This window comes from Rhamphochromis longiceps, linkage group LG15, assembly GCF_057381845.1.
Source record: "Rhamphochromis longiceps isolate RC_006_pf linkage group LG15, R_longiceps_female_GT1.1, whole genome shotgun sequence".
NCBI classification, from domain to species: Eukaryota; Metazoa; Chordata; class Actinopteri; order Cichliformes; family Cichlidae; genus Rhamphochromis; species Rhamphochromis longiceps.
In genome coordinates, this window is record NC_140571.1 from 959,974 (window position 1) to 1,030,635 (window position 70,662).

The 70,662-nt window shown below is 44.6% G+C and overlaps 4 protein-coding genes across 9 annotated transcripts in view; 2 read left to right on the forward strand and 2 right to left on the reverse strand.

Annotated features, from left to right (window-relative positions):
- Nucleotides 1-1,624: 1,624 nt before the first annotated feature.
- kif26bb (kinesin family member 26Bb) lies at nt 1,625-31,209 on the reverse strand. 2 transcript variants are annotated; one of them, XM_085383292.1, is made up of 15 exons: nt 26,734-31,209; nt 26,200-26,544; nt 23,915-24,364; nt 21,553-21,674; nt 21,272-21,443; nt 15,915-16,124; nt 15,477-15,570; nt 12,741-13,012; nt 11,869-12,046; nt 11,618-11,756; nt 11,127-11,286; nt 7,919-11,009; nt 6,946-7,115; nt 5,261-5,411; nt 1,625-3,511 (listed from the first exon to the last, which is right to left on the reverse strand). In XM_085383292.1, the coding sequence occupies exons 1-15, from the start codon at nt 26,794-26,796 to the stop codon at nt 3,312-3,314; spliced, it is 5,817 nt and encodes a 1,938-aa protein (XP_085239418.1). In that variant the 5' UTR covers nt 26,797-31,209; the 3' UTR covers nt 1,625-3,311. The 2 variants fall into 2 exon arrangements, with proteins under 2 accessions (XP_085239418.1, XP_085239419.1); XM_085383293.1 differs by having other exon boundaries at nt 3,312-3,511; nt 6,960-7,115.
- Nucleotides 31,210-31,345: 136 nt separating this feature from the next.
- Nucleotides 31,346-40,655, forward strand: hnrnpub (heterogeneous nuclear ribonucleoprotein Ub). Its single transcript, XM_085383294.1, has 14 exons — nt 31,346-31,942; nt 33,169-33,283; nt 34,997-35,076; nt 35,646-35,785; nt 35,877-35,976; nt 36,453-36,565; nt 36,755-37,018; nt 37,124-37,243; nt 37,334-37,462; nt 37,542-37,710; nt 37,819-38,100; nt 38,183-38,454; nt 38,551-38,664; nt 38,745-40,655. Exons 1-14 carry the CDS (start codon nt 31,495-31,497, stop codon nt 38,793-38,795), a joined length of 2,397 nt encoding a protein of 798 aa, XP_085239420.1. The 5' UTR covers nt 31,346-31,494; the 3' UTR covers nt 38,796-40,655.
- A 5,301-nt stretch (nt 40,656-45,956) lies between these two features.
- Nucleotides 45,957-48,193, reverse strand: lft1 (lefty1). Its single transcript, XM_085382035.1, has 4 exons — nt 47,852-48,193; nt 47,400-47,646; nt 47,031-47,270; nt 45,957-46,620 (listed from the first exon to the last, which is right to left on the reverse strand). Exons 1-4 carry the CDS (start codon nt 48,114-48,116, stop codon nt 46,299-46,301), a joined length of 1,074 nt encoding a protein of 357 aa, XP_085238161.1. The 5' UTR covers nt 48,117-48,193; the 3' UTR covers nt 45,957-46,298.
- A 9,535-nt stretch (nt 48,194-57,728) lies between these two features.
- cdc42bpab (CDC42 binding protein kinase alpha (DMPK-like) b) overlaps nt 57,729-70,662 on the forward strand; it is a 71,173-nt gene continuing 58,239 nt past the window's right edge. For 2 of the 5 annotated variants that reach the window (XM_085381354.1, XM_085381356.1), the window contains exon 1: nt 57,730-59,037. In XM_085381354.1, coding sequence (XP_085237480.1) covers nt 58,860-59,037 — 178 coding nt within the window. In that variant the 5' untranslated portion in view covers nt 57,730-58,859. Of the gene's footprint in view, nt 59,038-70,662 lie in introns of all 5 variants that reach the window. The other 3 variants (XM_085381357.1, XM_085381358.1, XM_085381355.1) reach the window with 2 other exon arrangements.

The following is a 70,662-nucleotide window of genomic DNA, read 5'->3' on the forward strand; positions in this document are numbered from 1 at the left end:
AATGTTGAACATTATTACACAGGAAAAAACAACTACACGTAAGATAATCACACTGTGACGCCTCTGCCTTTGTAAACAGAGGGACAGTAACTGTGTGTAAAACCTGCAGACAGTCAGATTAACAGTATTGTGTCTCTATCATTCTGCAATTCATCTCATGTAAACAGTAACGTGGCCACAGCGTGACGTGAAAAAAGCACATACCTTTGACGTTGCCTGAGGAACTCTGTATTCCTCGTCCACACGTAAACGCAAAAAAGGAGTTTAAAAAAATCTCAGTTTTCGGTGATTCGAAACATCGTTTACGAGGACGAAACAGCTGCGTTTTCAAAAACACCCGTGTAGGTGCGGACGCAGCGTAAAAGAGTTAGTAGTTTATTTTATTACTACCTGTAATTTATTGCAGATTACTTGTATTTGCTTAATTGTTTACTAAATATTTGAGGTGTGAAATAAATCGCAACGGAGCAAAATATGGGCGCGTGTGGTTGGAGGGTGTGTTTGTGGGGGGGCAACATTTTTCTTGTAAAACAAAGCGGGGCCAGCAAAAAAAGTTTGGGGACCACTGGCCTACGCTAACTACAGATGAACAGCTGTCTGTCCTGTAGCAGCAAAGATCTGCACTGTGAGCGGGAGGGATAAAACTATTTGGTTTAACTGCGGTCTGAAATCTACTGACATCTAGTGGTGAGATTTTACACATTCTGCCTACATTTAGCTCCCTAAACATCTGGTGATGGTATCAGCCCCCAAACACAGAGTCTGATAAGGTTTATTATAAATGTGCCCTCTCAGCTTTCTTTATGGGGAGGCTTTAAAATTCAAGTTTCTCAGAGACAGAAATAGCACCTCTTTTTCCACCTAATGAGCCAAAGTGATGCAGTTCCCATGACATCTTAAAATAGTCACATTTAAACTCAGCGTTTAAACTGGCTCAGGATCAGTTTGTGTTTGTAGTGGACAAACTGCCTCCAAATATGGAGACATTTCTAGAAAAAATAAAATGATATAAAACACATTATTCAGTTTTAAATGAGCTATGGACGTTAACCAGGCGTACGGTGTGTGTGTGTGTGTCTCAGATGAGGCTGAGCAATGAGGAAGTGGAGCAGAAAGAGAGGAAGGGCAAAGTCAGGGAAGGAAACACGTGTGTGTTTCCAGTGTTCTTCTTTAATGATGCTGACTTTATAATAGGGCACCCCCAGGGCTGAACATGGCTTGGTGTCATTACCTTTTCATTTGACAACTCAAAAACCCCTTCCTGTTTTCGATGTTGCATGGCGTCATGGCACTCACACACGCACACACACATGCACACACACATGCACACACACACGCACTCACACACGCACTCACACACGCACTCACACATGCACTCACACACGCACACACACACGTACTCACACACATGCACTCACACACGCACTCACACATGCACACACACACGCACACTCAAATGCACTCACACACGCACTCACACATGCACACACACATGCACTCACACATGCACACACACATGCACTCACACATGCACACACACACGCACACACACACGCACTCACACACGCACACACACATGCACACACACATGCACACTTAAAAACAGGCTCTGGTGACCAGTAAGGACAAGATCCCAGATGTGATGGCAGCAGGAGCAGCACAGCACTTTTAATTTTTGCAAATCAAAGGATGCACAGTCTCTGCACACATGAAACATAATGGAGTGCTGTGCTCATTTATTCACAGTGACAACAACATGCTGATTAATACGATTCACAACAACAAACATCCAGCGTGTGTGCGTGTGTGCGATTCCCGTATATTTAAACGCATCGACCCAGGTAGACATCCCAGCACTGCTCACCGATCACTTTGGGTCGTGGCTCGGAGCCACAGGGCTCTTCAGACACCGTGACGTTATTCCTTTAAAGTAATTACTCCTCCATTACACTGTCAGTAGAATCTGCATTCTTTTATTCTACTTCCAATCACTTACTAATGTGTTTTACAGTCAGTGTATTGATCACCGACCTCTCTGTTGGTGTAACTTACACAAACACTACCGTTGTTCCCTTATGGCTCATTCAACAGTTCACTGAGATCCCTGCTAAACATTTACTTATTTACATTAGTTACAAATAAGGAAATGCACTACTTTTGTAGTTTTAGCACCAAAATCTATTTACACAATGGCATCATTGGTGGCATAATATTCCCTTTTTGTGAAAGCTGCACCGCCTTCTGCTCTACGATGGCTGATCACGTTGCTACTCAAAGACATCGTGTTGGCTGAGTACATGATTGGTTTGACCAATCAAATCAAGAAGAACAGCAAAGCACATGAAACTTGAAGAACATAATCGTCACGTTCAGTTGCATTTCCCTCGCTTTGCTCTGTTTGTTGTAGAAGGACAGTTTGAGGTATTGTAAATGTTTGCATCCAGTGGAACAGCTGTGGCTCAGGAGGTAGAGAGGCCAGTCCACTAATCGGACGATCATTGGAGCCTTGACTCCAGTCAGCATGTCAAAGCGTGCGATAGACAAAGACAATTGGAATAAAGCTTTGTGTGAAAATGGCTTTAAGAAAAGCACAATTTGGATCGTCCACTTATCACAGTTTCTCATTAATTGCTTAGCAGAGTACAAAAGTGCTTCATTTGGAGCTGTAGTTGCCTCCTGAGCCGTTTTGCACAGATGTGTAGATGGTATTCACATAAATGATATTGCTGAGCCTAAAGACTTCCCAGAGAACCAGGATCTAATCCCTCATTTCTACGGTCGCAGAGCCTTTTGAGAACCAGAGCACATTTTGACAGGTTTGAGTGCCAGTTGTTGTGTAGTGTTATTATCAGACGTGGAGTCATTTCTTTGAGAACCATGGCAGACACAGACTTTGGACCGCTTCTGTTTCATTACACATGATAGGCTCTCCCGTTGTCCAACATTGGAGTTTTGTGGTACCGAGCTCGTTAGCACCAAAATATTTTAGCATTAGATGCTGCTTGAACGTGATGGCTTTAAATATACTGCCAAATGCTAAAAAAGTGCATAAACACACATCTTTATAGGTTATTTAACTGCAACTACTGTCTGGAAAACATGAAGTAAAGGTTAGTTGGATTTTTTTGAAAGTCTAAAATGCCGCAGAGGAATTCCCACCAGGGGACCGGAGGCAGTGTGCTACTTCAAAACATAACAAGTGTATACATGAGGTGATCTCACCTCTGTGTCTTGAGTGCCGAGATAACTTCATGGATAATCAACAAGTTCTACATAATAGTCTAAAAGAAACATATATGTCAGCCAGTAGGTCAGTATCTCTCTGTGAATCTATGATCTGCCGTTTTTCGCCGTCTCTTCTTACGCCGTCTCCCGGCGACACCATCAAAGCAGGTGACCATCATGACGTTGGCCTTGCAGAGGCTGACCTTGCGCTCCAGCCGCGCCGTCACCAACTCAAGTGCTTCCAGATGCTCCAGGGAGTCCACCTCGAACGTCTGCCATAGGTCGACTGGGGAAGGACAATAAGGGTCAGTGTGCCGCGTATACTTCTGTGTGTTACTGTATGAGCAAAAAGGAGGATGAATGAAATCGTGGAGGTCAAAGTTCACATGGTAGATTTTTCTCAGACCCACAAAAGTCATCATTGCATTACAAAACATTCTCATACTGTAAGAACTGCTTTGCCAGCAGGGCAGTTTGTTGGTGTGACAGCCTCTTATTCCTTAACAGCATCACGTGCTCTGTGATTAAAGCATAATATAAAATGTCACATGCTGGTGAGGGTATTACTAATGGTGCTAATGAGAAGTGTGGATGCTGCTCCTGTAAAAGGAGGCTACAGCCTGCTGCATATAACAAGCTGATTACTTGCTTATTCACTGAAGTGCGAGCTCAGATGATTAGTCATTGAACCAGTTAATCAGCTGATTGCTCATGTTTTAATCATTTCAGTCACCTTTCAAGCAAAATCACCCAGTTACAGAATTATGTCTTCATATTTATTTTATGGCTAAACTATACAGAAATGTTACAACAGGTCCTACAAAACAATACGATATGAGATGAGATGAGATGCTCTCCATCTGTGTGCAAGCCTAGTACGAGCCAGAACAGTAAAGTACATTTGTATTGTAGCCTGTGTTTTATAGCCTATAATGGCTGAGAGACCAGTGTATAAGCTGTGTACCAGTATGTCAGTATGTTGGCACCAGATTTGCCAGATACACATTGCATAGCTACGCTAGAGTTAGCTCGCTAACCAGCCCGGGTGTTTATTATGGTGTGAACACAGACTGTACATAAAAGATGAACATAGCTTCTGAGTCTAAAAAATGAAGCCATTGAGGAAGTGCCTTAAACCTGTATTACCTATCACGGCCAGCAGAGGCGTCCCTGTGGGTACATACATGTTATAATGAAGTCTTCTCTGTTCTCTTGCTCTAACACCATTAAATGTATTCTCCTGTTAATTATATGGACTCAGCTGCTACCAACAAGTCTTGATGACTTTAACACTATGGTCCTTCTCAGAGTCAGAAAGTAAAGTCCAGTGACTCAGGGTAAGCCCGGAGGCTAGCCTGAGTGTGCAGCGCTCCTCGATTTCACGGTCAGGTCGGCCACGCATAGCTTCTGGTTTCAAAAGTTAAGATGAAGGTAGTGAAAGGTTAAGGTTCACAACAGGACTTCATTGATACTGAGCGATTGCTGATGGATATGTCCGTGTTTTTATATCGCCTGTGTGAAGTTTTGCTACCTAACACCGTGGCTAGCTGGTTAAGCTCAGGACGCTTGCTCATTATCAGTGTCACTGGCAAAGTACTATGCAAAGATATATATACAGTCCTTAAACTGAAACGGGCTGTTTTACACCTGGAAAAAACCCAAAACAGAAATCAAAGTTCCAAACATGAACTCAGTGATGACGATGGCTCCACCGTAGTTGTTGATCACGCCAAAAATTGCCTGTTTCAGTTTGTTTTTAATGAACTTAATGCCCATTTCCTCCTCTTGCTTGTTGCCATTTTTCAACTGGTCTTAAGCTTTTGGGACTGTATATATTTGCTGGTGACCAGTGGACTCGTTTCTGTTAGATATTGTTGCTCATTGTTGTCGCTGGAACTGAGAGAGACATTAATGGAAGGCAGGGAGAAGTGTGGAAGCCAAAGGCTGTTCGAGGAAGCTAAATCTAGATGACGACTACTCTTTTCAGATATTAGCAATAACAGTTACAGTTAGTTTTTAAAGAAACTCCACTGACACTCGTGGTTCCACGTGGCGGGCTCCAGCATGAGGCGGCGTTTGGCCAGCTCCAGCTCTCTCCTCAGGTTGTTGTATTTGGCTCGGACTTCGGAGATCCTCTGCTGACGGTGCTCCAGGAGCTTCAGCTTGGCGCTGAAGCATGTGGGCCCCTGAAAGCAGAAACACAACCCTTTTCACTTTTTTTATTTAGTCAAAGATTTTTAAAACACAGCTGAAATTAAGTAAATTTAATTTACTCTCACCATTTAAACAATGAGCCCTGGAATACTGTATGTGAGTACTTTGTAGGTTTTAATGAAAAACAGCATCCACCTCTCAGCTGCTCTTCATATAAACATCATGTTAGGGCAGAGATGGGGGGAGCATGGCAGTCGTTTGGGGGTGGGGGGAGGGGGGGTCAATAAATCCATATTTACAGTTTTTAAAATCTGGTGTTTTACCTCCATTCTGCTCTGCTTGTTCTACGTCTTTGTTCGCCGCTGCAGCACTGACCCAGTTTACCCCATGTGGTCATTAAAATTGTATCAAAGTTGCCTGAGAGTGGTGGAGACAGGGAGGCGTCTCACGGGGCCAGACCTCTCGTCGTGGGACATTACGTCACCACATGGACCCTGTTTTGCTATCAAGCGCATTTTAAATGCCAGACGGTCTTTTATGCGAGGTTTACACAGTCAGCTTATCAAGCATGCTCTTCTTCTGCAGCATCGTGCAAAAATACTCCCACGAGTGGGAGATGTTTGGTCTCCTAAGACATTTCTGTCTATGATTTACTCACGACGGACTCCTTTTGTATTTCTCTCCCATTTAATATGTTTACTGGATTCATATTCTTCGGACTACGTTGCAGAAGGAAAAAATGTGCCACATTTATCATCAATCATATAAGAAAACAAAGTTTTATGAGACACACATTACATTTAAAATGGGTGGAAATGAATATATGTTAAAGGTATGAAGACCTTGTAGCTGCTCAGTACAAACACAGGGTTAAATTGTGATTTGCTCAATAACTCGACTTCCAGTTTTTGGAATATAATTTTCATGAGTTAATCTATGACCTCGAGACACTGGAGGCACCTCATTATTACTGTCAGTAGTGCGTCGTTGTTGTTTTTAAGCACTTTTTGCTGTTTAAAAATACTGTAAAGTATTTGTGTTTCTTATGTTGTAAATTTGCTCGGGACTCTTATTCCTTGTTTATTCTAAGCTTTGTGGGAACCTGCACGCTGTCTGTCACTTTGCTGCTGTAACGCGTGAATTTCCCCAGTGAGGGACAATAAAGGATATTTCTATTTTATTTATCTTATTCTACTCTTATTCGCTGTGGTCTGTTAAGTTGACACCATAGCTGAGGTTTCTCGCCTCACAATATCTGCGGCGTCTCCTCAAATCTCTGCAACAGAGACGGCAGATCATTTCAATTTATTCCATTTAATATATCAAAAAATGATATTGTGGCAGCATTAACGCCGGTCCTTTTATTCCATAACAAAAAATGGTTACTTACCATTTCGAATACAAAAAGAGAACTAACTGAGTTCTACGTCACAAACAAAACAACAACCACAATCCTGTTTTTGTGGCTGTTCTCGCTCGTTGCTCGCAGAGGTTATAAAGGTCATACTGTTTATTATGTAATGCCCTTTAACCTCCAACAAAAAAAAATCAAAATAAACCCAGCACCTGTTTGCCAGCACCTGCTCTTTCCTGCATCCTCTGTACATTGTCGATCTCATAGACCTTGATCTCGTAGGCCTCTGGGATTCCTTGATCCATCCAGCGAGACCGCAGACCGCTAGCCGAGCGTCTCAGGGTCAGAGGTGAATCATGGGAAAGGTGGCGCTGCTGAGTACCTGGAGCCAAGAGCGCCAACACATGTAAGGCAGAAGCACATGTTAGTGGACTTTTCTTGGTTCTTAATGTGAGTGTTGAGCATTAAATAGAAAAGTCACAGTGAGTCACACATTTACAGACGAGGCAGCTACAGCAGGAAACGATTCATGAGCTGCCGTATGTGGTTCCTGCTGGAACAACAGTTTGCCTCGGGCCAAAGTGCAGCCGCAGAGCTGCCAGAAGTCAAGACCGGAGACACAATTACTGCAACTCTCAGTTTGAGTCAGTCTGCCAGTGCAGGAAAAGATAGTGAGTGCTTTATGTTTTCAAACTGTAGCTTTTAGTTACAGAAGAGGACACATGAGGACAAACTGAGCGCACACACAAAAAGCAGTTAACAGTGAGTGTGTTTGCAACATAACTCTGTTAGCGTGCATAATCACGCACACACCCCTCTGTGTAACACAACCACACAAACGTTTTCTGTTTCCATCAGTGAGAATCCTTCCTGGGTTCATGTATTAATGATGCGACTTCCTACACAATCTGGCTTTTAATGCCAGCGAGGAAACTGGGTCTGGCTGCGTCCAGCACACATGTCGTCTTTCATTAATGTCACATTAATATGTTATGCAGTCAGATTATGAGCCAGCCATGTCACCATGAAGCTGGCGTTGGCGAACAGCGGCGCTAACGTTTGCATAAGAACGTCTGCTTTGAGCTTCTGTTGGTTTGTTTTTGTTTGCTTTATAAATCAAACTTGAAAACTTTCCAAAAGTGAAAGTCATTTAATTCATTACATAAAAATCGTAGGCGCTCTCACCTGTACCACCTCGTCTCCGAGACGGCCAGCCGCTGCGAGCCGCGCTGAGGAGGGAGCCGCTCCTGTCGCTGACTGAGTCTCTGGCTGAGGTGCTGCTGCCTGTGGCCTCGCTGTCCCTCACCATGCTGTCATAGCCACTGCTCACCAAACTGTTTCTGTTAGAAAAATGCAGGGATGTCTTCCCCATAGCTGGTGGTAAATCGCCGCTCAACACGCTGGTGGTGTCACTTGCGTGCCCACTCAGGTGATCGGGCATGCGGGGAGATGTCAGTTGACTGTACGGGGAGGGCAGTGAGGTCGTTTGGTCCGATCCTCCTGTAGTGGGACTGGGGGCCCTCTCCTTGAGAAAGTCTGAGAGGCGACCGTTAACAAATCCCTGAATGGCAGATTTTGTGGATGAGGATGTGGAGCTCTGGCTTGGAGTCCGGCTGATAGAGCGATGAGACCGTGGAGGGGAAGAGGGGAAAAAGGAGGATGTGCGTTCGTGGCTGACTGTTTTACTGTCTGGAGACAGACTGGCACTATGATTGATGGAGTCCTGCAGGGTTTTGTGGGAGACGCCGGGGTTCTTGATGCTAGGAGCTGACGATCGACGGACTTTGGGGCTAGACGTCTTGAGCTTTCCCACAGCAGAAAGCTTGGAGTGGATATGCCTAGAAGACTGAGTCGCAGGGTTTTCAGACGGGAAAAAATGATGTTCAGACCGAGGATTTTTCCTCGGGCTCCTGCTGGCCCTCGGAAAGGTACAATCTCCCTCAAAATTGCCTTTATAGCCAGACTTACAAGCTCCTTCAGTACTTCCCCTGGAGCTTCCCCTGGAGCTCACAGAAGCGTTGCTGCCGCCTCTTTCTAGGGCTGGAAAGTCTCTTGGGATCCGCCCGAGAGAGCTCGTCCGTCTAGCCAGCTGCTGTAGTTTGGCACTGAAAAGCCTGCCACTCTCCTCCATCGGTGACCTGAGCCTCCTGCTTGTATTATCACGTTTTACTGCTGAAGTGGATTTATCAATCACAGATCCAATACCCTTCCTGAAAGTAGCACCAGGATCCTGTTTGAAGTCTGTTCCATATCTTTGAGGAGAGGAAATATAGAGGTTGTGGTTAGTAGGGGAGTGCTGCCTCGCCTTCCTCCTCTCGAGAGTTACCCTTGGGCTGCAGGGAGTGGATGATGTCAGCCCCCTTGAGTCTACGAGGTGGGCATCCTGGTGTTTGGCACTTTGCCATGCTCGAGGTAAGCTACCTGTTGAATAGGAGCAAAGGATGGTTTCTTGGCAACCAGGTGACTCACCAGTCCTCTTGGGTGTATCTCTGCATGTGATCTCAGTCCCCTCTGAAAGCTCTGCAGTGTTCGAGGAGTAAACATGCCCACGGTCTCTGGGGTGGGCCTTGTCTGTGTTTGTCTGCTCACACGTTTTGTTGTCTGGAGGTTTATTACAAAAACTCAAATGTTCTAAGACGACTGGCTCATAAGACATTTGGCTACAAGACTTGTCAGTCTTTTTGACATGTTTCTGAGAAGCCACAGGTGCACACTTCTCCTGAAGGACCTCCCTGTGTTCTGAACATCGAGCTGTATTTCTAATGGACTCTGATTCTGACCTGACTCCTGCTAAAGTTTCACAGTGACTTTCGTTGTCTTTGGCACAATCCAAGTCACAATCCAAGTCTGTATTAATCAACATGGGGTTAATAAATGAAGGCAACACCCTTTTCTCCCTTCTGACTTGATGCTGGGACTTTTCAGTGCCAGCAGGATGAGCAGCAGAGCTTTCGGGAGCACCAGAGGAGCCTGGAGCTGCAGATTCCTCGCTGACGTTGCTGATTATCTGGATTGGCTGAGAACTAGCCGAGTCTTCAGCGTGTGCCTGTGAATGAGCTCCGTCTCTGATGCAAATAATATTTCCACCTGTCCTTGCTCTGTCGTACGCTCCACTGATGGTCACCTCTTCTACCATAGAGAAAACCAGCTCATCTTGACCTTTTAAGTCCAGCGGCTGCTGAACGGTCACTGTGATCGTGGCTTTCATTTCCTTAACATCCTGTTTGGGGTGACTGTTTAGGACGTCTCCGAGTACAACACTTTTAGCCAGGGAGTGTGAAGAGGAGCACGTAGAAGAAGGAGATATGGGGGAGCTTTTGCCAACTGGTGAGGTCCTTTTGTCTGTTTTGAACCAATCAGCAGTTTCAGCTCTGTCCTGTTTGTGTGAAGGTTCAAGTGCAAGAGAACTGGCCCCTGCCGTGACCTTTGCATCCACATTAAAGCGCTTGGAAGAAACCCCATTACCTGACTTAAGAGTCCTGGTGTTAGAAGGCTCAGAGCGGCAGGTCGCGTTCAGACCCAGAGTTTGATTGAGCAGTTCCTCGCTGGAACTGGTGGCACTACACTCCTCACAGTCGTACAAACCCGAATCTTCTCTCTGAAAACTGTCTCCAGCACCGTCTGTTTGCTTTTCTCCAGCAGAGGTCTGACTGCAGCTCAGCCCCTTATTCAGCAGTGTCTGTGGAGCTTCAGTGTCTGCGCGTTTTACAGATTCCTCCGGGTGCTGTGACTTAACAGTGACATTATTTAAACAGGCACCTTTTAAGGAAGATCTGAGCACATCCATGGTCATTTCACTTCCATCGATGCACCCCAGACGTTCTTGAAGTTGAGCAAACGTGTCACATTTGAGACAGTCCCTCTCTGGTTGCTTCCTTTCTCCTTTCAAAACGTCGGTTTGCCCCAGAAGAGCTGACTCTGTCGTCTTTTCTACTTGCAGCTGAGGAATTCTCAGAAGCTCCTGGAGGAGAGCAGCAAACTCTGGGTCGTCCAAGTCCGCCTTGTTAGGGTGCAAAGACGGTATGATTGGTACAAACTCGGGCTGCGCCTGCCTCGGGGCTGATCTGGGGTGGACTGAGCCGTCTGAGTCTATCTGGATGACTGTGTCGCAAGACTGTTCACTACTGGAGCGTTCATCCAGTTCATCACGCAGGCGAAAAGGACGGATGTCGACGTCTACCTCATCGGTAGAGTGGAACGCCCGCAGGGAGAACGACTGCAGCCCTTTTTTTTCTCTAGTCAGACTCCTCGCACAAGGAGAACATGAGGTAGACTGCTGTCGGATGAAGGTGGATGATGCTATTAGATAAGTCTTATAAATCCAAAGCAACATTCAACAATTTTGGGGTGCTAGATAAAGAGTGACATGATTAGACTCTGTCATTTATACTACCTTCGTCCTCTTCTGTGTCCTGCGAAAACGAGAAGCAAGCTGGATGGTAGAGAAGTTCTCTTGAAGGTGTGTCAAAGAATCCATGATTTGAGCAATTACTGTAGTGTGGCAATTTGTGTGGCCCAGGGACTCTCGAAGGAGCAACGTCAACTTCCCAATCCTGCAGAAACAGTGCAACGTCATGTGAGTGTCTGTGGTCGCAGGTTTAACTGCACCAAAGTCAGAGTAAACTTTATTGTCATCTCTGCAAATCCAGTGCAGCATACGAGCCGACGAGGCTCCGGTTACATCAGCGCACAAAAAAAAAAGCTAATAAATCGACATAAAAAGAGAAGAAAATAAATAAATATCAGAGCTCCAATAAGAATTTGCAGTTTGGGGTGGTTTACAGTGGCCTGTGTTGCAGCTTGTAAACCCGGAGTATAAATAGGTTAAAGAAAACAAAGTTTTTAATGAACAAACAATTTTCCTCCTTTGTTTTAGATTCTTACTTGTTTGCGGTGCTTTTCTGTCCACTTAGAAGAGACAGGACGATTGGGCCCAGCTCAGAATGGGGGGGTTTATTTTTGTTGACACCCCTCATACCACTACACACGTCTATCATGGTCAACTTGGTGGCGCCGCGGGAACCTACGGAAACGATACAGTTGGACTTTAGAGGAGGTAATGCAAAAAGATTTAACAGATGCAAATCATAAAATATCGAAATTCTAGAATCAGTTTCTGAATATTTCACTGCAACCTTTTCCAATGGTGCTGCTCTCTGTACGTGGAGGCTGCACGTGAAGGGTGAAGAACATGATGGAGCTGTCACACAGGTACGTAATAAAGTCACTGTGCCGACGTGCTGCGACGGCTGCATCCAGGAGGGAAGCAGCCCGCTCGGCAGTGGGGGCCTTCACCCGGTTGTGCTTGTGTAGCTGAAGGAGAGAAGAAGCAGATGCACATTTGCTGTAAAATCAGCCCTTTCATCTGTTACATTTATCCCACTGTTGCTGATCACTGTTCATTTTGAAACAGGTTCAATATTGTTAGAATGAATCTTGTGTCATTCGTCTCAGCAGCAAAACATTCGGGCTTCAGTCATTCTTCAAGTGTTGACTGAAAGAACAGAGAGGATGTGGCGCCCACACACAGACACAGTGTAATCAGATATAATGTGCTGTGCAGCATAATAGGTTTCCCTCCCAGCACCATTATCTTTTCCAACACAGTGCGGACCATTATTGTCTAAATAAAGATGAATAAAAGTTTCTCACATCCAGAGGGCACACACTCACGCCAGCTCGCAAGCACCACAGACAACTAATCTAACTAATCTAGTTGGCATGAACGTGTAACGTGAGAATACTGTCTCTTTTGAAACAATTAGAATAACTTTAAAAGGGGTTTTTGCTGCTGCTGTCTCCTATCTGCAGTAAACAGTATCACCTTTGCTCCCTGTTGTCTACTTTGGGTTTGTGTTTATGAAGATTTATTAGACTTTTATGCCAACAACAGTAACTCCACTACTACAGATGTGGGTCACTGGGCCACAGCGTGCCGATGCAGAGGTAAGGGAGGCACAGGAGTTTAACAATCCCTTCTCTTAATGGTAAAAACCTTCAGTTCTACCTGGACTCCGTAGACTGGGTCCTCCTGGAGTTTAATGTGGGCTTTCGGGCTGTCGTGGATGCTGCCTAATGATGGAACAACTTCCCCCAGCAGATCCCTCAGCGTGTCCTCCTCTCCGCAGCACAGTTCGATAGCAGACACTGACACACTGAGATCGGTCCACGTCCTCTCTCTGCGGCGCTCGATGGCGCTGTACAGCCAGGAGATGGCACAAGGAATCAAGCCGAGCTTCCCAATGTTCTCACCACTGCCCACCATGCTGGACCAGGACCCTGAGGTGGAAGGGGAACACATAGATGCACAGATTTTCTATATATAAAAATGAAGTTTTTGCAAGACTCGATTCGGTCTTATGAAAAATGAAGTGCACCCCAAGATTCGATGGCTTGCAGCTATTATAGACCATAATCATTAATTTAAACCAATTGATTTCTGTATGAGTGTATCAGCCTTCAATGTTGTGTAACAATTTTTGTCTTTACAACATTGCTTAAGTTCATTGAACTTTGCAGGCATTTGTTTATAAGTTCTACTGTGGGTCACCTTGACTGTTGGGGGTCATTGCCTGCTGCATGACACAGCTTTAGCTGGCTGAGCCTCACATTTGTCTCTAGGTTAGTTTGGAGTTTATGGTGATTATTTGACTACTCGGTTCCCAGGTGACTGCATAAGCCCAAATCCTCATACCTCCACCACCGTGCCTGACACTTGGTATCAGGTGTTTATACTGATCTGTTGTGTTTGTTTGGGTTTTGGCTCAAATGTTGCTGTGTGTTACAGCCAAGCACCAACATTTTGCTGTTGTCTGTTCAAAGGACACTGATCCTGAAAGCTAAGCCACGCTGCCATCCAAACAAGCTATATGTTTTCAGTCTTTCTAGCAGTGCCTTAATGAACTTTAACTTTAACATGCTAACTGAGGCTAACTGAAATGTAGCTCTTATGCACCGTCTAAGCATGGGTTACACACATTTGGGTGACCTTCTGTTAACCACACCTGAATGCTCCAAACCAGCAAACTGTCAAAATGTGCTCACACCTGCAGATCATCAATGAATCAGCTGCAACTGACTAACAGCACCTTCTTGCTAATTAGGGATCCCTCTGTGATTCTTTGGTGTGCACTTATTAAGAGTGTACTTAGTTGGACTGTGGGCCGCCTTGAGTCCTTTGAAAACCCTACTACATATGACATACATGAAGGTATGCATCCACACAATATATACTACATTCACAAATACACAGTCTGAGTGGCACAATCAGTTTTTATATTATTTATGTCTGAAAAATATACTAACCATATCAATGCAACGTGTTGCTGTCAGAAACAGTTTTTCTGGGCTGTTTAATAAATAAAATCACAGCTTCTGCTGTTCACGTGTGTAACAGGAGATACAAGTCGTTTATTCCACTTAGCAAGGGAACTATTTTTTTAATTTTCCAAAAAAAAGCATCATCAGCCAGAGTTAGTTTTTGGGTAGCTCAGCTAAAAATGATTGTACGTCTGGCTTCTGCACGTGTGCTACCAAACACAATGGGGCCATAGTCGTAGCTGAGGCCATGGGCTCAAAATAGTACACACCAAATAATGAACATCGAACTGTAACATCTTAACACTGAAATAAAGGCAGGGGAGGAGGCGTGCTGAAAACAGCACATCACAGAGCACACGTTCACTTTCAATGCACTGCAGGCAGAAATGACTGAATAATAAAAGATTTCATATCAGTCATAAAAAATATCTGCAAGATTTTATATATGGATATATAGATAATCAGATTTATAGCAAAGTCTTGAAATGGGGCTAATTGCAGGAAAGCATTGGCACAAACAAAACACATCATATATAATCTCACAAGAATAGACAAATAAATGTTTTTATGGACCGATGCCATATTGTGTCTCTTTCTAGTGCACTTTTGCCCCACATTACTCTTGAGTTATGGGCTTGTTTCACCCTATCTCGTCTTATCCAAACTCTAATTGAATGAGGATAAGAGAATTGGTTTACTCCAATTAAAGGCCGAGCGGCCGTTATTCAGAGAGAATAGTATTCTGTGGAGGAGATTGATGCCCCCCTGGCCGTGGGCCACATGTAGTCTGTACTGGCCAACTAATTCAATCAGATTTACGGAGAGTGGCGTCATGTGAAAAAGCAGGTCCAAGGAGACCCTGTCCTTACCCTGTGTGTGTGTGTGTGTGTGTGTGTGTGTGTGTGTGTGTGTGTGTGTGTGTGTGTGTGTGTGTGTGTGTGTGTGTGCTACAAATCTATTAAACCCCTTTACCGCTAAGTGCAGGGCTCCATCTCTCTAATAGCAACATATCACAGTCCACTTTGTTTGCAGGCCCTTCTGCTCAGCGCTTCAGCAAAATGAAGTGAAATATTTGCCTAAAACGTCAAACAATGGGAAGCTTTTACAAACACATGCATGCTGTATAACTGATGATCAGGCTTTTATTTATAAAGTAACAGGTGAAGGATGAATAACTTAAAGGGAAATGTTTGTTTGTTGGTTTTTTTAAAGAGCAAAAAAGAGAAAACTGACTGGGAGACGAGACAAAAGACACGAGGAGGCTGGAGATTTGTATCGAGAGGACAGAGGGAGTTTGAAGTGATAAAGAAAGGCTGAAAGATTGCAATGGGATAGAGGAGGAGGTGGGGCGGGGATGATAAAAGCATCCCATTCCCATCTTGAGATTTTAACCCATGGCCTCTCACAAGGACCGATTACTCACCCACATCAGCACAACCCAAGCCCAGGACACAGGCATCGCTGCCGCTGAGCACACAGCGGATGACATCAGCCAAGACGCCTGCACACACCTCGGCCTGGTCGAGAGAACAAAGGACAGCGAGCAGCTTGTGAAGAAGCGCACTCGGTACAGAGCAAGAGCAAAGCAGAACGGGGATGCAGACTGATTCCCTTGGGCTCAGATACTGTAAGCAGAGCTTGGATAAGGCTGAATGTAATTGATGGACTGTGTAATTGTGGTGGCTATCCAGGGCCTATCAGTTTTCAGGTCATCAGACAGAGAGAGGGAACTAACAGTGTAGGATAAAGAGGAGGGAATATGTGCTGTATACATGTAATGCTACACAATCCACTGTCTGCCAACCTGATCACCATAGAAACAACTAAAGTCATATTTAAATGCTTTGCAACAGAGCCACACCTGGCTTGACTCCTGAGGATATGCACTGTCAAAGGTGAAGGTCTTCAGCTGACTTTTGCCATCCCTGCCCAGTGTCATGGTAGCACGCTGATGGCTTTTGGTGACCGGCTCCACTATGGTTACTCTCTTCTTGGACGGGTCGATCCGGAGAACAGGTGGTTGGCCTTGGCTCTCTGACAGCGATGGGTTCACCCTCAGCACGACTTTCACCTGTTCGCCAAAGGAAATGGAAACAGAGTCGTGATGAAATTTAGACACAGTACAGAACAAAATATCTGTCCAACTGAAAAATACTGTATGAAAAAATAACAGTAAGAACAGCTGTCATGAGATTGCAAAGAGCATGAGCTTAATCTCAAATTATTATTTACCCAAAAATGCAGTTTCCATCAGCTTTAGCTGCGCTCTGTGTTTGCTGTATGAACTGTACGCCCTGCTGTTTGTGGGAAATTATCAAATATCAGAGGAAGGTTGGACATACCCACTGCAGCATCAGCACCAACCCATTCTCACTCCCAGCTCATCAGATATGGGTGCTTTGTCAGAAAAGCCTTCCCATTCAATTATAGGAGGTTACACAGACTCAAGCGTCCTCAAATCACAGAGCAGAATTTAGAGTCATTTAAATGCTTTTATTTTACTTTCATTTTTAACCTGAGTTTGGGGGGAAACAGCCATTCGTGTAATGCTGCTTTGAAGTTTCCATTAACCAGGGAATCTATAATACCCGAGTAAGACTTCTAACCAGCCATCAGTACTGCATGTGAGAGCTTGTTGTAGCATTGTGAATATGGTAGCACGCTCTTGTTAATATTTGGTAAAGCAACACTACGGATGAGCAAGGCTTCATAGATCCTCTAGCTGTTTGTAGCGTAGTCTTGTTTACAACCTGATGGACTGAGCATAACGTCCAGGCTGGTCTTAGCCACAATTACAGCTAATTAACTAAAAGCCACATCACCTTGTGTTGTAGCTGATACAGTATGCCCCATGCCTAGCACAACGATTGCTGGTCACCTGCAGCCAATTTAGTATTTCCCGTGAACCTAACCTCAACAAGCATTTCTTTGGACTGTGGGTTTAAAAAACAACAACAAAAAGAGGTCTTTCTTGCTGCAGTGCTAGCCACCATATCATCATGGCATGACGCTACAGGCAAACTGTAAAATGTCTGTATTGTTTAATATTTAATGCTTTAACCTCATTATAATGGCATTATAATGTATTTGTTGCTACTGTCCAGTCTAAGCTAAAAAGCTGAACGCTAACATGATGCTAGCATGTAAATATACAGCGCTAAATGCTAGCAGGTACCAACAAAATGAGATCTTAATCTAAACGCCAATGAGGCAAGACTGAGCAGTACTATGTCGCACATGGAGCCTTTAGGAAAGAGTCAGACTGTTTTATCTGAAAACTCTACAGTTTATTAAATGCATAAAGGGACTAGATACTCTGCTTTTACTGTACAGCGTGTATGTATGCTAGCTGATTTATGTGCAGACCACAGACAGCAAACAGCAGCGATATGGTGTCTGTTCTGTTTATGCATTCATTTTTTTTTAAACGTATGATTACCAACAGAGGTTTTTGACTCCAAAAACAGCTGCTGAAGAGTAAAGGAAAAGTCAGACTTGTGCTCTGAGCCCCTGCTGTTCAACAACAGGCGGCTGAAATACTGTCTAAATCCTCAGCTGGAAAAGAGAAAACCTGGGCAGGACAAAGTGATAAATGTCAAAGAGTATTAGGGCATCTTTGAGATCCTGAAGCAATGGAGGTGAACTTTGTTGAGCTAAACAGACAAACTGTCTTTGGACAACCAGTCGCCTGTTTTGTAAGGACATCAAATATAAATGAACTGACAACCAAGAATAAAATGGTGAATTGAAACAAAAGCATATTACCTTTAGGCTGCAACACACCACATGATTCAGTCAGTGCAGCAACTACACAACCGCCTCATACATCATACATCAGCTGCATGACAATGCATTCCTCCTGCTGTATCTCTGCATGTCGTGACATTAATTCCTTAATGCACATCTCTGGAGGAAGTCTGAGATTTAGCGGCTTTAAGCTCTTAAATCGAGTTATATCCTGATTCTGACAGGCTCCTAACAAGGCTCACAGGTCTTGGTCTGCAGGAAAACAAGGCAGCATATACCAGACAGCGCACCCTATTAGGGCTTATAAGCCAATTATAAAATTGTTTTTTCTGAATTCAGGTCTGCAAGACTGCAAGTAGATGTATGTTCTGACACCCACTCAAATGTGGTTTTCCTGAAAATGCACAGGACTGCATTACACCATGATGAGATCATCCTACATTGACTGAATTTGAAAAGCCATTTTCCATCTGCCACATGAAGGATTTTTTTCCCTTCCTCATGATTTTAATACCTTACGCAAGAAGTGGTTTCTTAACCATATTGAACACGTGTCAAACTCTTTTTATGAGGGTTAAATTATTCAGGAGAACCATTTGCAAGCTGAGAAAATCCTCCTCGACTCGCACACGCATGCATATTCTTGCACGTTTAGATGTACAAAGCTGAGTGCTCAAGCAGGTGTGGCCGGCGGTGTGGTCTATTTGAGCCCTTATCTGTAACTCTAGACTACACCCAGGAGTCCATCTATGAGACGAGGGCAGGGCCCCCAGCCATATTGATCTCCCCGAGTTTCTCTCCCTGAGGAGGTGAGGAGAAGGGAGGAGGAGAACAAGATGGAGACATTAGCACCACATTACAGTGTATCACAACGGACGGGTGATATAGGATCTCGTCCAAATTGACTGAGATCTCCTTACCCCACAACACGGATGGTCAAAACACTTCCAAGATGGTGCCTGTGGGCTCTTTGTCAATCAGTCACCAGTCCAGGTTTATTCTATATATTTATACCTCACAATACAGGACACGTAGTTGCCCAGTGGCGTATTTCATAGTGAAACCTATATATATTTTCCTTTTTAAATAATGCATGCAGGATGTCTGTGTGTATTATAAAGCAGTCAGTAGATGCTGCACATTATATCCAGTGGTGGCCGTCAGTTGATTTATAGCACTGCATTAAATCCATCATGTTAGCCTGATGTGCAGAATTCTAAGTACACATTATAGCAAAGCAGAGCACAATTTTTGTGATTGATCCTATTGCTAGTAATATGCCATGAAAACACTGTACACTGATCAGGATAACACTTGAGTGAGCGAAAAATCTTATTGACTGTAATTGTAGCTTGCTTAAAATGATGAGCCAGTATTCTGCCAGTGATCCATGTATGATGACTAACCCTTACTGTGCACTTCACATGTTATACCTCGTCGGTAGTGGGTTGGACCCCCTTTTCCCTTCAGAACTGCCTTAATTCTTCCTTGTAGATTTAATAAAGTGCTGGAAATACTTTGGTCCATAATACCAGGATAGATAGGCTCTATTAAGTTGATAGCTGGAGACTGTTGAGGCCATCTGAGTGAGCTCATGGTCAAGAAACCAGCTTTAGATTATTTGAGTGCGCTATCCTGCTGAGGATACTGCAGGGATGGACGTGGTCAGCAACGATACGTGTGTCGCCCGTAGTGTTCAGACAATGGTCACTTGGTGCTATTTGGACAGAGAGTTGAAGAGAATATCCCCCACAGCACGGACTGAACCACTGATACAAGGCAGGACAGATCCATGCTTTCGTGTTGTTTATGCCAAATTCAGACCCTACCATGCGACTGCTAGAGCAGACACTGAGACTCATCAGACTGGACAATATTTGTCCAATCTTCTGTTAAGGAACATCACTGATTCCATGTGAACTGTAGTCTCAGTTTCCTATTCTTAGCTGACAGGAGTGGCACCCAGTCTGCTGCTTTAGCTCGTCTGCTCAAAGGTACATTGTTAGTTACTGTTCTTACTGTCTTGGAGCAACTGTGACCACGTCATTTCCTCTGGGATTAAAAATATATTCTGATGTTGTAGGTTCAGAGAGGATTTTCAACCATTGCAACCAAGATATCGAAGATATCGAAGATATCTTGGTTGCTGAGGTACTGTTACCGTTCTATCCACTCTGTGCAACTGAAATGCCACTGGTTGGATATTTTCTCTTTTTGGGACCATTTCCTGTAAACCCAGATATGTTTGTGAGGGAAACTCCCAGCAGAGTTTCTGAAATACTCAGACAAGCCCGTCTGGCGCCAACGACAATGTCCGAAATCGCCAACATTGCCTAAGTCATCTTTCTCGCCCGTTCTGATGTTCACTTTGAACTTCACCAAGTTGACCTCACCGTGTTTACATGCCTGAATGCATTAGCTGCTGGAATGTGATTGGCTGACTAGATATTTCCGTTAGTGATCGACTAAACAAATGAAGTTCCCGGAGACTTTAGACTGTTTTCCAGTCTTTCTCCCTTCGCAGTGCTGATGCAACTGTTGTTCAACGAGATTAGCTCAGTTTGACTTATTGTGACGGAACAACGCAGACACATCGAAGCATAAATGCAAACAATGACATCGACCACTACGGCGTAGGCTGCTCCACTCCATTAATAATAATAATAATGGATTGTATTTATATAGCGCTTTTCAAGGCACCCAAATCACTTTACAATGCCACTATTCATTCACTCTCACATTCACACACTGGTGGAGGCAGCTACAGTTGTAGCCACAGCTGCCCTGGGGCAGACTGACAGAAGCGAGGCTGCCATATCGCGCCATCGGCACCTCTGGCCAACACCAGTAGGTTCTTGCCCAAGGACACAACGACTAGGACAGAGGACCCGGGGATCAAACCGGTGACCTTCCGGTTACAGATGCGCTTCCCGACCCCCTGAGCCACGGTTAAGATAAGGACTATAAATTAAGCATGGCTACTGCTCTGACAACCACACCGCCAGTGCTGAAGCCTTTTGGTGGTCTATACTAGAACAACAGCGGTTGTTAGCAGAACATTACGGTTGGGGAACCTTTTATCTAAGGCTCACACATGTACACATTTAAATTCTGATTCTCTTGTGAACTTTCTTTTTAGCAACAATTAATGAGTGGCTGGTTACAGTTTTACATTTTTTAGTCAGACCTGCATAAGCAAATTATAAAATGCATTTAGGCCTGCAGCAGCGTGTCATCGAGGGAAAATAAATAAATAGGCAGGCGTGCATTTTTATCCAACCCCAGTGTAAGTAATGGTCTCCAGCCTGGTGATCACTAAAATTTCTGCTTTGTTTTTGCTTCATGACACATTTTAGTAAGTGCCTAAATTATGTTCTCTCCTCCAAGTATCATAATTGATGGGATTTCTGAGCAGTTAATGTGTTTCAGTGTAGTACAGATCAATTTGATGTGCTAGAATTTGAAGTCTACCTTGCCAACGCTGGGCGAGTCCTTGGTTCTAGTGGCAGCTTGCAGCAGGCAGGTGGGGACGGGCGGTGGGTTTTTCTGGATGATTTCCCTGAAGCAGGTGGAGAGTTGAGAGGGAGCTGGATCAGAAGCATGGCCCTTTTTCCTCAGTGTCAGGCTGAGCTTCTCAGCTGCCCTACGGGAAAGAAGTGAGGGGGTGTGTCATTGCACGGAAACTCCTGGTGCAGCCAGTACAGATCCTTTTCAAACACTTGCCGTTATTTGGTGTGCATATATTGGCTTACCTAGTCAGAAAGGACATAGCTGCAGTGTTGGCGATGGACACCACTCTGGATATGTGCGGGATCTTAGAGGTGGTCTGTACAGCCCCGACATCCCTGCAGCTCTGATAGGCATCATCTGTAGCCTGCAGGGGGAAAAAGCTCATTAAAAAATCCAAATGTGTAATTGCACTGCAGCACCCACTCCAAAAGGGGCTATTATCACGGGAATTACTCTGGGGAGGAACATGAGGTGGGCGTCTGTGTAAGTAGGGCACGCAGGCTGAGAGGAGCACGCTGGGTTAACATACACCGTTAGTCATATTACAGATGCAGCCAACTGCATTTGGAGTGTGAAGGATAGTTTGTGAAGGCTGCAGTGACTGCAAAACGTGATTCAGATGTGACACATAGTCACATCATCACTCAAGCAGCCTTACACGAATATATTCCAACACTCCAACGCTCCAGCGTGGGCGTTTAGGGTTCATTCATGAGTTCACAGTGTGTGTCTGTGTGTGTCTGTGTGTGTGAGTGGCGTGGTCGACTCTGCACGCAGCTCGATGTGAACTCGTGCTGCAGGCCTCTGAGCCAGCAGTGGCTCAGCTCGTTCTTAAGGCAAGATAACAAAGTCAACTTTTGTTAGCATCACAAACGCAAAGTGCCAATTAGTGCCAGAGGAAATCTGCGGTCATTGTCGGGAATGAGGAAGCCAGAGATAATATGGATAATGCACACTTCCCCGAACCCTCCTGCTTTCTGCTTTTTGACTCGCGTCTTCTGTCGTAATCTTTTTTTATCGCTTCACTTTCCCTTGCTCCAATTCCTCATGCGGTCTTTTATGATGTCTTGTTTTCCCCTCTCCTTCCTCGTTGCCCTTCCTTCCCTTCAACCCTTTCATTCCTTGCCTCCAATCTTGCACACTTCATTTCCTTCTCTCCTCTTCTTCCTTTCTCCCTCTGCCCTTCTTTGCGTCTCCTCACTTCTCGTCCTACGCTTTCGCTTTCACCGAAGCTGTAAAAACCTCAGTTGATCTGCTCTCAAACTGAAACACGTACGAATCATTTCTTCCACAGCCGTGCACAGTACAGGAGCGCTGTTATTGTCACATTTGATTAGACGTGCCTTCAAAATAACAGTTTTTAAAAGAATCTCTGAAGACTCCTTTGGTCCATTTAAGCACTCCTTAGTATTCTCACATAGTGATAACACGGGCTGATAAATTGAAATTCTCAGTCATTTTTCAAACAATGGCTCTGTTATTTCAGACAAAAGTACACAAAGCAGACTTTCTTCCTGGATGGTGACTGCCACTTTTGACAACTGCTGCTAGCAGATTTTTATCAGCTAGCTAACTCCGGTAGTGCTAACTCTCAGAGTTGAGTGAAAATGCAATCTAGAGCTGACTCCGTTTTTTAAAATGGTAAATCTTTTAAAAGGACCTTACACAGATGCTTATGATGTTAAGAAGGATTCTAAAAATGTGTGCTATCAGCATGTAAGATCACACTTTATTTTATGCTAACATTATACTCAGATCCTTAAAAGCTCAAGCTGCCCCGTGTCTGCAGTTCACTAAGTATATATCAAGAGCTTATTATCAGTACCAGAAGCAGGACTAAGTTTAGATTTTACGATTAGTGAATGGAAATCAATTTTTAGCTTTGGCAGAGACAAAGCGTGACAGGGATGCTAATGTTAGGAATAGCTCCTTTAGTGAATATGCTAGCATGAAATTGTCCTTGTCCCTGAGCTGTTTGAGAGAGCTCCCGGTAAACCTCCACCCTTGAAGCAATTTTACACTGTAGACACCCTCCTAAGATATATCTATATGCAGTTTACAATAACATTGTGATTCAGCAAAATGAAAACTGTGATGCCTACACATATTATCTGTCAACCAGGTCAAATATAGTCCTAGAATCTGTCACTAACTACATTAAATGAAGGATTTGGGGTATTTTTAGTTGTTGGCTTACAGAGAAAATGAGCCAACTGAGTAAAGAAAAGTCAGTTCTCAGTCACCTTGTACAGGTTTATAATCTTTTTTTATTGGGGACTTGGGAAGGACACGCTCAACCACCTTCTATCACACTAATGCATATTTCGCCAGCCGCAGTGTTTAATACGACCGTCGCTCTATTGATCACAAGTGCTTTTTGACCGGCCGGCTCTTGCGACAGAGGTAAATCATGACCCAATTCCATTCCATTAGCAAAAGTACTTTTGAACAACACACTCAGCCACGGGATCGAAATAGGCTCTGATTAGGCCCTATGAATCACTGGCTCGCTGACATGTGCACCCGTAAAGGCACACATTACCCATATAGCTCGTTAGGAGGGTATGTGAGATTCAATGCTAAGAAAAGGGCTCATAGTGGTACCTGACGGTAAGGGTTTGTGGTGACACCATTAGCTCTGGATGCAGATTTAGAAGCCACCAGCTGCTGCTGCTCCTCCACCCAGCGGCCCATATCAGGGTTGGGGAGCTTGGGCCCCCTTCGTCTGAGGGTCTGTGGGGTCCTTTGAGGCGTCCTGGGGCTGCGTGGGCTCTGAGGAGTGTGGCTTTGATCCAGAGCCTCCCTCGAAGCCCTGTCTCCTCGCTTTGCTTCAATTTGTCCAAACAGTGAGCCAGTGCTGAGGCTGGCTTCAAAAGAAGGCTTGGCTAATGCCTGACCCCGGCTCAGAGCCACATGGATGGCCTCTTGCTTGAGCTGGTACAGGTTTGTACCGCAGGCTCCACACTCCCCCTGGTCTCTTTCTCTGAAGTCCGTGGTGGACCGACTATGGACCCGGAGGTTTTCATGAAGAAATGCCGACAGGTCACTCAAGTCCTGCACAAGTGAGAGAACATGGCAACAGGAGTTACAGACAGGAAAAACCTTTGCTGTTTATAGTACCTTTTTATTATTGCACAACACTCGCCTGTAATTGACTGACAAAATAAGATAAGTCGAGCGCAATCTTCACATTAGGACACAGTAACAGTCTAATCTGCTCTGTTTGATATCTGGCTGTATGAATGATCACTGAGTATACGAGAACAGAGTCACGGGAAGCCACTTTCTACATGGAGGTATTGATTAACACTGTCTTTATGATCTTTAACAGCCCAGTGAAAAAACTGTGTTTACTGCATCTCACGAGTGGATGGAACATGTCATAAATCTCAATTCACTGGAAACTCTCGGAGACTAGCATGTCATCCTGGAAGAAGGGCTTTTTTTGTCTGAAACAAAACAGGAAAAGCGAGACGTCAGTGTTTGTGTCTTTTTTCAGCCAATATTAGCATTTTGCTGAATGTCATGTCATCACTGTGTTACTGTAATAGACAGCTGCTATCTGGATTGGATGTAAAAAATCCAATTTAATTTGGAAAAATCTGACAACAGGAGGTTAGAACAAGTAAAATCGTGCTACTTTAAAACAGAGATTTTGACACCTGAGGTTCAGGTCTGGCCCGGCTGTCACAGCTAACAAGAAGGAATCAAAAACCATCATCTTGTTTTTCATCCTGAGAAAGACACACACAGCAGCATCCAGCACGCACTGTTTCTCCTTCCCTCCTACACACTACAATGACCGATGTTCCCTCACAGGAGTTCAACAGGAGCTCTTAAATGTTGCAAAATTTCACTCAAAGCCTAAACGTGCTGAAACAGCTGGTGCTAAATAAACTTCCCTCATAAATAATATATAGGGATAATAATCCTGATGTATCAAAGAGGCAAAAATAAGCCAGACTGAATTTCAGGTTAGACTGATGACAGATAGAGTATAAGGTGCTGCAGAGACAGCAGCAACTCCATCTTAACAGATGACGTTATACACCCATGATGCTACTGAGAAATCACGCTTGGATCAATAAACCTGCGAGCAGCTAGATCTGGCTTATCAGATTTCTACTGACCACGTCTGTGGCCGCACGGTGCCTCCCATCTTCCTCCTGCTCTCCCTGTGGTCTCCAAAAACATGACACACCCCATCCCACTTAAGAGGACAAAAATAAATAGCCTTCCCTCAATGGAGAGAACTGTGGAGATGACACAGGGATGTCGCCATGAAATATTCATGGCCATTTAAAACCACTGGCGCAGGAATGTCACTGGTTTACTTTGGCGAATGATGGATTTTGGTGGTGATGAATGTGCAAACGTGCACGCTTCTAAAAGGAAGCACCGAAGGTCCCACATGAGCCTTAGAACACTTGTTAAGCATCACCACTATAGCCTCAAAAGGAACTACCAGTTATGCTTCTGTGTGACATAAGTGTCATAAAATGTTTTCACAGCAGGTTTATTAGAGTTTATCGGCCCTCGCTGAAGCATTCATGTCTGCTTTTAACATTTTTCATGCATATTTATTCTTTCAATTCACAATATTCATACCCAAAGAGGTTATTTGAGAGGAAAAAGCAAGTTTGTGAATACTTTTGTCACTAAATTGCATCACAAAAAATATGAATGTGCATTTCTTTTAATTAATGTAACAAATATACACCAGTACCACCTGCTGATAAGCATCCATATGCTTTCAGCTCCTGTTTCATTTCAGTTACGTGTTGTCTGTTGAGTCCAAACACGAAATTTTATATAGACTGCTTCGAAAGCACACGGCTGCACTGTCACGACTGCCACTTGATCCCCATCACAGTATCATTGTCACTGACCTTGCAGGAGAAATGATGGTGAACAGCCAGGCTAAGGGCTTGTTTCTTCAGAGCAACAAGGGTCGCTGAGCACTTCTCGCAACGAGCAACTTTCCGATCGGACCTCCCAAAGCCGGGATTCGCCGACATGGAGCCTCCTCTACATATAGTCCTAAAGGACATGGTTGTCCGGATGCGGTCTCCTACAGATCCAGGGAGGGACTTGTAAGACGGGACATCGTCTGCTCTCTGGCACATATTCCGATATGGGTCGCCCCTGGACCCTCCGGCACCCACAGGAGAGGGGCGCTCCTTGGGCTGGCGGTCCTTCCCTGCGGTCTCAAAGTGATGCTGCACTTCTGCGCTCTGAGAAATAAATCATGATAAATAAGGATGTATGTGGGCTTTGGCAGGGGGAAATTAAATATCAATCGACTTGGACTACTGTAACCACACCCAAGTGTTTTGTTTTTTCTAGTGCAACAGTACTCTCAAGAAACTCTAAACCCCACAAATGCTAACAAATTTTGCCCAAAACGAACAAATCGGACTTACCCAGAGACCTCCTCTGATCGAGGCTGGAAACCCCTCTCTTCCTCTTCCAGTCAGAGATGACATGACAACTTGTAAATATTTAAAAAGATATCCGAACAAAGGCGGGGGGCATTTTCTGTTATTGTTGCCAATCCTGGACCTGGTGCAAAAATATCCACTGACGTGAACGCCTAAAAAAACAAACTACAACAAGCTGAAATGCTGGGCACAGTCTCTAAGATGTGGAGTGATGGCAGTGGCACAGTGGAGAATGAGTGAGAGCGCACGGGAGAACACTTCATGAAGTCACTTGGCTATTTATTATAAGCTCCTCAGGGAGGCAGCACGGAGCAGCTGCTCGGAGAAACCTTAAAAAAGGAGCAGGCGGCTGAGTGTTTGTATTTCTTGACGTGATTCATGTCCTACATACTGTCGCTGTCCCGCAAATGTCACTGCACCTTCTTACAACGGAACAGTCCGACAACATGCCTGAATAGACGTGTGCGGAAATATCTATCCACATTATTCTTACAATGTTTGTTTTCACCTTAGCAGCAATGGTATCAACGAGAAACTGCAAATATAGCTACAATATTTCCAAATAACTGAAATCCATGTCTCAGAAATGTATTTATTAATTTATTAATACATGATAAGTTAGTGTTTACTTAATACCTATTTTACTGTAAGTCCTTTAAGCAAAGAAAAGTCATGTATGTGTAACAAGTCCAGCTAACAGAAACGTTATTTTTCTTTTCATTTTATTCTTTCAATGGAAAAACAGCTTTTGGAATACTGGGACAAAGTTCATTAGTCAACGTTTTGTGTGATTTATTATTTATTTATTTATTATTATTAGTGAACTTTAAAATGTGTGTTTGTCCTCTTCTTCTGTCTGCTTGCTGTAGGGGTCACCAGATCATCTGCCTAAACTAAAGTCATCAGTGTTGTTACAGGTTAATCCATTTTTTAAATAAATTGAACAATATTAAGCAATAAATTGCAAAAAATAAATAAATACATAAATACATTTAAAAAAAATAAAACCTGTGCATTGAAATCTTTTTTCTAATCTTTAAGACCTCGTAGTACCCTGTCAACCCAAGAACAGTTTGCTCTCACACTTATTTGTGGTTCCTATATAAAGCAGCGCCCCTCCCTGAGCCAGGTTGTGCCGGAGGTTTCTTCCTGTTAAAAGAGGATTTTTCCTTCCCACTGTCGCCAAATACTTGCTCATAGGGGATTGTTGGGGTTTTCTCTCAGTTATTCTCAGTCTTTACCTTAAAATATAAAGTATCTGTTGTTGCGATTTGGCGCTATATAAATAAAATTGTTTTTTTGGGTTTTTTTTATTTGACAGCAGATTCAATAAACAATTTAGTTTTAAAAAATAATTTTCTGGCAATTATTTCATAGTTTACATAGCTTACTTAGGCTTTACGGGATTAAGTAGTGGTACAGGGTGGGTCATTTATATGGATACCCCGCAATAACATGGGAATGGTTGGTGATATTAAAGTCCTGTTTGTGGCACATTAGTATATGTGAGGGGGCAAACTCCTCCAGATGGGTGGTGACCATGGTGGCCATGTAGAAGTCGGCCATTGTCTTTAGTTTTTTTCAATAGGAAGAGGGTCATGTGACACATCAAACTTATTGGTAATGTCACAAGAACAACAATGGTGTGCTTGGTTTCAACGTAACTTTATTCTGTCACGAGTTATTTACAAGTTTCTCTTTGTTCACAGCCATTGACATGTCGAAGAGGTTAACACATGAGGAGCGAAATTGTGTTGATATCTGGTGAACGCAGTAACCGGGTCATTGCAGCAGATTTCAATGCAAGACACCCTACGAGACCACCCATCTCCCATGCTACAGTTAGCAAACTGCTTGCTAAGTTTGGTGAAACTGGTTCAGTGTTGGATTTGCCAAAATGTGGACGCAAGAAAACTGTCAGTAATGAAGAAACATCAGTGGCTGTCCTAGCTTCATTCAGCATGAGCCCACAGCGTAGCACTCGCCGCATGTCACTGGAGAGTGGCATTAGTCCAACATCCCTTCTGCGGATATTAGCTACTCACAAATGGCACCCATACAAACTCCAGCTGCTGCAGCATCTCAACGAGGATGACCCAGATCGGCCACAGAATTTGCAGAATGGGCAAAACAAAAACTGGAACAGGACCCTCAGTTCACGCAGAAGATTTTGTTCAGTGATGAGGCAAACTTTTATGTGAATGGTGTTAACAAACAAAATCACCGCTATTGGTCTGACACTAACCCACAGTGGATGGATCCCTCCAAGACTGTTGGAGCAACAAAAGTGATGGTTTGGTGTGGTATATGGGAACAACGACAGTGGGTCCATTCTTCATCAATGGAAACCTCAAGGCCTCTGGATATTTGAAATTGCTACATGATGATGTGTTTCCCTCTTTATGCACTGAAGCTGGCACGTTCCCTGAGTTTTTCCAGCAGGATGGTGCACCACCACATTATGGGTGCAGGTCCGAGCATTCCTAGATGATCAGTTTCCTGGAAAGTGGATTGGTCGTCGTGGGCCAGTTGAATGGTCCCCAAGGTCTCCCGATCTGACCCCCTTAGACTTTTATCTTTGGGGTCATCTAAAGGCAATTGTCTATGATGTGAAGATACGAGATGTGCAGCACCTGAAACTACGGATACTGGATGCCTGTGCTGGCATTTCTCCTGCGGTGTTGCTATCAGTGTGTGAAGAGTGGGAGAAGAGGGTTGCATTGACAATCCAACACAATGGGCAGCACATTGAACACATTTTATAAGTGGTCAGAAACTTGTAAATAACTCATGACAGAATAAAGTTACGTTGAAACCAAGCACACCATTGTTGTTCTTGTGACATTACCAATAAGTTTGATGTGTCACATGGTCCTCTTCCTATTGAAAAACAAAAGTTGTATCCAAGATGGCCGACTTCTACATGGCCACCATGGTCACCGCCCATCTGGAGGAGTTTGCCCCCTCACATATACTAATGTGCCACAAACAGGACTTTAATATCACCAACCATTCCCATGTTATTGCGGTGGATCCATACAAACGGCCCGCCCTGTATTAATAATGAGCGTCTCCATCTCAACTGCTCAAATGTCAACACAAACTACCTTTTTAATTGTAACCAATCGGGTTAGAAACCCAAGGACTTGAAAAGCTAATTCCCTCTGGAAGATCCAGAAGGACAATTGTTTTGAAGTGTTATTTGCATGAACTTTAATTTCAGTGATCACCAGGATCTAAAAAGCTGTATGTGCAAAAACGAAAGTTTTTCAGTCGTACAGTCTTTTCCAGATAAACTATGTGCACAATTCTGAAAACTACATAATACAGTTACAGTAATTTTGTTATTTTTCATTAATTTCACATATAAATGTGTGTTGTGATAGATATGGCATTGTGTGGGACGTATTGTAAGCATTCAGCATTATTTGGAGCTCTTAGTTCTGGTATTGGAGGCATGTTTAGTCTTGTTACGTTTTGTTATCTGGTCTCTGTTGGTGTTCAGTCGTGTTTAGATTAATCGAGTCTTCCCTGTATCCTGCTGTGTATTGTTCAGTCTTCTTATCTGTTTGTGATTCCTTGCTTCGTTGTTTCCTGTTTTATTTTGACAGCGGTTATTCTCCGTGTCTTATTTTAACTTCTTATTTTGACTCATTAGGTTAATCCAGATACAATCTTCTAAACTAATTATTATTTGACTCGTAGGCACGATTTAGTTTTCTTTCATTTTGAAAAATATCAGTTTACCATTTATTAGTGATATTAACTGTAATGCCCTTCACAGTTTGACAATGCCAGGTATCAAAACAAAGAGGTACGTCATCTTACGTCTTTAGACTGAAAACAAAGAGATTTTAAAAGTTTGGATGTGACTTTCTATCGCAAAAACATCTCAAACCTAAGGAAACTCCGATGATGTAACCAAGGCTGAGCTTTGCGGCCACTGAAGCTCTTTATGTGAAATCGGTGTGCGCTGCTTTAAATGAGAATAACAAAGAGTTGGCAAATCACCAAAGTGCTTTCCAGAAGAGTCCACGGAGTTATGTGTTGTTTAGAAGTGCATGGACATTTTCAACATCAACTCTGAAAACTCTACAATTGACAGATATGACAAAAAGGAATTTTTAAACAGCTGTTTTCGTTACACAGGAGAGCGATAACGCGTATTCAGAAAGACGTGTCGGCGTAGTTAAACGATATCACATTTGTGCCTCTTCTTGGATTTTATAAAATTGAAAAAGGGGCGAGAAGAGAGATATCTTTGTACTGCATTGTTTCTAGCTTACCGATATTGATTATTAGCGTTGCACATTACGCAACATGTGTGCCTTTATTCTACTGTCCTGACCTGTCTTAAACTCACTACCTAGTTAAACAGCCCTCTGTAAAATGCGTTTTGTTAAATAATGACAAACTAATTAATAACGTTCGCGCTCTTTACTGGAACCATCTTTTCGTGTACTATCTGTCCCGCTTTTCCACAACAATGGTTTCTGAAAGGAACGTTTAGCTGCAGTGACAGATGGCCACAGGCTGCATAACTAAGCTGCGCCTCTCTCTGGGCAGTTACGGTAGGAGACGACTCCTCCCCCACACAGCAGGCTCGCGCAGCTCTGTGCCTGCAAAGGATTGGTTGTACAGCGGGTGCCGTTTGGCGCAGTTTTGAGCTACATCCGTTAACAAAGGGCGTCCATTTATTTATTTCCCGTCTTATTTTAGCGCGTTCGCCGTCAAACATTCACCATGAGCACAATTAACGTCAAAAAGCTTAAAGTTAACGAGCTCAAAGACGAGCTGAAAAAGCGTAATCTTTCGGACAAGGGGCTGAAGGCCGAGCTGATGGACCGCCTGCAGGCCGCGCTGGACGAGGAGGCCCTCGCTTCTCCGCAGGAGCAGGCAGCTGAGGCGGATGACGGTTTCGAGCAGGCCGCCGACCAAGAAGGTATGGCAGAGGAGGAAGAAGGAGAGGGGGAGGGAGAAGGCCCTATTGAAGAAAGCATGGAGGCCAACGAGGAGGAAGAGCCGGAGAGTGGGGGCGACGGCAATGGCGTTGCCGTGGACGAAGAAATGGGCGAGGGAGAAGAGGAAGGAGACGAGGACGATGAGATGGACCCCATGCTCAAGGGAGACGTGGACGACATGGAGAAAATAGATACGGAAGACGGTGAGCCGGGAGAGCAGGCTGCCGAGGGTGAGTCGACAGAATCGCTTATGTAAATGCGGCTGGTTGGATGTGTCGGGTTTTTTTGAGAAAGCGCTAGCGGTGAGGAAATTATTAAATTTGAATGCGTTACCGCACAGCAGAGCGTCCATGTTGAGAGAGAGATAGCGTGACCTCACTACTAAGCTAGCCAGCGTTAGCACCGGTCTGCAGCTTGGTTAGCAGTCGTGTCGTGACCTTAAGTAGCCACAGTCCAGCCTACTAAAGAGACCTTTAGCGTCACATTGAGAGACGTCGACTAAAATTACTAAAGCGGCTCTAATAAGAAATCTGCTACCGAATTTAGCTTAGTCTGGATTTAAGTTTCGGTTTGGTTAGCGTGTTAGCTTGCCAGCTAGCGTCAGTTTCTTTGTGTCTGTTGTGCAGCGCCAACTAGCTGTTCAACCGGTTAGCTAATTCAGAGGTTCCCGTTGTTCCAGCTGGGGGCGTTGGAGAACATTTGCTTTCACATCCCATTTTAGAATGGATCGACGTGAAAACACAATGTTAGAAATGGCCACTGCAGTGGGCTGTCTTGCCACCCTTTCCGCCTTAATTGTACTGACATCGTGTTTTAGGGTCGTGGCGTTTGCCTTTAAAGGTTGCCGGGAACATCTGAATTAGCTAATCCCAAGATGTGCTGAGAAAAAGAAGGGCGCCGCACTGCTTGTTTAGGTAGGACGTGGGTAGTTTTTTTTCCGTGGTTTTTATAGATAGTGTTGGATGGTCATAGAAATTATGAATCTAGGCAATTCAGTGCAATGTCTCGGGGAGGGGGGTGTAAATCAAGGTCTAAGTAGGCTTTCCCGTTTCCCTGCATGATGCATTTGTCCCTGGCAGCAGTAGATTTGCCCTCCTTTTAATGACATAGATTTGTATCAAAAGCAGTATCTTTTAAGCCCTTTACTGCAGGATAGTAACACTTTACTTATTAGAGACTTGTTTATCCAGCCCCATTCACAATGTTTATACGGGCCAGCTTATATTGTAATTACTACCTGGTCTTTCAAAGCTGTTACAGTTTCCACAGTATGATTGTCTTGTTTTAAGTGTAACGATGAGGTGTTGCCTCCAAGTAACCTTAATACAAATGATAATGGTCGACACACAATGTAACTAATGAACGGGCTTTGTGGGCCAGAACCCCACTGCCAGTCCGACCTCTCTCTCCCAGAAAAAGGAGCACCTCATTCTATATCTTTGTTCTATTTTCAAAGGGGATGCGGACAAAGACACGAATGCTGATCAGAAGAATAAGAAGGGTGTTAAGAGACGCCGGGAGGAACATGGAAGGGGCTACTTTGAATTTATTGAAGAGAACAAATACAGCTGGTAAGGATGGGACAGAGCGAAAATGGCCTTCAGCATCCCTGAAGCGCCATCTATAGCTTTGTTGAATTGTATTGGCTTTAAGTGCCAATGCACATAACTAGCAAGAGGAAAACCCTCATTTTTTTCAAGTATTATACTACTTGTAACATTATTTTCACACACATGCTTTGAGGGTCATCCCTGACTACTTAAAGAACCTTACCATTTACCTTTTTACAGTGCCCACTCACACTGTTTCTTTAATCGACTGCATTCTGTAGCAGAAGTGCATCTATCAAGTCTCTATGAATTCTCACACCTGTTCCTTATGCCAAGTACTGTTTTGGAAAGCCTGTTGTGTCCCCAAGGTGAAACAAGGCTGCTCAAAGGGGAACCCAGAGCAACGTAGCAGATGTGCAATTTTCAGTGGATGGGTGGGGAGAAACTAGCTCGGATTTGTGGAAGAAGGGGTCCACTGCCGCAGGGTAGCAAAAAAGAAAGAAAGAAAGAAAGCCTCCAACGTCTGTTTGGAACGTCCACGGAGAAGCTCGCTATTGACCGTCCATCGTTACGCCTCGCAATGGTCTATTCTTTTTTTTCTTTTTTCGTTTTGTTTTTTATTTCACTGGTTGTATGATGTCGAAATGCTATTTCTGTCTCATGTATCATGTCCTGTGTGTGTCTGTTTTCATGGTGTGGGTGTGTGTGCATTTGCAAAGTTCTTTCTACCCCTGCTAGGTGACATCATGCATGGGGTGTGTGTGTGTATCTTGGTCAGTGTTTTGTTTTCATTGCGATGTCGATGCACTGAGGATCAACAGGCATATAATGGAATAACTTTTTTAAAATTATTATTTTGGGAGAACCCTCGTCATGAATGTTTAGGCCAGGGCAGCAGAGCTGTTAGCACACCGAAGTATTGCTGCTCCATCGCTTTTCACCCCCAGTTAAACCTTCAGAGCTTAGCTCCATGTAGACGACTACAAGTTCCACCTCAGGCACTGTGTTGTCCACCAGCACCGTAAATCTCCCCACGGCAGCTGTTTGTACGGCATTCTGGGCTCTTTGGGGACAGTTGTGACACATCGAGCTGTAGATAAGAAAGGAGTGATGAGCCCCGCAGTGGTTTCCTTCTCCTAAATGATTAGGAGTTGCACCATAGTTGGATGATGGCAGGTGAAGTGATGCTAAAGCATCATCCTTAATATTTAGAGATTCCTGAACTACAGAGTTGGTAAGTTGCTGTAGTTTTGACTACACTGGTTTCTCTTAAAACATGCTTTCAATGTATTCTGCTTAGCAACACAGTCAAAAGTTAGTGGTGACCTTTTCATCTAGAAGTCAACACGGGGAGGTTAAATATAACTTGCCCCATATCAGTTCTGGAGGCACAAACACGCACTTATCTGACAGTGGAGAGGTCTGCTTGTAGTTTATCACTGTGACTCTCACATAGCCTTGCATACTAGAACAGGTGGACGTGCTTCTCTCTGTGTATCTTTCACATTTTAGATTTCGCTGGATTCTGCAAGGTAAGTGTCTGCTGAGGCCTACAATACAGCCAACATCCAGAAAGTCTGGAGGCTCGCTCAGTTATTTGCTTTCCCCTCTGTCTGTTTCTTCTCCTGTCTACCTAAAATATTCTTCACCAAGTGGTACCCAAGGCATCTATATTTTCCATGCAGTTAAAGTGACGCAAACCTTCTTATACTGACTCTTGGTATCTGTTTTCAGTGCCTCGTCCAAGTCACCTGTTCCCCCGTTGGAGGAAGAAGACGAAGACAATGATGACACAAAAGTCTGCCTGGATAGCTGTATGTTTGCTACTTTTGTACAGGATGTTTTTAGACTTGTCAGCTTCCTTCTGTAAACGACTGCTTAGAAACATTCCTGGAAAACGGCTTCAGAATTGAGCTTGTTCTAATGGACAAATGTAGACATGTTATATTTGATTAACTTCAATGTCACATTTTCAGCATAGCTGAATCGTGCATAACATGGCAGGCACAAGCCGTCTCAGCTTTCTTACGCGTTGCTCTGAGTTGTGGCGTTGCCAGGTGTTCATTTCCTAAAGTCTTATAAATGGGCCCGTTGTCTTCTCCGTGGTGGTTGTAGTATTCGCAGTCCTGAAGCACGACCTGTACGTCAGTGCTGGTGTAGTCATCAAAACGTTTTGGGTTTTTCCTCCCCAGATGTTGAGTTAACCAACAGCAGTGTGGTTAGTAAAACGAGTGTTACTTTACCTGACTAGTTTTTCTGCTCCCTACTAATGAAGGCAGCAGAGGTGATCTAGCTCACCAGTCCCTCCATCCTCAGGATGTATAAATGTGTACCGTCTTGTCCAAGAGTCGTGTCTCAATTTGTACTTTTTCTGCCCGTTCAGACAACTCTGACCTGCACTTTAAGGTGTCGCGGGACCGCTACAGCGCCTCGTCTCTCACCATGGAGAGCTTTGCTTACCTGTGGTCTGGGGGAAAGGCTACATACGGTGTGAACAAAGGCAAAGCCTGCTTTGAGATGAAGGTACGGTAACGATGCTCACATCTTGCACAAATCTCTGAATGGCTCAGTGAGGTCAGTGGAAACGAGTGGTAATGCTTTTCTGTGTGTGCAGATCACTGAGAAGATTCCAGTGAAGCATATTTCCAGCAAGAACATGGAGATTCATGACGTCCAAGTCGGATGGTCCCTGGAAACGGGCACACTGCTGCTGGGTCAGTGCAATGTTTGCCGCAACTCTGTAAACGCCACACTGACTCAGTGTTGGCGGAGCCCGCTGTAACTTTCCATTTTACTCATGGCACAATGCATTCCCAGGATCACTGGATGTACTGGTGTGCTGTAATGTTTTGGCCTCTGAAGGCTGCCAGCATCTTAGGGCAGCAGCTATTTGCTGTGACTCATACAGGCTGAATACCGCTGGGTTAAACATTTACATCAGTTCAGCCCATCAGAGGGTGAACTTTGTATTGAAACACAAACAAACCGAACTGTACTGGGTGTATCCATTTACAGGAAGGTCGTGTCTCTAGGGGTCCCTCTGGTGGCCAGTTGGCTTCATGACACCTTTGTACAAAATGGCTTCAGCTCTGGCTGCGTCACAGCAGCGCTGCGTGGCCTAGTGCCAGCCCAATGATTCACACACCACCTCCACTCTGTATTAATCCAGAAGTGTTTGTCATGTGTTTAGGTGAGGAAGAGCATTCCTATGCCTACTCCGGAAAAGCCAAGAAAACCACCAACTGTGTGACCGAGGAGTTTGGAGAGACCTACGAGGAGAATGATGTCATCTGCTGTCTAATTGTAAGATATGAGATTGTTGTTTGTTTTTAATTTTCCCCTTTGTGTGCAGATGGAAGAACAGTAATGTATGGAAGAGGCAAAGAGCGTTAAACAGAATCATGAGAGTATTAGTTTGACTCTTTTTCCCTTTCTGCTGAGGCAAATGTCTTTGTTACACACTAAAGCTGGAGTGTTGCTCTATTCATGCAGGACTTTGAAGGTGAGGAGGTGGTGCTGTCCTACTCCAAGAACGGAGGCGAGCCACCTGTCGCTTTCCAAGTCGGCAAGGACTCCCTGAACGGCCGGGCCCTTTTCCCCCACGTCATCTGCCGCAACTGCGCTGTGGAGTTCAACTTTGGCCAGCTGGAGACGCCATATTTCCCCCAGCCGCAGGGCTACACCTTCCTGCAGCAGATTCCTGTCAGTGATCGAGTCCGTGCACTCAAAGGGCCGCAGACCAAGGCTGACTGTGAGGTGAGTAAAAGAGTTTAGGAGCGTTTTTCATTCATGAATGCAAAAGTGCAACGCTGCGGTATCAAAGTTCTCCATATAGTGATCTCAATTTTCTCTCTTTTCCAGATCATAGTCATGGTTGGTCTGCCGGGCTCAGGGAAGACCACGTGGGTGAATAAGCATATCCAAGAGAACCCTGGGAAGTACTACATCCTGGGCAGTGACACGATTGTGGAAAAGATGATGGTCAGTACTCAGACCAACGTTACAGCGTCCCAGAAATAGTTGCTGCTTCTCCCTGTTGGTAGGAAAATGCTCTTTTCTTCTTTCGTGCAGATCGGCAGCATGAAGCGTCAGTCCAAGGACATCACAAAGTTGACTGCCATTTCCCAGCGTGCACCGCTCTTCTTGGGAAAATTCATTGAGATTGCTGCTCGCAAGAAGAGGAACTACATCCTGGACCATGTAAGTGGCTCTTGCTGAGTGTGGTCACAACCATGTCTTTGATGATAGATTGATCAAATGAGCCTCTTTGTCTTTGCAGACCAACCTGTCTGCTCCGGGCCAGAAGAGGAAGATGTGTTTGTTCGCAGGCTTCCAACGCAAGGCTGTAGTCGTCTGCCCGTCTGATGAAGACTACAAGCAAAGAGTCCAGAAGAAAGTTGAGACTGATGGCAAGGAAGTGCCTGAGCATGCTTTACTCAAAATGAAAGGTAAAAGCATTACCGTTGTCTTTACCCTGTTACAGTCCATCACACACTTGGACAGAAGCTATTCCTGGGTGCTGCTTCTCTTATTGAATCGTTTCCGTTCCATTACAGGCTTCTTCTCTCTGCCCGAGGAGGGCGAGAGCTTCAATGAGGTCATCTACGCCGAGCTGCAGAAAGATGATGCTGCCAAGCTCCTGGAGCAGTACAAAGAGGAAAGCAAGACGGCTCTGCCTGCCGAGAAAAAGCCCAACCAGGGGAGCACGACGCCTAAACAGCGCGGTGGACAGCGTGGTGCTGGACGCGGTGGCAAAAACCAGTTTGCCCGTGGTGGCGGACCTGGGCAGAGAGGTGGCAGCCGTGGAGGCTTCCAGAACAGAGGCAACTTCAGAGGAGGTGGGATTGATGGGTGGGAAATGAATGCTCCTTAACGGCACAGTTGATGCTCAAGCTTACCTTTACCCTGGTCTGTCTGCAGCTCCCGGGCCTCGCGGGGGGTTCAACCGTCCTCCTCGCGGCTTTCTGCCGCCCCCAGCCTTCAGAGGAGGATTCCCCAATCGTGGAAACTTTAACCGTGGTGGCGGCCCCATTCCTAGCCTGGGTGGATCCCCCAGGGGCGGCCCGATGAGGGGCAACATGGGACACAGAGGAGGACCCATGAGCAGAGGCGGTCCAGTGAACAGAGGGAACATGAGCAGAGGAGGCGGAGCTAGCATGGGTCGTGGTGGAAACAGGGGTCACCCCCATCAGGTTGGTTTCAAAATGACTCCTGATCAAATTATTGCTCCTCTGACGTCCGTTGATGCATAATCAACTTTTTTTTTTTTCTTTGTTTTTCCTGCACAGTTTCAGCAGAGAGGGGGGGGCCGTGGCAACTTTGGCAACAAGAACAGCAACTATGGAGGCAACAGGAACGGCATGGATAAAGCCCAGGCCTTCAACCAGAGCTGGCAGCAAGGGGTCAGTGTTTGTGCATCTGCCGTTTGTAGTTGTTACACATAAATCAGGGGATCAAAGTGTTAATGTTCTGTTCTGTGCAGTTCTGGAACCAGAAGCCGTGGAGCCAGCAGTACCAGCCTGGATATTACTGAGACATTTGTTCTAATGGACTGGTGGGCGACACTGGGATCCACCGCTAGCCACGGAACATCATCCACTCCAACGTTTGCTTACTTTCCTTTAGAACCCACTTTTACTAATGATCGTAAAACTCACGACTGATAACGAGACTAAAGCTAAACGGAGCGACGACATTCCATCGGAGGAGAGCAGGCAGCACGACTGTAACTGAAGCTCTGTATCGTCACACAGATGTACACAGTGTGGGTTCATCCTCATTCAGCCATCTTTTGTTGTTGTTGTATATTTTACCCTCCTCCACCTTTTTAAATGCTTTTAAAACATGTTTGTAATTTCAGGAACCAGAAACGATTAGTCGGCCCAGCAGGCTTTGAAGAGATTTTCTTTTTTCAGGGTTGTGCATTTTATCTGTGCTGTGGTTTTTGTTTTGTTTTTCTTTTTGTATTACAAATTGTAAATATTTTTTTTATGCGTAGTTTGCATAAAGGTTTAAGGAACGTGATGATTTGATTGGAACTTTGGCTTCTTTACAGGAAGCGTTGGTAGCTGGTTGGCCTGTACCTGTCTGTAGAGTCAAACAGCCAGACTGAAGCAGTGAAATTACAGCTTTTCTTTTTGTTCCCACGATCAATCCTGTAACATAAACTCCACAGAGCTACAATAAACACATCGTTGGCTTTTTTACATTCTTCTCGGCTTGTGATTTTTGACTTGGTTCAAAGGTGTGTAAATGACCTTTGAACGGGCCGTGGCCTGGTTTGCTATCAGCCCTGCTAAACACCTCATTAGTTAATAAATAACCTCAAGTGTCTTGTCTTTGATATGTTGTTTCCGGTCCTTCAGCTGTTCAGTACTTTTAATTTGAAAACGTGTTTTGGCCAAGCCATCTTTAAGGACAGAAGGAAGCCATGTTGGTCATACATTATGCTTTTTAAGGTCTTTATTAAAACATTAAAGTTAGAGCACTGACGTTCTCAGGAGATCGTTTGTTTCCTAGATTGTCTTGATTAACGGTTCCTTTTAGTGCAGTAGACTTCTGAGAAACGCCGAGCACTGACCAGTTATAAACGTCTCCACGGTAACGACTTCCCTTTTCTTCCTCGTACTGGTGATTCGTGTAAACCTCGCTCTCTCAGTTTTGATGGTGCCAGTTTAGCACAGAAAGTGGTTTTTAAAAGGAGGCCGGATTGCTCATTTTCACCAGCAAACCCAGAAAGGGCTGCACAGTTTGATGGCTGACCGCCCGAACCGACCTTTCAACTCTGACGGCGCCGTGTTTTGTTTGTTTGTTTTTTAAATGCTCTGGTGTTGGTGACTGTGTGGCCCAGCAATAACGGCAGCTCCACATATACTGTCTCCACGTCGACCTGGTACCCGGATCATGTTTGACACTAGATTGACTTTTTAACGTTACAATAGATCTGATCAATCCAACAGTTTCTTTAGATTTGTTTTGGTTTGCCCGTCTTATTTAATAAACATGTAAATACTAAATGCATCACTAATCCAGCCATGCACGAATGTTCATGAATTAATAAATGTGTTGTGATAAAGAAAGTATTAGTTTGCCACGTACTGCTGTGTGATGAACTATTTAAATGTCTGGAGAGTTTGACCTTTTATTATACTGGATATTAAAATCGAGCAGAATGCAAGCTTTGGGTTTACAGTATAATCTATAATACAACAGACACTATATTTTTATCGCTTTGTGTTGCAGGTTGTATATCAGGTCTTTTATTAAACCAACAGTGCAAAAGCTCTGAGCTTTTTCAGATTTGTTGTCTTTTCTATCTGACAGTTTTTAATATTTGTGTTTGAAAAATTGGGATTGTATTTTTTTTTGTCTCTATTAAAGTTAAAGAAGCTGGTATGCAGTGACCGTGTGTTTTGTTACAGTTCCTGTAAAATGTTTCCCTGCTTTTCTTTAGAGATAACAGAAAGAAAATCCCCGCTCGCGCCTGCGGCCGGTCTCTCCTTCAAGCTCGGGTCCTCTGCCAGAGGCCTGAGGGTCCTGCAGCATCCCAGCTGTTCCCAGGACTGCGCTCTTCTGCACAGAGATCTCCGATGTTCCCGGGATCTGCTGGAGCCACTGGGACCACCGTACCTCAGATTATTGTAATGCCTTGTTTACCAGCCTGGACAAATCATGTCTTTCTCGCCTCCAAGCTGTACAAAATGCAGCGGCCAGGCTACTAACACGTTCTAGCAAGCGAGCTCGCATCACTCCCATTTTATATTCTTTACATCGGCTCCCAACAGATTTTAGAATTTGCTTTAAAATTCTTGTTCTAACATACAGAGCACTCAATGGCCCCAGATTATTTATCCAAGCTTCTTTTAAAATTCACTGCTGCTCGTTGTCTCCGCTCAGAGTTTGTTGGTTTTTCCCCGTACACGACTGAAGACGAAAAGAGGCGGAGCCTTTCAGTCTGTGGCACCAAGGCTGTGGTTCACGTTTGGTTGACTCTGTGGAAACTTTGTTTAAACAGGCCTTCTGTTAATCAACACTTTATATTCTCTATTTTATTACTTAATGTTTTCTTTCTTTTAACCTTTGTGTGCAGCGCTTTGTGACTGCCTGTCTACGAAAAGCACTTAATAAACCTGACTTACTTCACCCTCCACATCCTCTCGAGCTCTTCTCTGAGCGCTTGGTATTTCTCCAGCTTCTCGTGTTCCTTCTTCCTGATGTTGCTGTCACTGGGAACCGCTACATCGATCACTACGGCCGTCTTCTTCTGCTTGTCTACCACCACTATGTCCGGTTGGTTAGCCACCACCATTTGTCTGTCAGGTATTCACTGAGCACTCGGTCAGTTGGGGCCATCTTCGTGATGTATTCGTGAATGTTCGTTGTCTCATCCTGGATCGTGGTGCTCACACTCACCAGTCCCCGGCCTCCTTCCTTCACTTAGCGTACAGCCTCAGTGTGCTGGACTTGGGGTGAAACCCTCCGTGCATGGTCAGGAGCTTCTATCGCCTCCTTTGGCCAGCTTATTATCCCAGCAGGGTACCTGATCACGGCCAGGGCGTAGGTGTTGATGGATCTTGTTCTTCCCATTCAGCTGACTCCTCAGGACTTGCCTGACCCTCTGCAGGTACTTAGTGGTTGCAGCTTTTCTAGTGACTACACTTCTCCAGTCCGAACGACATCCCGATGTCATCGCTGTATATCCTGGTGGTGTGGATCAGTGAATCGATGTCTCGTTCAGTCTTGGCATACAGCTTGATGTCATCCATGTACAGGAGGTGGCTGACAGCTGCTCCGTTCTGTAGTCTGTATCTGTAGCCAGTCTGGTCACTGACCTCACTGAGGGGTTCAGGCCTGTGCAGAGCAGCAGTGGGCACAGAGCATCTCCTCGGTAGATCCCGCACTTGATGGTGACTGGTGCTATGGGCTTGAATGTGGCCCATTGTTGTGCGCCACATCCCCATTGAGTTCCTGATGAAGGCTCTGCAACGACTCACAGCCTTGGCCAGCCGCTTGAAGAGGTACACCAGAGAGATCAAAGGCAGGAGAATAAACCAGCTGTTCTCCACAGAACCAGCAAAGGTGTACTCTCAGTGGCAAGGGAACAATAAGAGAACAGCACCACCAAGGCTGGAGACGGAGCAATACTGGAAGAGCATATGGGAGAAGGATGCAACCCATAACGGCAATGCTCAGTGGCTAGAGGATCTGAGGGCAGACCACAGCGACCTCCCTGAACAGGGTCAGTAACCATCACAGTGGCAGATATCCAAGAAAGGGTCTCCAGTATGAAGAGATGGACAGCACCAGGGCCCAACATGGTTCACGCCTACTGGCTGAAGAAGCTGACTGCACTCCACGAGCGTCTGGCAGCACAAATGAACCAGCTGCTAGTTAACGAGAGACACCCGGAATGGCTAACCGAAGGTCGGACGGTCCTGATCCCCAAGGACCCCAAGAAGGGACCGGTCCCATCCAACTACCGACCAATAACCTGCCTCAGCAACACGTGGAAGCTCCTGTCAGGCATCGTAGCGGCTAAGATGAACAGGCACATGGATCAATACATGAGTGAGGCACAGAAAGGGATGGGCAAGAATACCAGAGGCGCAAAACACCAGCTACTGGTAGACCAAGCAAGACCAGACTGACCAACCTGTGCACTGCCTGGACTGACCCTAAGAATATATATATATAATCTAACATAAGTCATTTAGTGGTTACCTTTGGCTTTATGTTTGCACCCACTGTCCTGCTAGAAATGACATCCTTGACTGGCAGTTTTGTGCAGACCATCTTGCACAAAACTGCAAAAACAGTTTTGTTCAGCTTGTAGGTGTTTGTAATAAGAGCTTTAGCAAAGCAGGATTCTCAAAGTGAAAAACTGGAAACAACCATCAAGCTAACAACATTCACTTTGTGAACACATGCAATGACTGCACAAACTACTTATTCTGCAGCAAAGACAACTTTTAACACATTTCCCAAAAAGTGCCTGAAACAGACCAGAGTCTAGCTAATACTGTTGCAGGAAATGTGTTATGAATCTTATGCACCATAAGTAACAGCTGACAGGTTTACAGTAATAGTGAAAGCCATCTTGGCTTTCTTGCTGCAGCTCGTCCTCTCCTCACACCTGAAACTGAGACTCACTCTGTGCCTGAAGCTGCTGTGCAGTGAGCCGCCCATCACACCGGCTGCTGTCCTCTGACTCAGGCGTGTCTTTGGCTCTGCAGACATCTTCCTGTCACACTTTGTTTCTGAGTGACTTTGATGCTGAAGGAAACTGGACTCACACTGTGACGTTCCTACTTTTCTGTGGCGGTCTGTGTCTCTTCCACGGTTAATTCCCTTTTTCTCACCATTTCTGTGCCAACACTTTCTGCAGTACAATACTGCTCAGCTGATGCTGTCCAGGGTCTGGTACCACAGTGTGCTCCAACACTACAGGCAGAGGGGCTGAAGTGATCCAGGAAAGTTGGAGCAGCAGCTTTCAAGGCCGTATCAACCTCCTTTACTGCAGCTTCAAACAGTTAACCCATGTTGTTCCCTGAAAAAGGTCTTTTTGTATCGTTCTGAAACGGACATTGTGTTTCAGTTTTGGGATCATTTGTTTTAAACCTGTGGTGTTTCACCACTTACCTTTGTACCAGTTCAAGCTGTTCACTGGACCGAATGACTTCAACTGCAATAAATTACTGGACAAATCGGGCTGTTCTAAAACGCTGGAGCGTATGCCACATCGGGCATACACAGTAAACGTATTCCTTATTTGGAAATGAATTTTCTAGACAGTTTTTTTCTTATTGACACCAAATTTACAAACATGTATGATGATCATAACTTTTGCTGGTTTTATTTAACAACAAAACTGTTTGTTTGTTTTTTGCATTGAACAAATATGCATGCTGAAAATGTAAACAAAAATCCTGCTTCATATTGGAAGTACTTTCAACAACTTAGTGCAGAAATCTGAACATCAGATTAATATAAATGGGAAAAATGAAAATATTGTTTTAAAACAAGAGAAATGAAAATCATGTAAGATCAGCATGTGCATTAACAACACCGAGCACGATGCTTTGCCAGAACAGGTACAGATACCACCTCCGTGACATCATGTGGTACTTGTACCTTGCAGTGCAGACATCAAGGAGTGTTGTGCTCCTCCACAAAAGCTTTGTGTGATTTGCTCCAGCGTTGCAGCTCGTCCTGAGGCTCAGTTGCAGATCTTACCATTTAGCTCAGACGAAACAGACATGCTGTCACACGTCAGTCTTATATTTGTTTAAATATACTTGAATCAAATGATTAGGTCATTATCAGGTCTCTGGAGAACTTCAAGACATGTTGAGGAGCTCATTTAGCCGTTTAAATCAGCTGACACATCTAAAACCTGCGGGACACCGGGACCCTCGAGGCCTGGAGTTCCCCACCCCCGGGTTACACCAATCGTAAAGTTTACCCGTGCTGGCCAAAAGCTCCTGTTTTAGTGTAGGATGTACCTTTGTGCTGACAAAGTCTTCCCGGCTTCTTAGTGATTACAAGCAGGCAACATCTGACATCTGTCCCGAGCTGCAAAACACGAGCAGCCAGAAACTGCAAACCTCCAGCAAGAAAACCATCTCCCCCAGACTCACCAGCATGTGAGACGCTGCATCCATCATGACTTCATCCTGATGTTGTCTTAAGAACAAGACAGTTTCTTCCACTTTTTCTTCTTTCACTGTAATGTATTGTTGTGTGGCCGATTTTGACTTTTCGCACAGCGCTAATGACATGAAAGGAAAACATGCACCATCCACGTGTCTGTGAATGTGAAAGGCAAGGTTGAGCCACCACTGCTCACAATCACTTAAAATGACTGACAGTGATCGTGTCTCCTTTCCTGTAAACTTCACTATATAAAATTACTTGCAGAATCTTTTTTTTCTGTAAAAGGTTGAATTGTTACCCCCGTATCTACTGGGAAGGACTTTTGTGGTTATGTCATCATTTAAAGTGACATTTAATTCCAGCAGAATGGCACCATTGGTGAAGGACCACATCATGAAGCACCACCAAAGGTCCCGATAACTGCTGACCGAGTAATCCGGCCAAGAAAAAGACTGAATGAACAACAGAAGCATCTCAGAGGTGAGGCCGATACTGCATAAGTACTATTAAACATGTTTATATGCACATGTGAAGCATGTGTGGTCTTTCCTGTACCACCCGTGTTTCCTTTTCTTTTCCTGCTGAGGTGCGTGATAGATATTCACTCAGACAGCCAGCTGCTTGTCTTTGCAGCATGTTTACCCACATCAGCAGCATATTAGCGAATGACAAGACCTCCCAGTCAGGCAGCAAACAGTGCATTAGCTATTGGCTCTGATTAGTAATGTTTGGCCCTCTAAGCCTGCTGTAAACGCACGAGCTTCATGTGAATAGACTTCATGTTTCTCTGTAAGCACCCACGTAGCTCCTTCCCACTGCAAATAAAGCTCGTTTGACCTACATGACAGCGTGGCCTCAGTGTAACAGGTGTTATAAGTCATTAGCCAAATGATTTGCTCCGCATTACAACTTCCTATAAGTGCAAACAACAAGGCGAAAGACACAGGCAGCTGTATGTAACTACATTTGAATGTGATCATGAATGTGAATGGAGCCAGAGAGACGTGCCCGACAGCAGGGAGGAGGAGGAGCGACCAGGAGCTTTAAGTGAGACAAAATATTTTAATTTTCTAAACATAAACTCATTCATATTATTTACAGGTGGAAAATATAACACATCAAACAGAATTTGAATGACTCAACGCAGCTCACACAAATTCAAGTATAAAAAAAGGAAAAAACTATCAAAATGTACAAAATATATCAAAGTGCTTGTAGATGGAGTTTAGGCAGGAGTACTGAAACTCCGGGTAAAGGTCCTTTTAAATATAAAGTATCAGGTGTGCATTAAATATATCAACACTTCATTGAAAACAACACCACGCGTGTACTCAGAACACATCCCCGCCCCCAGTCTGGATTCTTACGAGCCTTTCCCGTGACTTCATACTATCGAGATGTTGTCCAAAGTGCACGCGCACCTTTCTACGATCATATTGGGAAATTCAGCCACCTCTATCTCGGTGTAGTCCCCTTTCTTCACCAGGTACATGATGGGTAAAGGCGCACTCTCGGACACCGTGCACCGCCGCTCGCCGTACCCGAAGTTGCGCTTGGGCTGCTTGCAGCCACCGGCGCACCTGAAAGCCTGGTACCCAGCCGGCTCAATGATCCAGTACTGTGTCCATGTCAGTGCGCGGAAGTTGATGAAGTACTCCTCTCTGCAGCAGGTGTCTTTGTTTTGGTTGTCGCAGTCACCGCGAGAGCTGAGGACGAAAAACAAGGAAAGTTAGCTGACAGCTGCTAGCATTAGCAGTAATGCGATTTAATTGATTTGTTTTGCGGGGGGGGGTCAGGTGCTCCAAAAGCTGTCAAAGGCCCCAAATTTCTTAGCTACGCCCGTGCTTGCTATGCAGTGGTCAATTTATAGACTGGTTTGTGTTTTCGGTTATATTACTTCAAATGACTTTGGATCATTCGTGATAGAGAGCATATGGTGCTCTTCAGTGCCAGTCTGTAATTTGCTGCTAGATTTCTCTGAAGCACGAGAATCTGTAAACCTCCGCCCCTTTGCCACCACGCAACACTTCTATTAACGAATGCAAATGCTGACAGGTAAAAACAGCACAGGGTTAATTGTCACACTGACACAATATCCTGTATTTCGCGCCCTTACCCGTACTCTTCGAGGTTGAGTGTGTAGAGGACGAGCTCGGGCTTTCCCAAGGTGTTGTCCGTCTGCTCCTGGGTGGTAAAGCGGACACTCTTGGCCATCTCTGCCGCATAACTGCCAGGTCTCTCGCCCTCGATCCACACCTCCAGGTGCATAGGTGTCTTCTGCTGTGTCTTGGACCAATAGTGCACCGCCTGGGTGACATCAAAGCTCTTCCAGCCTGTCTCGTGAATGGGGATCAACCTGTAAACGCGATGGGGGCAATTCATTAAAGTGAGCTCCAACTGATAACTAGCGGAGAAGAATACCGCTGTCTTTTAATTAAGATAGCAAGTTGATGGGGGGGGGGGGCTAATTTAACGGATCCCTTACCGCGAATCTACCAGCGACGTCCGGTTGGATCCGTTGGGCAGCACCTCCACCCAGTAGATGCTGACCCTGGCGTTGCTGACGGGCCGGTGGCTCTTCCTCTCCACCGTGAATCGTTTGTGGTGGGAAGCCCGCTGGTAGAGCTTCAGCTCGGCCATGGTCACCTCACTATTATCCGGGATCCTCGCCTCCATGTCGAACATCACGTGTTGCCGACTGGTGTCAGAGTAGACGTACTCCCCGGAAATATCTAAGACACAAACCATTTCCAGCTTTTTAGTCAATTTCGCCTCTTGCGAAGGTTAAAATGACGTTTTTCATGAATATACACTGGTGCGTAAAAGTGCACCGGGTGTTACAGCTATTATGCACGTAAAATACTCTACAGCAAAATCGTTTTCTTTTCTTTTTTTGAATCTGCATGCTCCATTTGTTAAACATTTAAAAGTGCCTACCTGCATTGCCGGGGATTCCTTTCAGGATGCCCGCAAGACTAGGCAACGATCTGCGCCTCCTGCTGTGGTGCATCTTCAGCATGCTCGTGTACTTATTTCTTATATGCGCCGGAATCACGAGATTTTCCACATCCCTTTTATGGATTCTAGGAACTTCATCCATCCCAAGCTTCTGTAGCAGTGCGTCCTTCATATCCTGATGCGTAAAAGCCTTAACGAGACCGAAGAGAGCGGCGAAAAGGACACAAGCCCGAAGGAAATCCATGACGAAAGAGAGAGAGAAGGAAACTTCAGTGTGACAGACGGCAGCACAGTAGCGCAGGAGAGACAGAGTGTGTCCCTCTGACACTCCTCTGGTCCCTTATATTGTTGCGGGTCCTCCCCGTCTTTCGCACTTTGTCGATGGGGGCAGGGACCCTTATCAGAACAAAGGTGCGACAATACAGCCCCATCCTAAACAGGATATCTAAGTGGCCATACTTCAAACAGCAACAATTAAGACTTGAGGGCCATCCGTGTAATTTCACCGCAGTTATGTTTGATGTGGCCAGAAGGAGGATTTCTTTAAAATCCGTTTCTTGCTGTGTATTTAAGTGACAAGACAATCACGTGATCTTTGTTTTATGTGCTTATATTTTTGCTTTTACTTGATTTTGAAAAGAAGAACACTGTGGAGAAGAAGGGTTTTATTTGTAGCAAGCTTGTCGTATTTGAAGTGCTGAAGAGCTTTTTTGGTTAAGTTGAACAAATGACCGTTGCTGTCTTTATCTGGACACTAATTTCTCTTAAATTGGAATACTGTCCTCCCACGGTGTGTCCTATGCAGCTACATATGTGCCTCAGACAGACATTACTTGACCCTGTGAACCTGAAGTGCCCTCTCCTCCTTAGCACCCTTGTCTGCACACACACACACACACACACACACACACATACACACTCTGATGTGTACATTCCACTGGACAATGTCAGCCTGGGCCCAGTCTGGCAGCAGTTTGTCACACGATGGGCTTAACTTCTGTCTGGATGGCTGCAGAACCTTTTTTATCCAGCAAAAGGGTCTAAAACCAAGCAGCATGTTCACCTTGAGTCTATAACAAGCAAGGGAGTGAGTGGGTGGGGGGTCCATGGAGAAGGAGTGCAGGGCCTCGAGGGAGGAGGGGACGCTAGGGGATTAGATGTTTATTCGGACCCCTGTAACCCATTCTAGGTCCACTCCAGCAGATTAAAATTATTAGCCAAACAGACAGTTTAATCCAGGGGCTGTATGAGAAAGGGAGTGTGTGTGGGGGGAGGCAGGGGGTGGATGTGGATTGGGGCAGGCTCTTCACAAGTTGGTGATTATCTGATTCCATTGCGAGGATTTGCCTTGCCTTTTTTGTCACACAAACATTAGAAGAGGGTTGCTCTCACTGGCTGCCCAGAAGCTCCAGGCTCTGGTTGTGTATTGGCCGTGTTTGCTTAGAGATGTCAGACAGACTGAAGGAGCACACAGGAAGAGCAAATGACAGATGACTGCCAGACCCGCTTGTAGCAGCTCGAGAGGTTGCATCTGCCCAGTAAAGACAAATTATTAATTAGTGGCAGAGCCCCAGTAGCACATGACACGGTGCACGTGTGTTGTAATCTTTGAAATGCATTTATTGGAAACGGGCTCGGCGTGGCTGCGTGTGTGCAAAGGTAAAGTACGTGTAAGTGTGCAGAGGGATAATCAGCGGGTAACAAATAGATGTGATCCATCCTGTTTATTTCAGTTATACTAAAAACGTGCGTCTGTGTCGGGATCCTGCATTGCAGCTGGTTGTAAGTCAGGTTGTAAGTCAGGGCCTTTGGCAGGGTCCGTGTGCGCCTGTGTTTGTGTTCTGATTTTGATGAAGGTCAGGTTTGCAGTTCGGTTTGCTCCTGATTTGATTTTATCCTTAAAAAATGTTCTTTTGTGCACTTTTTTCATTATTATATATGTATGTGTGGTATTTGTCACACTGTGAGAGTTCATCGCTTCAGAATGGCACTGTGGTATAACAATACAATACAAACGTGTGCACGGTCATGCACATATCCAAAATCCCAATAAGCAGATATTTTATTAAAGTTAGCTTTAGAAGTTCACCGTATCACTTCCTGTAGTTTTTCTTTTGCTTTATTCTAAACTCTAAAAAATTCAGTTTGTTTAATAAAAAAGAAACTCGCTTAATTTTAGTTCATTCTAACAGCGTCAGTCTTTGGTTTCATGATATTTAATATGTATATATAGATATTGTGTTTTTGGTTGGGACATTTGACGTCTGTGGCATTCTTACAACCCAATTAGTGGAAACAACATTAGTCACCAGACACTTTGTTCATTTTATTCATTTAAACGATGAGACTCGTTAATTAGGCTTTAATCAACAGTCTAAAGAGACCATGTTCAGCCATTACCCCAAACTACATGTTGTTAACTCTTTGAGGTCTCAGTGAGGATTACAAGTAACCCCGACTAACCTGAACTCAGCCTAGACTCCAATAGTCCAACATCTGAGCCACAGAGGGGTGACGTCTTGTATTCGGCTTCTCTGGCACGCTTTAAAAACTATTTGAAATTGTTTGTTTCCCCAAAATATGAAATGCTTTTTTGTTTTCTTCAAAGATTACAGCTGGGATTAAATTAAAAATAAAAAGTATACCCAAAATGCTGACTTAAAGTAATTTGATTACATGTACCTGTAAATGTTCCATGCCATTGGATAAATATACATTCAGTTTATGCCAAGCATGGTTTCCTTGACAATTCATTAACAAACAAACCTTTGACTTCATTTTTTTAATTTCAGTTGCATTTTAATCAAAAAATGTAATTTGTGTTTATCAGGGTTATGACTCATCACAGACTGTTACAGGGATCTTGAACATAAAATAAAGTGGTGTTGTTCGTGCACACTGATGGTATACTGTTACTTCTGTTTTCCTTCAAACACCGAAGGAAGGATAAAGCTGCTCAAAAGTGTATGCTAATGATAATAATCAGCGCATCCTCCATAACAAAGAGCCACGGGTGAGGTCCAAACCTGTAGACTGTCTGTGGTCAGCAGACATGTAAATTCCAAGCAAATCTTGTCCAGTCCAGCCAGATGCCAGTCTAAGTGCCTGCTCTCCACAGCCTAAAATACTCTGCTGTCCGCTCTGCCTCACATTACAACCCCTAATTTGGGAAATTAAGATGGCCTTTGTGTGATATTTCTCAGTCCTCCTTCCTTCCCATGACGCTCAGAGACGAGCTGCCTAGTTCAAAGCCGCATCTCATACACTCATAGGTGCCATTTCTTTTCAATCAAAGGCCCAACGAGCTCCTTCAATCCACAACGCAGGTGTTAATTAGTATCCGCCCATTTGCATTCAAAAGCAGTCCAATTTATAGGTCAATCCGTTCCATTTGCGCAGCATCAGACCTCCCTGTTTCTGCTTTGAATGCGTATACAGGAAGAGGGCAGAGGCGCAGTTTGGTTTGCGCATTATGTTGTAGCATCTCATTATTACGCGTCTCCCTGGGAACAAGGCGGAGCTGCTGCATGCTCCAAAAAGTCAATATTGAACTTGTGTTGGTGGTCACGGCAAAAGCCCCATTATGATGCGCTCGAGCATTGTCAATCACTGCTACTGGCCGCCTTATCTCCACGCCAAATATTTGGAGAAATGAACCGCACTAGTTTGCACATTAATGGTCCACACCAGCTCTTCTCTTTCAGCTCCCGCAGACGCGTCTGGATCTAAAGCTGGCTGCCAATAATCATCGATCAGTGCGTGACAAAGACGAAGCGCTAGACCCGTGCAGGGCAATACTGTTACTGCCCTCCGCGATGTCGACCAACCGCAGGACGGTTTAATTGCATTTCGCACAGCGAATGACGGATCAGTCAGCGCAGACATGCGCGTTGACCCCGCTGCAGACAAATGGGATCAGACACGTTTAATTAGGACTATCAGTACATATTTTCATTGGCTTTTAATTCATCGACAGTTGTGATGGACTGAACCATCGTGGCTCCTAGGAAATATTTCAAAATCTACAACCCGATGAGGGAAAATCTCACGCAAGAAATTCAACAGCTCTGTTGTGCAACTTACAAAAAGGCTCGTGGCTTTCAGTAGCTGTGCTGAAACGGTTTGTACAGCAGAGGACGCCGTGCGCAAGCGCGTAGAGGCTTTAAAGGAAACTTCCACCCCGAAACCCCCATTTGCGCTGTGCTACGTTCAAAAGATCCGATAATCATGACGACGTTAAATAGATAGCAGGAAGGCAACATCGACACTTGGATTGATAGCATCATCGAGGAAATAAATATATGAATAAATGTACACTTAGATCTCTTTATTGCCCTTATTGCTTTGTCCTATTCTAATTAGACCACTTGTGAACATAACAGTTGAACTGAATTGTTCATTGTACGTGACTTTTAACAGGATACTTGCAGTGCTTAAATTTATTAACCTCCTTGTCAAAAAACAAGAAAAATATCTCAGAAATCTGTCAAGCACTTGTTTAAAATGACCTTATTTATTTTATTTTATTAAGAGTAAATGTGAAAATTCATGGATAACAGCAATAATTGTAGTTTGGCATTAAAAGCAGCATTTTGATTTAACAGCTTGCGCACACTGGTCGATTAACCATTACAGAAATATCAGGAATGACTTTGGTCACTGTGACACTTTAGAGCAGAGATGCTGACTCGTTTTACATCAAGGGCCACAGGTAACCCACAGTGATCTGAAGTGGGCTGGAGGAGTCAAACTAGCCTTTCTGTGACATTTAACCACATTTAATCCCAGAGATATGTGCATAGAACATAAAGAATTTCAACAGCACACGTCCGTTTTTCTACATGAAAGATGTGTAAAATCTTCTCAGGAAATTTGTGAAAACTTCCTACACTTTTTTATTGATAAAGTGCTATCTGTCAAAGCACAGACTTCCCAGTCCGTTCCCGACCCTTCTACCCCTGTCCCTAGTTCTGCTGTCTTTGACAGGTTCGAGCCAGTTTCCATGCTCTGCCTGCAGGAGTTGGTTGCTCACATGAAGCCCTCAGGTTCCCCTTATGATGCTCTCCCTCCTCGATTTTTCAAAGAGGTTTTTCTCACTATAGCATCAGCTGTACAATCCATTGTAAATAGTAGTCTGTCCTCTGGTGTTGTACCTGTCAATCTCAAACATGCAGTGATTCAGCCTCTACTCAAAAAACCTGCTCTTGATCCTGATATTATTGCGAATTACAGACCTATTTCCAAACTGCCTTTTATCTCAAAGATTCTTGAAAAGGTAGTTTACAAGCAATTAATGTCCTTCCTAGAAGAACACGGTATTTTAGAAGTTTTCCAATCTGGTTTTAAAGCTTTACATAGTACTGAATCTGCCCTTTTAAGAGTTTTTAATGATGTGTTTTTGGCAAATGACTCAGGTGACTGTGTTATTATTGTGCTGTTAGATTTAACTGCTGCTTTTGATACAGTGGATCATAATATTTTAATTTCCCGTTTAGAGCAGTTGGTGGGTATGCGGAGTACCGCACTGCAGTGGCTCAGATCCTATTTGGCAGAGCGAACTTTCTCTGTGAAACTAGGGGAGTTTGTATCCTCTACTGCTTCTCTTCAATGTGGGGTTCCACAGGGTTCAGTTTTAGGCCCGCTTCTTTTCTCTCTATATCTCCTACCCCTTGGGTCTATTTTCAGGAAACATGGGATTTCTTTCCACTGCTACGCCGATGACTCCCAGATTTATTTCCCACTTAAAAAGATAAATGGCTTCTCAGTAGACCCGCTGCTCAGATGCCTTGATGAAATAAGGACTTGGATGGCTTTGAACTTTTTACATTTTAATGAACAGAAAACAGAAGTGATGGTTTTTGGTGGCGCTTCTGAGGCCACTATTATAGATCTTGGTTCACTGGCACAGTATGTTAAACCAGTCATCACTAATCTGGGAGTTAAAATAGAGGCAAATCTTAAACTTGAAAGCCAGGTCAGAGCTGTTGTAAGATCTAGCTTTTTTCATTTGAGGGAATTAGCCAAAATAAAGCCTATCTTATCGAAACAGCATTTTCAGACAGTAATCCATGCCTTTGTTACTTCTAGGCTGGATTATTGTAACGCACTTTATTTTGGGGTTAGTGATGCGTCCATTAGGCGCCTGCAGGTTGTGCAAAATGCTGCAGCACGTCTTTTAACTGGAACAAAAAAGTTTGAGCACATTACCCCTATTTTAATTTCACTCCACTGGCTACCTGTACATTTTAGGATTGTTTTTAAAATTCTCTTATTTGCTTTTAAATCTCTTAATGGCCTGGCCCCCCCCTACCTCTCGGAGCTACTACAACCATATACACCTGCCCGTTCCCTTAGGTCCGCCAATCAGCAACTCCTTAAGGTACCGAAAACTAAGTATAAACTTAAAGGTGATCGTGCTTTTGCTGTAGCTGCTCCAAAGTTGTGGAATGATCTGCCCTTGCATGTTAGGCAGGCCTCTTCTCTCTCTGAATTTAAAAGTCTTCTTAAAACATATTTATTCGCTGAAGCCTTTGGCATTGATTAGAGGGGTTGACTCAATTTGTTTTAACATGTTTCAATTTATTGTATCTATTTATTTTATCGTATCTCATTTTAATTTTCTTTACGTATGCTATTAACATGTACAGCACTTTGTGAAACTCTGGTTTTATGTTAAAGTGCTTTAGAAATAAAGTTGGTATGGTATGGTATGGTAAAATCACTGAAAACGATCATATTTATATAACACAGTTTTTGTTCATTCACAGAAAATGTTCTTTCCCCCCCAAAGTGTCCACAGTACACAGCGGAAAACAGGAAGTTGTCTGCCATTTATTTGTTTATGCATTACTTAAATACTTTGGTGTAGCATGAATGGCCATGCAGGAATCTTAGTCAGCAGAAAACGTCATATAAAAGTTATAAATACACAGTTTAAAGTCCAAAAATCCATCCTCGCAGTCAAAGTCGTCCCTGCAGTCGGATTGGAGGCTTTGGCGGGCAGATTCTGGCCCCGGGCCCTATGTTTAGCACCACTGATTTCAAGTAAGTGTTGCATAAACCTTACATGGGCTGGTGTTCTAATAGATGTGTAAAGCACTGTACGCCGTGAGCAACCATCACTGCTGTTTTACATGATATTCATTCTTTCACGACAAAATGACACCGGATTGATGCGAGGACAAAAAGAGTCCGAGTGTCGACCAGGAAGGATTTCACATTTCTACGAACTTTCAAGACCCATGTCACACAAACTCTGATGTGATCAAGTCTGCTGAAGGACAGAAGCATTTAAAAGCATTTAAAACTAACTATAGACGCTTTACATGAACATAATTCACCTACCAAACACGATATTAATGAGGACTGAGTGTCGTATCAGACTGATTAGATCCTGTTCATCACATACTTCTAAACTACCAGTGCAGGAAGTGACAATTTTGGAAAGAGAAATAATAACAATCCTTCCACGTTAAAGTGTTGTAATACAAATACACCTCAGTATATGCAGTGAACGCACCGAGACCGAAGGCGCTCGGTTTCACTGGGTTTGGCAAAAAGATTGCGAAGCGCTCAGAGCGACCTGTGACAGGATTATCTCAGCAGACGCCACATGATTTCTGCTTTCTCACCACACATCGTTTCATTTTCATGGTCGAGCTGCTCGCTGTCCTGAAGCATTTGGTGCTGTGTGTTTTTGAACTTTACTGATAAAATGTGCTTACTTGTGAAGATTGAACATGCATCGATAAAATGGCAAACGGACGCGTTCAACGTGAAATGTCCTGATCACATGATCCACATTTGAATGTAATATCCACGCGGACACACGAGACCCGTTTCCAGCAACCATCACGCCTGCTGGAAGTGAAGGTTGTGTGTACTCCTCCCTTTCACAGCCAAACTGGGCCAAGAGTGCAGAGCTGTGCAGAGTAACACTGATGATTGGCTCTCTGATGGGCTCGGTTAACTGTTCAATCCAACAAGGGTGATGAACATCTCCAAACAATCAACAATGAAAACTCAATCAAAGCACAGCAGTCTCAGTGCAGGCTGACAAACAGAAGCAAACACAGCAAGTGTGTTGGAAATATAGCAACAACACTTGTGCGAGGAATTGTGTCTATTAACAAAAGCACTCAGACGTAACTGCACTGCTTCAGAATCAGAATCTTTATTGACATCGTGCTTTCAAACAATGAAAATAGTTTGGAAAAATAGTGAAAAGAGGGCACTTTTAAGTGTTGTGTACAAGAATATAAGATAAGACTTTATTGATCCCACAACGGGGACATTTTTGCGTCACCTCAGCTCAGGTACAGATATCAGAAGGAAATACAAAAATACAAATAAGTACAATCAGTGAAAAAAGTAAGATAACACACTACATACAATGGTAGCATACACAGTATGTGATTATGGATATGGCTGGAAATATGGAAGACATAAACTATATAGCTTGATATAGCTATTGTACCACTACTATATGACATCAGAGTTGATTTCCCTTTAATCAGGTGACTGCGTCTTATATGGCACGTTGTTGTGCGCTTACTTCATCACATCTCGTGTCTTTCTTCTACAGTCAGGGGGCCCTGAACTATTTATTTTCTTAAGTATGGAAGTTTTATGTTCCCCTTTGTTGGGGTGTGTGGCCTCAAACACCTTCTCCTTCTCTCTCCGTCTCCCTTCCCCCAAACATTCAGCTGCTTAGGCCGTTATTGATTACTGGGTGCACTTTGAGCAGTGATAAGCACTAAAGGGATCATTTCCAAACAAGGAATGATCAGTTCAGACTCTGAACTACATGAAACCCCATGCACTGTTTCTATGCAAATAGGGAGCGAGAGCGTGCCACACAGACCCTTTTTGTGTCAGACATTTAAGGTGTGACTGTGAATGCAAAAGCGAGACACATTTGGTAGATTGCATAATGGTTTGTGGGGAATCTGACTGTCATATTTGATGCATGTGGCTGTGTGAGGTGGCTCACTGTCACAGCTAGCTGGACTCGACACAGTTGCACTGACGCAGGCTGGACTGTATCTCGTTTAAGTGCTGTGTTTGCGGTCGGTTACAGGGACAGCAGTCATTGTTACTCCCGCGTGAAGAAAAAGACGCCACCAGCACACAGCCCGCAGTTCCCATTCACAATATTGACAACACCCCCTCCCATCAACACCCCCCGCCTCTCCCATTCGCACAGCAGATGCTGTGACGGGCGCCATGATGATGATCTGGGATTTTGCCTGCAGCAGCGACCAGAGACGTTAGAACAGTGGTAGATAGGCCGCGAGCTATAGAGGACGTCTCGAGACACGGGAAACATGGCGGATTAACGAGCATGCGTGGAAGTTGGAAACTGTAAACGCGTTACCTAACATCACAGACTGATAACCTTTTTTTTGGACAGCGTCGAAACGTGTTCAGAGACACCGTGTTCAAATCAAACTGGTAAGACGAGACTGAAATATCCGCGAGATATCCACAACAGCAAACACGGTGGTAGAAGTATAACGTCCAAAGAAAAAAAACAACAACCTAACTAAAAACGTGATAATTAATAATTTTACTTTTTACTTAAAGTAATTTAATAAAATTTCAAAAATAATTCCCCAAATAACAGCCCAGAAACATTAGTCCGGATGATTGGTCGCATACTGGAGAGACTTACTTCTAGAAGGATCTTCTATGGTTAAAAAAGAAGGTACGTATTTATCAATAACTCATAATTACGTTTCTGACGAGAGCTATTTGTAAGCCATTCATAATTTCCAGCAGAGCCACTTTTCCCACAATGCAGCGCGGTGCTGCAGCGCACCAGAGCAGTGTATAGTGGGTTATCTTTTCAGTTTAAAGCCTCTGGCATCGAGCCGCTGGTAGCTGACTGGGGAAAGACGGCAAAGCAGCGAACGACCGGCGGTGCAAAGGGAAGGACGGGGGGGAATTTAGGCAGTGTCCCGTATTTGGAATAAGCGAGGCTAGAGAATACAGCTTCCCCCTGACGTGAAACGAGCTTTTCTGCAACCTTCATAAGAGAAAAAAAGGAGCCGCATTTTTCTCCTTTGACGGCTAACTTACAGGCTGGTTGGAACTCTTGGCTAACCATCGCGTTTGAACTGTGAAGAAACTAAAGAGACGTTGACGAAGATTGGGATTTAAAGAACATATCTCCCAGCAGTGAGTTGTGAAAACAAGGGGATATTTTGCAGTTAGATAAAAAAAAAAATATATATATATATATACACACATTGTCAGAGACAGACGGCATTTGGTTGAGACGTGTTAACGCTGCGTGTTACATGTCAACTCCCGGGAAAAGGGGGAAGTTGTGGCATCAAGGAACGGAGAAAAGTAGCGTTAACGTTAGCTCCCTGGTTAGCTGAACAGCTAACCTAGCAGGCTGCTAAGCTGCTGTCGCCCTTCCATTCCTGGAGCAGAGGAGGGGCGCTGGGGCTTTGTAGCATTGCAGATCTGGTTTGCATTTTTTGGATTGCTGCAAGAATGGAGAATCCCAAATATCTGTCTCAACTCAGGGAGAGGTTCTGAACGGCTTCGACTAGGTTATTTTAAATATATATATATTCTCTTAACGCCAGAGGAGAGCAGAAAACTGCCTGCTAACGCTGCGATTCCAACAAAATCAGCCGGCCCGGAGCAGCCAGGGTCTGTTACAGGCTTACTTCTTTTCTTATGCACCCTTTGAGGGGTTGGGGGGATAGGTATTAAAAAATGGGGAAGTGCTGCACGTCTCACCCAGCTTCAAGATACTGGCTCTCGAGAGGAAGGTCATGATTAGGCGCATTTTATCGCTTATTTAGCACCGGCTTGGCCTCAACGCGCAAAAGTTTGATTATTTTTCGAGACGTGCAGTGGCGAGAACTTTTCAAGGCCCCCCTCTGCGCTGACTTCCAGGCCGAGGAGGTGTTTGCTCGTCCAACCCCATCCATCACCATTGCTTCAAAAGGCCAACAGTAAGGAATAGAACATGTCGGGAGAGGTGCGTTTGAAGAAGCTGGAGAAGCTGATCCTGGACGGGCCGGCTCAGTCTAATGGCCAGTGCCTGAGTGTGGAGACGCTGCTGGATATCCTGGTGTGCCTCTATGATGAGTGCAACAACTCCCCCCTCAGAAGGGAGAAAAACGTCCTGGAGTTTTTGGAATGGGGTATGTATTCTTCTTATTTACTCCATTTTCCCTTTCTTTCTTTGGTAAGATGATCAAGCTAATAATACTGTTGGCGCAGTGGCCCTCCCTTTCTCCCACCACATTCCTTTTATAGAAGCAGCAGGGCTCACTTTGGCCTCCTCTTAACACACTGGCTCGCACTAAAAACTAAAGAGAGAAGGGGCCAAGCAAGGCCACTTTACTCTCCTGTAGTTAAATGTTTTATGTGTTTTGGAAAAAAACAAAAGCATGTTGGAGGGTTAGACATTAAAACAGAAGGTGCCAGTTTATTACCAAAAACAGAGATGCTGTAAAATACCAAGCTGACAATGATAAAAGAGGATGTATCGGCTGGTGAGCAGGCCTGTTCGGATTTGAAATGCTTCCGGGACGGGTCCAATAAAGATGTTCTCTCCCCTGCAGGCCGCCATGTATTCCAGTGGGAATGCACTTAATGTGAAGTAGATGGCTTTCCTGTCATCACGGCTACTTTGCATGTCAGTTTGCTTGGGTTTGTATGCACGTGAAGGGTAGAGTTGTCCCATCAGACAGAAATCACTTGCACACGCCCATGCTTTGATTAGTTTCTACAGAGGGGGGGGGGTTCTGCCTTTTTCTGGCTGTTTTGTAACTTTAAGACTCCCTAAGGTTAGAGAAAGGGAGAACAGCAGGAAGACCACACACACCAACAAGAGAAGGTGTGTGTGTGTGACATTGGGGTTTGGTTTGTGCATGAAGCAGGAATGTGAGCGACTCACCTTTTTTTGTTATGTAGGGCAGAGGCCCAGCTAGCTGCCGGAGCATGCCTGGCTGCCTGGACTGCGCTGTCTTTTACAGCCCTGAGAGAAGGGTGGCAGTGCAGGAGCAAATCATTGACCTCACAGCAGAAATGTGGATTAAAACAAAAGGCAATGAGGCGACATATTAGAAGGAAAGCGCTTGTGTGTCATATCTGCAGGAATCTTTTTGTCTATGTTTCTAAAAATACAAAAAACCCCTCTACAGACAGACTAGCCGTTTGGCCCGTCAGTGAGTGACTGTGTCACAGACAGACAGGATGGCAGTTAAACACGTGTTAAATCTTTTGCCTGTGGCTGCTAAGTTCATCTACCCCACCAGCCACCATCTGGCCAACCTATTCTGTGCTAAAAACGCAGTTGTGCAGGCTGGAAGTGGCTGGATTTGGCCATTGTTCATGTTTTTTGGGGGAGTCTGCATGAGGATGACGAGGTACTTTTGTGCCTCTGCTGAAACATGTTTCCTTTAGGACAATCAGTTGTTGCCCCCCTTTGCTAGTTCTCAGCTGATGTGCTGCATCAAGTTGGCTTTGCAACAATGCCAGTGAGCCCAAGCCTTTAAGGAGAGGCGCCTGAGTGCCAAGTGGTGACCTCATCGTGACATTTCCCTGTGTTGTCACTAGAAACTGAGCTCTAGCAGACACAACATGCAGATTCAAGCTGTCATAATTGCCTGGAGGTCCCGTGTTGCTGCTTGTTATTTACCACTCCAAAGGCACTGATATTGAATCCTCCAAATTTATGCATTTTAATAATGTAAGTTGAAATGGCTGCTCAAACAAAGCTACGGTGTCCTTTCCAGAATAGAAATGTGCCTTAATTGTAAAGTTCTAATTAAAAAGGGCCTTTCAACAAAATCCATTCAAAGGTAGCTCTTAAGATTGTTCTCATCCTCTGCCGCACACGTACAGTTACCACGGTGGACCCGGCAGTTGTTCTACTCTGGGCTCTGAAGGATGTCACTCAGAGAAGATATGACCTTACATGGTTCTGTCATGCAGCGCTGTCGTTGGCAGAGAATATCTACCCACGTGCAGTTCCATCCTTCTGTTTGCAAGTGGCATCCAATCAGCTAAAGCAGCGGACCCGGGCCTCGTACCGGTACCGGTCCGTGAGTCGTTTGGTACCGGGCCGCGAGAGTTGAGGCTCAGGTGTGAAATGTGTGGTTTTCAGGGTTTTTATCGTTTTCAGCGTTATTTTGTTATCGTTTTTATCGTTAACTCTGTTTCCCTGGGTCTTTTCACGTGTGTTATGAATAAATCTTGTTTTTTTCGGTACCGGTACTAGCTTTATTTTGTTGTATTTATCCGCGACACCTTAAAGGCCGGTCCGTGAAAATATTGTTGGGCATAAACCGGTCCGTGGCGCAAAAAAGGTTGGAGACCGCTGGACTAAAGGGATGGAAAAAGCAGATAAAATGGCTGGTTTCAGACACTGGTCGGTTGTGCACCAGGCTAAGTATATAAATAAGAATTATTTGGACTTGTGAACAATCTTCTGGCACAATTCTTGCTGGATTGCTTAATTTAAACAAGTTGATTTCCTAGCATGGACTTGGCTTTTAAGCGTAGTCTTCAAATTTTCAGTTTGCGTGAGACCGAGGGCTTGGCAAGGCCAGTCCAGAAGCTTAATGGTAGCGTGCGCTGACCATTTCAAAACTCGTTTTGCTGTTTATTTGGAATCGCCGTCCTGTTGGGACACCCAGCTTTGTCCAGATTTCAGTGTCTAGCAGTTGAGTTGAAGTTGAAAAATTTGGATTCCATCCACTTTATGCAGTGTAGCAGAATAAGGCTATTACCATAGTGCAAGGGACAGCGGCCTCACACGTGGTTGTCCAAGCATCTCTCTCGTCTATAAAACGTTTTCTTTTTTTCCAGAAGACATCTGAGCTGAAAATTTCAGTTGAGCTTGAAGGTGTTGAGTTTGGAGCCGAGGCGTCTTTCTTGGTTGGCGCCCTGTCAGTCCACGCTGATGTGAAACTTGCTTCACTGTGGACGGTTTCCAGTTCGTGGCCCGGGTGAGCCTCGGTGGTTCCCAGGCTCTTATATTTGAGCCTGCGTGGATCAGATGAGATCCGACACTATTCGCGGTATGATGACTTGTATGTAAACGACTGACGAGCACTGTAAATATGCCAGTGTGTGACTGCAGAAGACATTGTGGACTTTGGTCAAACCAGTTTGCCCCAGTGGTAAACGGCTAGGGAAATCCTGTCCAGACAGATGTCCAGGATGTGTCCCTTATCTGCCTGTCGTGCTCATCTGCAGCTCTGATATATAAACAATTAAACATGTAGCGCGATACTCAGGGATTCTTTTCCTGCATAGAATAACTAACATTTCCCCAATCATGTGCTGTCCAGAGCCGAAGGCGTCGAGCGCTGTAACAAAATAATTTCTGTAACTATTTTTGTGAATTTGGGGTTAAAATGTTAGTTTGGACATTTTGTGTCTGAGATGATCAGAAGTAACAGATTTGCAGCACTGACAGGTTCAGCTTATTTGCAGTGTTACTGCCCAAAGGCTTTTCTGAACCAGAAGAAACACCCTGCTGCTGGACGCACTAGGACAGCAAATAATCACGTTTCTTACATTTGTGTTATATTTCATATGTACTTCACAGCTGCTGCTGGTTAATTTCACTCAACATTTCAGCAGCTCAGGTTTCAGTGTTTCCCACAATAAGACTTGGTCTGGTCAGCGCGTTGGTGGTTTTTGTGTCAATTATGATTTCCTCACAGCCCGTAACCGTTCAAACTGGGGCTTGAAGCGTGCCAGACTAGCTGAACTGGAGGTGTTTTATCCGAGTGGTGGTACGGGAATAATAACAGTCGGCTAGATCATTGCTGCATCTACATGATTTGCCATATTTGAACTGTGTTGGTGTTGAATCAGCTCATCCTTATGAAATCCAAAGGGCTGCTGCGTGACCACATCAATGAATGACACCTTTCAGTCTTTAACTATATTTATATTTTTAAGAGTTATTCAGTGAAGAGCTCAGGGCCAAGAAGAAACCATTATAAACTGCCTCCCAGATGGTCTTTTATTATGGACAAGATGGACCAGTGAAAGTGATTCAGTTCAGCTTTTGTAGTTAAAAACAGCGGCGTAACAGTGAGCCAGTCCAGACAATAGTTCTTCCCTCTCGGTGGAAGGAATCTGCGTGTAAGGTTTTAGCCCTGTGATAACGCGCGTCCACGGCAGCAGACCACACCTCTGTGGCATAGCTGCACACAAAAAGTATAGTAGCACTGAGGTCAAGTCTCGTCTTGTCCTCAAAAGTTTTGTGAGCGCCACCACTCCCATGTTTTTCTTCTTCTTGGCAGAAAACCCAGCCACAGGGTCAAAGGAAAAAAGCACACCTGCTGCACATGTAGTGCGGTTCTCAGGATTTGGACACTTATTAGCTAAATGCTAACCAGAGTAGTGACACAGTGCTGTTATAGCTCCTTATTTGTACTTCAGCAGAGGAGCCAAAGTGCACGTGACCAACAGGAGTCTCTATAGGAAACAGACTGGAACAGAAAGATGGTGTTAACACGTACTCAAAACACGGTTTAATCCTACATGCAGAAAAATGGTTCAAGATGGGCCCAGTGAAACCTAAGACCCCCTCAGCCTGTGAGCACTCGGCCTTTGTGCGGCACACAGAGGCTGCACCTTCGCAGCTGCCCTTTGTAGCCACGCCGCAGCGCCTGCGCGCCTTTTTGCTAATGCAGCACAGCCGTGACAAAGGTGCAGCAGTGTTCCCCTTTCTTCCCAACGATGTTTATGAAGCGAAGAAGAGGACAAACACGTGGAATGGGTTTGCTTTTTGTCTTGTTGGGTGACCTCATTCCAACTGAAATGGAGACCCCAACATGACCTGCAGCCACCGGGAACACGGGAAAGCACGCTGCATATTGCAGCATTTCCTGGGTCTAGCAGCTCAGGCCTGCGCGTGTGTTTATTCACTTGAAGCTGAAACTCGGTCTGAGCCAGCAACTCTTCACCCACACTTATTTTAAATTAATTACGCTGAAATATTTCTGATTAAGCTGATTAAGAGTTAACTTGAAGAAAACGCTCCTCCTCTTCTTTCTCAGCAGCTGAGCTACACCTACGGTCTTTTTCATGGAGCAAGCAGGAGATGAATAACGGATCAGTTTAGTTTCACATTGATCTGTGGCTTACGTAGGCAGGCGCCAACCCACCCATGATGGTGATCTTTCCAATCTCACCGCGCGCTCGATCTTTTTCTCCCATCGTCGCCTCCTTTGTGTTTAGCACCAGTCTCACTCCCCGGTTTGGCTGGCAGCTGAATGAGAGTGGGCGGCATTGCCAGGCCACAGTTGGCAAACACTGTGGAGGCTTCCTGACCTTTTCTCAGTCCAGACTCGATGTTAGCCTGCAGTGGCCAGCTGTTCAGCTGCAGCTGATGTGTGCTCCACCCTGCAAGGCTTTGGCAGCGTGTAACACACACTGCTCGCAGTGGAGGCGTGTACACACACACACACACACACACACACACACACACACACACACTCTTATTATTGTGGGTTTTTTTTGCCTAACTAGGCTATGTCATAGTGCACAGACCTGAGTTCTTCCCTGTTTTTCCGCTGTTAAAGAAAGAGCCGCCACTTAAATCACGCTGCTTCCAAAGAAGAATTTTTGGATCACATAGTTTAAAGTTGTGTCCACCACACCAAAAACAACCATGTTCACAACACTTTCTAAGCCTCTGCGTTTATACACTCGGTCCCTTCCACCGCTGCAGGTTGGGACCAAACATGCTCAGACTGCAACCTCTGCATTAAAGATCAGCGTCGAGTTGGAGTCGCGCATAAAGGCCAACTCATCCTGGGGTTTTTCCCCTCAGTCAGGAGTGACCATATATAGATAAGAGGAGGGAGTGCTGAGTTATCAGCTTATTACTAAGGTATAAACAAGGCCAGGATTTGTTCTGCCCTACATTTTGTTAACTGAGGCTTCATTTACTTGAGTCACAGTTTGTTTATTAAATGATAAGTAACAGTACAGTCCTCACGCCCCCTCACAGACCCGTGCAGAGCTGGTAGAAGTACTTTGGAAAGTAATCACTGTCCATTAGGATGAACTTGGTTGGCAAAGCTAGTTCGGTGACTTGGATTAGCAGCATTCAAAATGAGAGACCACAGTGATGCAATAAAGAGAATCATCCTCTGTACAGTTTTCATGAAGCAGGAAATTAGCTTTTGAGACTGAAACTAGTTTGTGTGCAAAATGGGTATTTGGGCTAAGAGGTGTCGTTTTAACACGGGAAACTATGGTTGTGGAGACTGCCTCTGGTGGCCAATTGAGGGATTGCAGTTTTCAGCACTTCATTTTTAGGCCTGGAGGTTTCTACAGAGCAACATAAACTAAGCTATTGCAAGCTGCTGTTCCAGCTGTGCTGCAGTAGCTGGCCTTATTCACGCACAGGAAATGTACGTTTTTATTTTACTTTACGATCCATCACCTGCGTGGTGGATCGTAAAGACAGAGCAGTGATTTATTGTGTGCAGACGATCTGGGTTTGGGTCTTTGACATTATGAAGAATCAATAAACGAAGTAACAGAAAAGGTTGCTGAAGAAGAATTTGAGATAAATTGTAATTGGGTGAGAAAATATTTGACCCTCAAACAGGAGTGATGTGGAGAAAATGCATTTTATAACTCAAGTTCCCTAATCTGTATCAAATGTCAGTGTTTGTGTCAGATATTAAAATCGTGTTTGGCCTCGATCAGCAGCTGTTCTGCCGTTTCCTGTCTGGCTGCCCGGTGGCTTTGGCGGGCACAGTGAACAGGAAGGAACCACAACCGCTCGGTGAGGTGCTCCGGACCCAGCGGGTACATGATGTCATACGAGGAAGCGGGGACATCTGTATCGCATTGTGTCATTGTGTGCTCTGTGGCTCGTTTTGGTGTTTTGGACGCAGCAAGGTCACGCTGTTTATTTCCTTTCTGCTGAATTCCTTTTTCACAGCGACATGCCTGTTTGCTCGCTCTCATCAGCTCTTAGTGTTTCTGTCACTTTTTCACGTGATCACAAATGCCAGCACGTGTCTGGAAAGGACAGATGATGGAGAGGCCTGCCCTGTCCTGCTGTCTGCAGCTTAGTTTTTGGACCCAAAGGGGAAACCGCTTACCCTTTCTTAGACCACGTATCCTTGTTCTCCACGTTTAATTTACTCCCCGTCTGAATTAAATGTGGAGCAGTTCAAAAACAGAATTCCCTTGCGCCTGAAACATGGCAGCTTTGTATACGCAGCTAAATTTGCTCTGCTGCTGAAAGTTACATTTTCAGATCATTCTTGGGTAACTCGAAAGCACCTCCTCCAACCAGTTAGCTTAACGTCAGCCGGGTCTGTTGTATGCACAGGAGGTCCAAGATTCCTGTTCTGTCTACTGAATATTGTTCCTGACTTTGGTTAGATTAAGCAAAGCTAACAAAATGTTAAATCGTCATCATGTCATAGTGATGTCATTTCTGCCATTTTTGGCGAGTGGAAGTTCTACATTTTACAGAGCCCCTCTGATGACATGGTCCAAAAAAATAAATAAATTGCAGCCACAAAATACTATTTCGTGCCCTCGAAATACTTATTTGTGGCCACGAAATGCTAGTTTGAGGGCACGAATTGGGTATAACGTGGCAACGAAATAGATAACGTGCACACATCATATTGATACAATTCCTGGACTGCTGTGTAGAGACATAAGCATGAGAGTAGGCTAAACCTACACACCGTGGACAGAGACGGTATGATTGGGTTTTATTTTAGGCTGGGGATGAGCTACAAATGCATTTTGAAAAATCTGCAATGCAAGGAACCATTATTACGGAGAGGCATTTAAACAGGATACTGCGAGCCCAGCTTACAGACGTAAGCACGACCTGGACGCCGGGATAGATTTTATTGTCAACCAACTGCAAGGGCCTGGGAAGGATCACGGTTATTGGTCAAGTGTTTCGTGCCCACAAATTAGCATTTCGTGCCCTCGAAATAGTATTTTGGACCATGTCATCAGAGGAGCTCCATAACATTTACATTTCATTGCTAACTGATGTCTTGCTTTAACTTTATCCGTTTCATTAATGGGGAGATTCACCTTACCTGTGATAGCAAAGCTGGCTTTTGTTTTCATTTGGAGTCCACTCTGGGGGAATTCACCAGGGTAACACATGTGAAATTGTACATTTTCAGCATATTCACAGTTGGCCTTTGAAACACTTGGTTAATCTGTTGGGAGCGTTGTAGGCAGAGAAATGCCTGTTGGTAGTTGTGTCATCAGAGAGTGGCAGGGGAAGGCTTCCCAGAGGACGGGCATGGAGCTTATCAGCCCGCCTCTCAGGATCCCCGGGGTCTGACTGCACATGCTCCCCCCCTGCCCTTCTCTCTCCTTTTTCCACTTTTCTCCACCTTCATTTCTCCTCATTTTCACATCTTTTCCTTTCTTCTGTTCCTCCCCTCACAGTGGCTGCTAGTTGGCTTTGGCTGACCTCCCCATTCAGCTGTCTGTCCATCACTGCAGCCAGTGTTTGCAGACTAAATGAAAATGAAGCTGTTCGGCTTTTGGCTCATCATGTTTCTTTTCCTGCTGGACCTGGAGTGCAGCCTTTCTTGCATTAGCACAAAATAAGTCATCATTTCCATCTTTTTAGGAATCGCGTCTTATACTTGGTACATAGTGCTCAGATAACCTCATTCAGGGCTTTTACTTAAGTAATTGCTGCCAGTTTGAAGCTGAGAGGAGTTTGTTGAGACTTCAGTGTGACTCGATGCTTTATTGTTATTCTGTGCATGCTGAGGGGAACAAGTTGGTCTCCTCCTGTAATGACTCTTAATCTCAGAGGAGCAATTAGTCAGCAACAGCGAGACTTACCGAGCGGACAGCAGTCACACTCATCAACGCCACACACTGACCAACAGTGTGTTCCCCTTTTTCTTTGTTTTTTTATTTAAATGTCGTCAAAGGATGAATTTGGGGAAAACTGCTCGCCCCCTTTCAGCCCATTCAGCTGAGACGGTCCCATCGCCAGCTGGCGAAGGCGCTCGCTTGCATAGTTTTGTCTTTTCCCATACTCACTCACTGAACTGGAATTGTGTCACCGGCCTTACTGAGGAAACAAAACCATTTTGCAGTGATATTGGAAAAAAGGTCTTAGAGAGGCGCATTTCAAAGACTAGTTCATTAAAACCACACGGAGTGTTTATGTGAAGGATTTTGAAAGTCTCTTCATGTCTTACATTAACTGTGGATGTTGTTCAGTGCACTCGAACGACACTGCTGTTCTTCTGTGCTGTGATAGACCTTTGATGTGAAACCTTCTGGAGAAAACGTCACCTTTAACCACCATAAAGTCGATGCACAATAGCCACAGTTTGGCCTCAATGCATTTTCTGCTCAGTCCAGCTCAAACTGTTTGTACACTGTGTTGTATGATTTATGTAATATTTAAGGAAGGTGTTGGTGTTCTTCTGTATACGTATTCAGCATGGTCGGATTCTCAAAGAGGGAAAAGTTCAACTCTGAGGTGCAAGTAGCCTAAAATCATCGTTCTTCGTTGTTGTTCTTTTAAACCCACATGTTCCTGTCAGCTGGCTGATGTGCCAGCAGCTTGACCCTCCACTGCCTCAGACCTCAGGTCAAAATCAGAATCAGAATCAGAATACTTTATTCATCCCGAGGGAAATTAGGGTTACAGCAGGCAGCACGCTAATGGTGCATGCGCACTCACAAAGGAACCTTCTGACCAACTTTACACAAACATCACATTGGGGAGACATGTCAGAAAGGTAGGCTGATAGGAAAAACAACGAAAATACACTACATGAGGTAAGAGGAGGAGAAAAAAAACTCCACTCAGACTGAGCTCCTGGTGGGAGAACAGTTTGATAACAGAAAAAACACCTCAGCACAAAAGCACATGACTATCAATACACCATAGAAACACCTCTTAGTTTAACCTCAGCTGCCTTGTCACTGCTTACTAGTTCACAAACATGGGAGAAAATTGCAGCGTATGATCTTCCCTGGACCTTTGTTTTTTCCTCCTCGTACAGAATCTTTCTCTGACATCCAGACGAGGAGCCAGACGATTTGGCCTAAAATCTCATCCTGGTACAGGCAGATGCCAAGAGCCTCTGCTTGTCCAGGCTTGAACTAGCTGCCAGCAGGGAAACGATTCTTTCTTCTTAAGAGTTTATTTGACATTGGCTCTGCTAATGGGAACGTGTTCCTAATTTATATTTCCTATTATCTCGTAGTTTGGATGTAACGTAACATCGGCATTTGTCGCGTCCCAGTAAGAATTCATTCCAACCAGATGGGCATCCAAACTCAGGCATGTGATATGTTTTTTTTTCTTCAGTTATTGGGATGTTATTTATTGGTTATTGCACCAGCTGTGGCAGGAGGAACAATTAGGCAATCAGTGCCATGACGAGAGTCCCACCGCAGCGTCACGTCACAAGTTGTGTTTCGGTGACGCTGCGGACTAGTTTTCAGTCGTCCCTGAGGTATTGCTAGTGTAGTTTTTATTTTGCTCTGCTGCTGTGTTACAACCCGGCGTGGCTCTTGATATGGCCACCAGTCGATGTCGTGGAACCCCCCGCTGCGTGGATAATGTGGAGGCTGTCTCTGACTTGTGATGTAAACACTGTCAGGGGTTAGCTTGATCATTTTAAATATCGTCAAGCCCCAATTTTTACTATTGTTGTCAGTACCTTTGACTTTGATGCATCGTTTGCAGCATTATTTAATTTTACGTGTGTGAATGTGAGTGTGTGTGAATGGATGGACGACTGAATGTAGTGTAAAGTGCTTTGGGGTCCTTGGGGTCTAAGTAAAGCGCTACACAAATACAGGCTATTTACCTTTTATGTAATGGTACTACAGCATTAGTAGCTGAAAATGTAATTTTTATGCAATAATTGGAGTTTAAAAAGCTTTTCGTTGGTTATTTCATGAAAAACCAAATGAAATCAGTTGATGGTTCGAGTGCAGCACCTTTGACTAACGTGGCTGCTGCAGGACTCTGTTGTCCCCCGGCTGCTTTGAGCAGAGGGCTCAGCTCTGTGTAAAAAGCGCTGACTCAGGCCCCAGCCCCTCACGGCCGGGCTGCCTGTGGAATTTGGAGCTGAGGTGCAACGTTGGGGAGAGCGGCAGCTGTTTCGATGAAGCCAGGTCTGGCTTTTTGTCCACCAGCACCACTCGCACATTTGCTCTGCTCCCCTCTCTCTGTCAGCTCTCACTTTCTTTCACTGCTTTATTCAGTCCAGTGCTCCACACTTTTACAGCACAATATTCCCTTTGCCTCAGTATCCTCTCCTCTTTTCCTCACCTCCTGTTTCTCGCCCTGTTTGCTCTTTCCTCCCCCCCAGACTGCTGCATCCCAGCTTTGCCTGGTGACAGAGACTGCTGGCTTTGCTTGTGTCTGTGCAGGGCAGCAGTGCTACGCGCTGTGCATATTTGTTCATACTCCTCTCTTTCTCAGGATATGTTTGCACACTTTACCTTAACATGAAGTGCATAAAGCACCACATGTGTAGAAGCTGACAATGTAGACAACCTTCAGCATCTTGACAGGACGGAGCCGAGCTGCATCCCTGCTAAAGCACACACTTTGATCCTTTATTGCATGCTGTCATATTTGTAAAAGGGGACTTCATGCCAAAGAGAGAGGATTGGTATTTGCCCTCTGAATTTGCTCAGACTAAATAAGGACTGAACACACCAGGGGCCAAATTAGCAAGAGTGTTAGAACAGTGCTGCAGCCGCTTACAGCCAGGCTATGAAATCCCACAGTTGCTGAGAAATGT

What these genes read in the sequence shown, in the direction of transcription:
- hnrnpub (XM_085383294.1), top strand. Translation starts at nt 31,495, where the DNA reads ATGAGCACAATTAACGTCAAAAAGCTTAAAGTTAACGAGCTCAAAGAC. An exon ending in GGAACTACATCCTGGACCAT is followed by an intron (nt 37,463 to 37,541) that starts GTAAGTGGCTCT and finishes TTGTCTTTGCAG; the next exon opens with ACCAACCTGTCTGCTCCGGG. An exon ending in ACAGGGGTCACCCCCATCAG is followed by an intron (nt 38,455 to 38,550) that starts GTTGGTTTCAAA and finishes TTTCCTGCACAG; the next exon opens with TTTCAGCAGAGAGGGGGGGG.
- lft1 (XM_085382035.1), bottom strand. Translation starts at nt 48,116, where the DNA reads ATGGATTTCCTTCGGGCTTGTGTCCTTTTCGCCGCTCTCTTCGGTCTC. An exon ending in AGGAATCCCCGGCAATGCAG is followed by an intron (nt 47,647 to 47,851) that starts GTAGGCACTTTT and finishes TTTGTGTCTTAG; the next exon opens with ATATTTCCGGGGAGTACGTC. An exon ending in ACGTCGCTGGTAGATTCGCG is followed by an intron (nt 47,271 to 47,399) that starts GTAAGGGATCCG and finishes TCGCGTTTACAG; the next exon opens with GTTGATCCCCATTCACGAGA.
- kif26bb (XM_085383292.1), bottom strand. Translation starts at nt 26,796, where the DNA reads ATGTCATCTCTGACTGGAAGAGGAAGAGAGGGGTTTCCAGCCTCGATC. An exon ending in CAGAAAAGCACCGCAAACAA is followed by an intron (nt 11,287 to 11,617) that starts GTAAGAATCTAA and finishes CTGTTTCTGCAG; the next exon opens with GATTGGGAAGTTGACGTTGC. An exon ending in GGACACAGAAGAGGACGAAG is followed by an intron (nt 11,010 to 11,126) that starts GTAGTATAAATG and finishes TTCATCCGACAG; the next exon opens with CAGTCTACCTCATGTTCTCC.